The sequence below is a fragment of the Myripristis murdjan genome, chromosome 1 (genome assembly GCF_902150065.1).
Source record: "Myripristis murdjan chromosome 1, fMyrMur1.1, whole genome shotgun sequence".
NCBI lineage: Eukaryota > Metazoa > Chordata > Actinopteri > Holocentriformes > Holocentridae > Myripristis > Myripristis murdjan.
In genome coordinates, this window is record NC_043980.1 from 33,637,800 (window position 1) to 33,708,737 (window position 70,938).

At 42.4% G+C, this 70,938-nt stretch overlaps 5 protein-coding genes across 11 annotated transcripts in view; all 5 read right to left on the reverse strand.

Moving 5' to 3' along the window:
• Window positions 1-1,373: 1,373 nt before the first annotated feature.
• unc93b1 (unc-93 homolog B1, TLR signaling regulator) lies at window positions 1,374-13,929 on the reverse strand. The gene is made up of 13 exons (XM_030064975.1): window positions 13,737-13,929; window positions 12,646-12,762; window positions 12,415-12,556; window positions 12,127-12,280; window positions 11,856-12,017; window positions 10,839-10,968; window positions 10,597-10,690; window positions 8,678-8,802; window positions 7,233-7,415; window positions 5,102-5,375; window positions 4,165-4,283; window positions 3,907-4,029; window positions 1,374-3,185 (listed from the first exon to the last, which is right to left on the reverse strand). The coding sequence occupies exons 1-13, from the start codon at window positions 13,737-13,739 to the stop codon at window positions 2,916-2,918; spliced, it is 1,896 nt and encodes a 631-aa protein (XP_029920835.1). The 5' UTR covers window positions 13,740-13,929; the 3' UTR covers window positions 1,374-2,915.
• Window positions 13,930-14,588: 659 nt separating this feature from the next.
• Window positions 14,589-17,510, reverse strand: timm10 (translocase of inner mitochondrial membrane 10 homolog (yeast)). Its single transcript, XM_030063960.1, has 2 exons — window positions 17,308-17,510; window positions 14,589-16,153 (listed from the first exon to the last, which is right to left on the reverse strand). Exons 1-2 carry the CDS (start codon window positions 17,376-17,378, stop codon window positions 15,958-15,960), a joined length of 267 nt encoding a protein of 88 aa, XP_029919820.1. The 5' UTR covers window positions 17,379-17,510; the 3' UTR covers window positions 14,589-15,957.
• Window positions 17,511-18,350: 840 nt separating this feature from the next.
• On the reverse strand, window positions 18,351-27,200 carry LOC115364651 (uncharacterized). 2 transcript variants are annotated; one of them, XM_030059295.1, is made up of 8 exons: window positions 27,039-27,200; window positions 26,730-26,900; window positions 26,323-26,432; window positions 25,147-26,094; window positions 24,138-24,248; window positions 22,405-22,918; window positions 19,447-21,918; window positions 18,351-18,687 (listed from the first exon to the last, which is right to left on the reverse strand). In XM_030059295.1, the coding sequence occupies exons 4-8, from the start codon at window positions 26,074-26,076 to the stop codon at window positions 18,362-18,364; spliced, it is 4,353 nt and encodes a 1,450-aa protein (XP_029915155.1). In that variant the 5' UTR covers window positions 26,077-26,094; window positions 26,323-26,432; window positions 26,730-26,900; window positions 27,039-27,200; the 3' UTR covers window positions 18,351-18,361. The 2 variants fall into 2 exon arrangements, with proteins under 2 accessions (XP_029915155.1, XP_029915076.1); XM_030059216.1 differs by lacking the exon at window positions 26,730-26,900.
• A 595-nt stretch (window positions 27,201-27,795) lies between these two features.
• ctnnd1 (catenin (cadherin-associated protein), delta 1) lies at window positions 27,796-55,440 on the reverse strand. 6 transcript variants are annotated; one of them, XM_030050254.1, is made up of 23 exons: window positions 55,297-55,432; window positions 47,624-47,771; window positions 44,437-44,511; window positions 44,158-44,283; window positions 43,131-43,423; window positions 42,735-42,825; window positions 42,335-42,525; window positions 41,021-41,273; window positions 40,655-40,726; window positions 39,471-39,621; window positions 39,068-39,263; window positions 36,830-36,947; window positions 36,288-36,444; window positions 35,235-35,252; window positions 34,812-34,877; window positions 34,453-34,580; window positions 33,693-33,843; window positions 33,316-33,511; window positions 32,857-33,050; window positions 32,456-32,509; window positions 32,003-32,085; window positions 30,614-30,708; window positions 27,796-30,173 (listed from the first exon to the last, which is right to left on the reverse strand). In XM_030050254.1, the coding sequence occupies exons 2-22, from the start codon at window positions 47,762-47,764 to the stop codon at window positions 30,649-30,651; spliced, it is 2,814 nt and encodes a 937-aa protein (XP_029906114.1). In that variant the 5' UTR covers window positions 47,765-47,771; window positions 55,297-55,432; the 3' UTR covers window positions 27,796-30,173; window positions 30,614-30,648. The 6 variants fall into 6 exon arrangements, with proteins under 6 accessions (XP_029906114.1, XP_029906123.1, XP_029906147.1 ...); XM_030050263.1 differs by lacking the exon at window positions 55,297-55,432 and adding an exon at window positions 55,030-55,279; XM_030050287.1 differs by lacking the exon at window positions 47,624-47,771 and having other exon boundaries at window positions 55,297-55,440.
• A 12,962-nt stretch (window positions 55,441-68,402) lies between these two features.
• The window catches only part of LOC115367140 (NACHT, LRR and PYD domains-containing protein 12-like), an 11,661-nt gene continuing 9,125 nt past the window's right edge, over window positions 68,403-70,938 (reverse strand). Inside the window, exons 7-9 of the mRNA XM_030062853.1 lie at window positions 69,861-70,034; window positions 69,671-69,717; window positions 68,403-69,510 (exon numbers count right to left, since the gene is read on the reverse strand). Of these exons, the coding sequence (XP_029918713.1) occupies window positions 68,969-69,510; window positions 69,671-69,717; window positions 69,861-70,034 (763 nt within the window). The 3' untranslated portion in view covers window positions 68,403-68,968. The remainder of the gene's footprint in view (window positions 69,511-69,670; window positions 69,718-69,860; window positions 70,035-70,938) is intronic.

The window sequence follows — 70,938 nt, forward strand, 5'->3', positions numbered from 1 at the left end:
GGTACCATGTCCAGGAGCTTATTGGTATTTCAGTTTCAACCAATCAGAAACAGGTACGTTTTTGATGCCCTAGTTAAACGTCATAGTGCACTTTATCACACAGAGAAACAACGTGCATGACAAGCTCTCCCAGCAGGCCCCCCCATAGATATTCCTTTACATGTGTAGGCAGACATGTCACTGTAATCCCAATCAAACATGTTCATTAACTCTCATTAATCTTAATTTGCATTGTTCTTACGTTCAAGTTTCCATGGCACTAGGTATTTTGTCTTTCATAACAGAACACCCACATCAGGGCAACGGAAACATACAGGCGAGGGAGGTCAGCTTCAGCTCAGTCTTTTGTACAAACTTAATCAGTACAACATGTATACACATAGCAACTACAGAGTTCTCATGTCTGTTGCATAAACGACAAAGTACTTCACTGAAATTGTGTAAGTGCATTTTCTTTACAAAAAAAGAACTTAGGTCTTACTCCATCTATTGCCATCTGAGAACATAGCATGTATGTTCTTCTAATTACTTTGAGAGAGACTAAACTGAAAGAGAACTTTAGTTTATTAAGAATAATCTGAAATGTCCAAACGGCAGTATGAATATCTGACAGCTGACAGTTTGGAGTGAATTCCTTCCTCCTTTTCTCTCGATGCTATCTGACAAAATCAGATGATTCTAAAAACATTTGTAACGCCACCTGGAATTCGATCTAAGAGCAATTTAAAAAGAACAAAATAAAACAACACAGCTGGAAAAATCAAGCTATTTCCATTTGAGCATATCTACTGAAAGTTATGAATGGCCAGTCTAAGAAAAAGTGCACCAGGACAGAGGTGACATGGAGCCAAATTGTGTTTAATCAAGTAGAAATGCTGAAAAATACATTTAACATCATATAAAAATTGTACAAATTTTAATAATGCAATGTAATGTAATTTTTTTTTAGGATTTTCAGTGTTTGTTTTTTGTTTTTTTGGTTTTTTTTCCGGCTTTCTTGGTTTGTCCTCTCATGCCGGTGCAGTGCTTTGCAGAGACCTGTTCAGAGAGTTCACATTTATGTAACCATTCTATAAGGTGCCATAACGCCCTTGAGGACATCGTGATGTGCCGCCTGTTGGTGCTGCTGACGCCACAGTCTGGGCCTTGAATCTATTGTACACTGGCACATTCATAACTGTTATCTTAAAGAAGGCCTCACAGCAATTATTGCTGCACTGAATGTGAACCCAGGCCTGGTTAGTTATTACTCAAGCTAAGAGGAAACAGGTAATCCTAACATCAGCATAACATCACTCAACAGAAGAAAAGCTCTATGCCTGCGACAGTGTCTGAAATTAGCTTGTTGTCTCTGATGTGTGCATGTGCCAAGGTGTTGAATATGAAAACAGAGAGTGACACAAATGCAGCTGTGACTGCATATGTTATTGAAGAACTAGGCCTACTTACAAGCAGCAGGACCAGGCTCTTTAAAAATGAATCTATAAAAAGTCTTATGCTAAACACAACCACACCCTGTGGTTACGGTGAAAAAAAAAAATCAATTCCTCATCCTGTTTCAGTGGCTTTCCATTCTTTATTTGTGGACAACTTCTCCAACTAAAAATACACGAATTTACATGTTACACAATATTTTTTCTATCTAATGATGCACAAAAGCAACCAGTTACAAATGCAGTGTCCTGCAGGATCACTGGCAGTCTTTGGCAAACATGAGCCACAAAGGCTGTAACCACATACATCAGTTAGGTACAGTTTGGACAGTGTGTTATGAAGAGGTTTTCCAACAGCCTGTACAAATGAAGGCTGTGATTGCAGGCGCTTTTTCCTGCAACTCTAACGAAGGGAATCAAAAAAGAAATCGAATGAAAACTGAAATCAGCCTGCGTGGTATTTGGCAACTGTAGTCGCCTATTTTTTTGTGCCAAATTACTGTTTATTATTTGTGCTTTTGTTTTGCTGTGTTTTGAACACTCTTTAATTGCTAACCTACCAGAAATTAACATGTAATTCAATACATTTGTTAATTTTATGTGGTTTAAACAAATGACTAATAATAATTAGTCCTCTGCTCTCTGTCCATGGTGCTGAAATATGCATTTTCACTGCTCTGCAAACATTAGGCGCTGTGAATGTGAGAGAGAGCTATACATCTGATCAACAGCATAGCAGGTCCTTCTGTTCTGGCTGCTCAAAGACTGAATCAGGCACTAAATAGCCCACTGTCAGTTCTATTTGCCTCAATCATCATCTGAGTATATCCGGCTGATATTTGGGACAGACGCCTATAAGGGACCTGCCTTCGTACAAAACTACTGCTCAGCAAAGATGGGAGACACTATCAAATAAAAGAGTATGGATATTTTCTGTATAAAAATGTAGCTACCTAATATCATATCCATCGTTTGATGGCAAATAATGACAGAAAGAAAAACAATACTACATCCATGGTAACCTTGGCCTTTGCTGAATCAACGCCTCCGGTTGTAACAAATAACAACTCAAAACATGAGTGGAGCTGTGTGATATGTTTTCGTGCTTCTGGGTTCAGAGGGTATTTTTATCCCTTGAGTGGTGACTTTTAAGACTGTCATAATTTTAGTTCTGGCACATTTTATTTTCAATTAACCTTTTTCATTGTCACAGTGATGGATAGCTAATTAGAGCATTTTAATTCAAGTTTATGCCAAAGAAAAAAATGTGTTTGGTATATTTTTGTTTGCATTAGTATTCAGTCTAAACACTTCACATATAACTCATGTGGACTGTGGCTCATTTTCACCCAGCATCCAGATATTCATGGAGGTAAAGTACAGCTTCATCAACAGTGCAGCGTCCAGCACCTCTCCATGCATTTCTGTCCTCTGTTCTCCCCTGTCCGCCTTCTTCCCTCCATTTTACTCCTTTCTCGTCTCTCACCCTCCCTCCTGCTCGTCCATGTCTCCCTCCTGCACATGGGTGTCTTCCCGTCTCCCCCGGTGCCTTCTATACCCTCCCCTCCTGGCTCTGGGTGCATTAGTCCCCCAGGATCCTTCGTCTTGGCCCCGGAGCGCCCCGTTCTCGTCTCCTATCTCCTCCACCTCCGGCTCTTCATCCTCCCTCTCTTTTTCCTCTTCATCCTCCTCGTTGTTCTCGGAGTCTGACTCATCGGAGTTGTCCTCTTCCAGGTAGCGGTAGCCTTTGACCTGAGGAAATGGATATTGTGTTACAGCGATGACTGGGAGGAGGAAATAAAGTATGTGGCACTTCTCTCTTAGGGCGAACATTTCTGCAGTAAAGCTCGGTGAACTCGGACACTTCAGCAGCGACCGTGCAGCGTCCAAGTGAAATTATCCTCGTAATGCAGCTGCCATTTGACACACTGTATCAAAGAAATGTGCTTCCGTTTCTGTGTAGTTAAGTAGGAAGATTTTCAAGTCTGAGCCCCTTAAACATTATACCTGAGTGCAGTGGACTTCATAATTTGTGTGAAGCTCTGATCTCTTCCCAAAAACAACCAGTGGAGCAAATACAAAATATCCCCAAAAGTGCTCACATTACATTCTCTAAGCAGGCTATGTAAAGCAACAATAATTAACAACACAACAAAAGACAACACAAGGGATTCACATAACATCACATGAGCAGTGCAGTTCTTGTCACTTCTTCTCAAACATCAAGTGGACACCTATGCACTATTTGCAAGTTTTATCCAGCGTTAGTGTCATGGCTGGCCCCAGAGGAAACTGAACTCCTCACCTTGGTGGTGTTAGTGCTGCAAGTTACCCACTGAGATCCACCAGGACACCTTCCCTCTGGGCTGTAAACATTATATTTTAACCTCTCCTCAGTAAACAGAGGCAGGAAACTGGCTCTCCCCTGGGCAGAGTCAGACAATCACTCATAAAAGACTGTGTGCCTGGTTACCTTGTGCCGTGGGCGAGGGATGCGAGGCACCCTGGGAGGCACTTTCCTGGCCAGGCGACGCTCCATCACCCAATAGCAGTAGCAGGCCAGCAGCAGAGTGGCCAATAGGATGGAGAGTTTGGCCTGACGAGGCGGGACAAAGAGGGAGTCACGGCAATGCTCCTTTTCTTAGATGTACTCTACACAAACTATAAACAAAATACAATATGTATCCAACTACGCACACACACACACACACACACACACACACTCACATACCCTCATAGGCAGTTTGGACCAGAGGTAGACTATGAAAATGGCGATGGCTTGCCACCAGTGATAGATGGTGTAGACAAAGTCCAGACGTTCCTTGTCTTCATACAGCATACCGAGCAGGGCTGACGGGGAGAGGGGAGATGATACACTCACAGGTCATGTGTGTATGCAGGGCTGGATGAGGATACACACACTGACAGAAACGTCCATTAGGAGGCGTCCATTAGGAGTCCATTTCTGCCCCCAAAGTTACAATCTACACAAATGTCTCCTCAAGGGATAATTATTAGAGTTCAAGGTCAATATGTGAACCTCATTCAGAGCCAAAAAGGCACATAGATTGGTCCCAAGCAGTAAAAGATACATATATGTACCATTTCCTCGAAATGTTAAGGTACAATATCAGAAGACAGCGTTTGTTCGGCCAAATACAATGAATCAATAAATAAATAAATAAGTGAATGAATAGATAAATATTTTAATAAATATCTAAATAAAATAATGAATTCAGTGAATATTACTTTAAGGTAGATTTGTAGGCTATGGTTGAGTAGCTTTGAAATGAAGTAAGTTTTGCAGATTTGTGGATATGAAAAATGGGTAATATAATTATCCAGTCGTCTCTATAAGACACAAACCACAAGGGGTCAAATCAGCACCCAATGTCAAGAGTACAAAAGCTACACCTTAGAGGGTACTGCCCCAGTGACGAGCTGTTGTACCTCTAAAGGTATAAATATGTGCTTTATTTTCTGAGAGTGCAACATACACACAGATCCATGTGCGTCAGTCTGCATGGGCCTGGATGCATTGGCATAGCTATATATGGTGTATACATCACACACTGTGTACGGCAGCACGCTCATACTGCAGTGTGTGTGAGTGTATGAGTCCGTCGTGTGTGTATCGTGTTAATGCCTCGGCCACCGCCGCCACTCACTGCTGAGGCCGGTCTTGTTGAGGGCCGTGCCGAGTCCCCAGAGCACAGAGAGCACCAACAGAGGGGCGAGGAGGTTTGGATTGCGCGGGAGGGGGGACCATGCCAGGAGAACCACCAGCAGCACGAAATGCACGGCGGCGCCACCTAGCAGAGACACCCAGCGCGGGAGACGCAGGAGGGAGAGAGAGAGGGAGGAAAAGAGGGAGCAGGAGAGGCCGTAGGCAAGCACAAGGAGCCAGAGTTGTTTCAGGCCCAACACACATACACCATACGACTGGGGAGGGAGAAGAAAAGAAAGAAAGAAAGAAAGAAAGAAAGAAAGAAAGAAAGAAAGAAAGAAAGAAAGAAAGAAAAAATAAAACAGTTGTTTAAATTGCTATATTGTCTCTGATGGACAGGAGACATACATTATACACTATATTGCCAAAAGTATTCGCTCGGCTGCCTTCACACACATATGAACATGAGTGACATCCCATTCTTAAACCATAGGATTTAATATGATGTGGGCCCATCCTTTGCAGCTATAACAGCTTCAACTCTTCTAGGAAGGCTTTCCACAAGGTTTAGGAGTGTGTTTATGGGAATTTTTGACCATTCTTCCAGAAGTGCATTTGTGAGGTCAAACACTGATGTTGGACAAGAAGGCCTGGCTTGCAGTCTCCGCTCTAATTCATCCCAAAGGTGTTCTCTCGGGTTGAGGTCAGGACTCTGTGCAGGCCAGTCAAGTTCTTCCACACCAAACTCGCTTATCCATGTCTTTATGGACCTTGCTTTGTGCACTGGTGCGCAGTCGTGTTGGAACAGGAAGGGCCATCTCCAAACTGTTCCCACAAAGTTGGGAGCATGAAATTGTCCAAAATGTCTTTGTATGCTGAAGCATTAAGAGTTCCTTTCAATGGAACTAAGGGGCCGAGCCCAACGTCCGAAAAACAACCCCACACCATAATCCCCCCTCCACCAAACTTTACACTTGGCACAATGCAGTCAGACAAGTACCGTTCTCTTGGCAACCACCAAACCCAGACTCGTCCATCAGATTGCCAGACGGAGAATCGTGACTCGTCACTGCAGAGAACACGTGTCCACTGCTCTAGAGGCCAGTGGCGGTGTGCTCTACACCGCTGCATCCGATGCTTTGCATTGTGCTTGGTGATGTGTGGCTTGGCTGCAGCTGCTCGGCCATGGAAACCCATTCCATGAAGCTCTCTACGCACTGCTCTTGAGCTAATCTGAAGATCACATGAAGTTTAAAGGTCTCAAGCTATTGACTCTGCAGAAAGTTGCCGTCCTCTGCGCACTATGCGTCTCAGCGTCCGCTGACCCCGCTCTGTGATTTTATGTGGCCTACCACTCTGTGGCTGAGTTGCTGTCGTTCCCAATCGCTTCTACTTTGTTATAGTACCACTAACAGTTGATTGTGGAATATTTAGTAGCGAGGAAGTTTCACAACTGGACTTACTGCACAGGTGGCATCCTATTACATTACTATTACAGCACCATGCTGGAATTCACTGAGCTCCTGAGAGCGACCCATTCTTTCACAAATGTTTGTAGAAGTAGTCTGCATGCCTAGGTGCTTGATTTTATACACCTGTGGTCATGGAAGTGATTGGAACACCTGAATTCAATGATTTGGATAGATGAGCGAATACTTTTGGCAATATAGTGTATTTTTATGTTAATATTTTAAAGGTAAATATAAGGCCTGCAAATCTAACAACCATAAAAACCCAACATATGTCCTCTCCTTGTTCCTGCTTTCTATGAAGAAAACATTCTACTGCACGCTTTAATGATGACAGTGAGGTCTATCATTTGTTATGGCCTTTACAGTCACCACATCTCAATCCAGCTGAACGCCACCGGGGGATTTGAAGCAACTCGTTACTAAGACACTTTATGTTTATGACACTTTATATTTTTTTGTCACTCGCCTGTATGTTGTTTGTCTTTTGCATTTCTCTGCTGAAGCTGCAGAGCAGGGAATCTCCACCAGCTCCGAGGTGCATGCAGCTTAGGCAACTGCACTTTCACACTTTTATAAAAATCTATATATTCCAAGTAAATATAATAAAACTAGCCGTGCAAGCAGCTACAATCTTAGCAGAATCCATTGACAGGTCCGCACCAGGGAAAGTCCAGAGATGGCAAAGAGCACTTCAAAACCGCTGTAGATGAAGAAAGGGCAGAGTAGGCGCAGGCGGTAGTCTCTCAGGTGTTTGAAAGGCAGCTGGAAGATGTTTCCCCAGCCGATACTGCGTAGGTCGATCTCTTCTGTCGGGCGGTAGGCTGCACCGCACAACACCAGGAACTGTGGGTAGAAACACGGAGAGACCGGTTCACATTGTATCCTGTTGAATGACTGCTAGGCTTTGAACAGAGACCGGCTTTGCTGCAAAGAGCCAAGGCAGCTCCATATTCATTCAGCAGACACTGCAACTAGGACTGTATGACTGCAACTAAAATAAATATGAAAATGAATTCAGTCCTATAACTTTTGACAGGACTTTTTTTTTTTTTTTTTTCCTAACTTAGCACTACAATAAGAGACTGGGACTAAATCATGGACTAATGTGGAACCAAAATTAAATGTACCATCATTCAGCGATGTTAGAAAACTAATAGTAATATCAGCAGGACAGGAAAAAGCACAACAGAAAAGAGTAAAGCAGACAAGAGTAAAAGAAGAGAGTACAAAAGACATCAGAAGACATGAAATACAACTGGAAACAACCCACGCTGTTACTCAACAGAAAAGCAACACACAAAAACCCCTTTGTCTGTCTCCTTAGCATGGTTATGAGAATTTGGGAGGTCTCACACATTTATATTTTTATGCTGTTTTTTCCATTTTTATTTCAACTGATTGAGTTCAGTGGCATTGAGATGTCATTACCTCATTCAGTAAAATTTTTAAAAATTAAAATCAAATAAGAAAGACCACCTAAAAATCCATTCTCTTTCACCCTGTGCATAAACAAAGAGATGAAAACTAAAAGCATGTATACTTTTTGTTTTGTTTGAGTTCATTTCACAAGTCGACAAGCCTATTTTAACTGAGAATTCTTTTTTTAACAAATACCAGTTTACATGTTTGTTTCACTTCATGTGTTTTGAACACCCAGTTCCCATCTTAGATTGAGTTCACTCTAGTACCCTTGCTCCCTAGGTTTCACTTGTGCTTTTCTCTTCCAAATACCTCTCCCTCACATGGCCGCTCCTGGGAGCATGGCAATATTGCCCTGGCTCTGACTTCTGCACTGCTGAGTACTGGTTGGTACTCAGGAATAGAAGCGCATTCCACTGTTGCACTCTGAGCTGAGCTGCACAGGATGAGAGCTTCAGTTAAACAGCCAAATAAACACAAAAAGGAAATGTAAGAGAAATGAGCAGAACGGGGTAAAGCAGACAGAAGACAAAGCAGCTCAACATGGCACAAAAAAACAATTAGAATCAGAGTGGAGCAGACAAACAAGACAAACAAGCTGACTTTTGAGGCATTGTGTGTGTGTGTGTGTGCGTGTGTGTGTGTGTGTGTGTGTGTGTGTGTGGATGCTGGCAGGAGTGTCTCACAATAATCATAGCCAGGAAGGCGAAGCTCATCAGGACACTCTCCACCTGGATGAGCAGCATGGACTGGGGCAGTTTGGTCAGCACGGTGGTGTTAAAGCCCGGGATCAGTCCCCTGATCCCCGCACCTACAACAGAGGAGTTGAGATCAACATCGGCCACCAGAAAGGAGGAAATGCAAAACAACAGACACCGTGTCAGTGCTACGTGGACCTTTGTCAGTCCAGATACTGCCTAACCTGCTGTTTCACCTAGACCATGTGTGTATGTACTTCAATTTTCAGAAATGGATAAAAAAAAAAAAATACATAAAAGGGTCACAGAGCTCAAATGTGTGATGGAAAGTTGAGATTTAACTATCACCGGTGGTGGAAAAAGTACTGCAAACTGCTACTCATGTAGAGGTACTGTTACTTTGCCAATAGCAGAAGTACTGCTATAAAAAATCTATGAAAGTAAATTAAAAAATAGCTCATTTAAAAATGTATTAAAGTTACTTTTACAAAACAATAACTGAGTTGTTTGACCTTTTCCATCTTTTTACTGTTATAAATGGATGAGAGTTCAAAATACATTATTTTCTTTCTTTCTTTCTTTCTTTTTTTTTTTTTTTTTTTTTTTTTTTTTTTTTTGAGTGACCCAGACTGAGACAAGACGTTTGATAGCAGTGGTTCCAGTGGTTTGGTTCCTATGGGCAGCGTTTTGTGTTAGCTTAGCATAAAGACTTGAAGTCTATGGGAGTCATTAGCCTAGCTCAGTCAAAGTGAAAAAATCAACTTTACAGTAACTCCAAAGCTGTTTTGTTTGCATAGTATATTCGTGTGGATTTGAAGAACCTGTCTTGGGATCTTTTTGAAAAATGAGTCATTTTAGAGGTTAGATGGTGGAACTGTAAACACTGAACACATTTATCCTGCCATCTATTGTAGTGATTCATGCACCGCTGAAGGTTTTGGAAAATCCAGTGCCTCACTTTGACAGAGCTAGGCTAATGACTCCCATAGACTTAGGAACCAAACCACTGGATGCACAGAGGTGAAAATGGTATCAAACATCGTGTCTGGGGAAGTCGGAAAAAGGATATTTTCCCAAAACAGTGGAATATTCCTTTAAAGGAATGAGCACATAATAACGATTATTGGTTCTACATGGTTCTCATTGTCAGATCATCTTCCCCTTTTTTCCACAACTATTCCACTTTTCTGCCAATTTTTCATCGTGCACCTTTTATTTGATATTTGGAAACAACAAAAAGTAGAACCAGCAAAGAGGAAGCAGATTCCTCCTCTCATCTTCACTGACTGAGCTTTTATTGTGAAAGTTCAACAATCACTGCTCATTTGTTCTCTGTAATGGATGTGATTTAAAATGGAGTGAGGTACAATACTAAAGCAAAGATGTGCTTAAGTAAAAATAAAATTACTGACTTTAAAATATACTTAAATAAGTCCACAAAAAGCTACACAATCACAGTAACGTGAGTAAATGTAATTAGTTACTTCCCCCTCTGACTATCACACACTAACAAAGTGGCTTAAATTTTAAAATGCAACACGGGCTGCTGTGTGACCATTTGTTTGAGCAGATCTTCCTTGGTTGTGTGTTAACCTGTATACAATGCTAGCATCTGTTCTTGTTTCTTATGATGAAAAGGAGGCACTGCTGCCAGCAGTCTTTTATAATGCTCACCCTGCCAAAAAATGTTTCAGCTTCAGCAAAAAAAAAAAGTGTTGCACTTGACTAGTCTCATAGCAACAGTGGGAGGCTAGTGCTTCCCCAACCAAAGCACCCTGCTGCCTTTAAAAAACACACACACACACAGTGCAGCGAATGTGGATGTCTCATTTTTGGACCGAATCTTCACAAGTCACTGAACTGTGACAGAATAAAAAATGACAGGTGGTGAAGTGATGTGTCTTTACCACACAGGCTGACACGGGAGAGAGTGTGGTTGTAGTCATGCAGGTAGGAGTGGAGGAAGAGACGCATGGGGAACTCCGCAAACACAAAACTCAGCTGAGGAAGAGAGAGTAGACATGGGCATATTTTATTTCTCTCTGCAGCTGTGCAAACACATTTTTCTGTGTAATGACACATCACAGCAAACAAAAATGAAAGCACGGGGAAATGATGAAAAATGCCGCTTGCACGGTCGAGGACTCACATGGAAGATGATGTAAAAGACTGACTGGAAGACGATGATGTAGCTGTGGCAGGCCCCTTTAGGAAGCTTCTTCTGCTCCTGGACATGCTCCTCCTTGTAGTTGGCATATTCGTAGTACTGCTGGGCCATCCTGTGTTGCAAGAAACAAGAGACAGACAGTGAACAACGGTGACAGCGCAGACATGTATATGGCTGATGTACTTATGCATGAAATGTGAAATATATTACAAAGCTTATCAAGTAAATATACTGTTTTAGTAACTCCAGCTTCCAAAATGCTTAGGCTTAATTGCTTCTCTCTATTTCCTATTGTTATGAAACTAATAATTCTGTTTTTTGGTTCTAAGAAAGCAATTTAAAAATGTTCATTCTGGCGCTGTAAGCTTGTGATGGGAATTTGTTGTTATTTGTAACATTTTATAGACAAAATGATAGCTGATGAATCAAAAAAATGATCAACAGATTAACAATTTAAATCATTAGCTGCGGCCCTGGTATGTATGCATTCATCTGTGCACAAACACATTTTTGACCGCGTGCCATGTCTTGCCTCCAGGCCTGCATCCAACTGAGCACAAGCACGCTGAATGGGAACAGTGAACAGAAATTAAAGCCCTCTCTGAGAGAGTCTAATGAGGCATTCTTGAAGCTTAAAGGAACGCAGCAGTTAAAACGCGAGACTAATTTACTCTGTCAGATGTCATCTAGCTGCACCTGCTGGATACGATGCAAAACTAGACTTTTGAATGCTGCAGATGAGGCAGCTTCATAAGTCTGTACAATTCACGCCACATCAAAAACACTCCATGCTCAGCTGTATTTCACTTATTCGGTTTCCGGGTCATGGCTGTACTTTCCTTAAAAGACAGACACAGTGCTCATAAACTGCTGCTATTTTCAACCCCATCTGAAACATGTCAGCGTGACGTTGGAAGTGTTCTTGGTGGAGGACATCAAGAGCCAGCAGCAGATGAACCACACCGCTCCCTCCCCCTCTCTCCACTTCCCCTTTCTTACCTAGTGATGTAGTTCCCCAAAGAGGCCCACAGCGGCACAATGGCTACACCAATGGCGACAGCTGACGGGACCAAGGTGTAGTAACGCTCCCAGTAGTTGGTTGAGACAAAAAGTGCGTAGATTCCCGAGGCCAGGAACATCATCCACTTAGTGCCGAGAAACCTGAGAGAGAGACGGAGAGAGAGAGAGAGAGAAAGAGGGTGAAAAGGGTGCGTGTGAAAGTATGTGTGTGTGTGTGTGTGTGTGTGTGTGTGTGTGTGTATGTGTGTACCTGATGAGCACAGGGGTGTACAGCAGGCCTATGATGGGAGTGACATTGATGCCCATCAGCATCTTCTCGTCAATATCCTCCAGACCAAGATTGCTGTACTTCACCTCCCGGTAGGTCACATCATAGTGCAGGATCAGCTGCATCTGCAGTAGGCCTGATAACACACACACACACACACACACACACAAATGACAAAAATGACAAAAATAACATATCAGTAATACAGTCTGTGCAACTGTGTGCCTGTTGGTCTGAAAGTCTTCATCCTCCCAACTTCTCTCTACCCACCCATGTACACGCTGTATACGATCATGCCTCCAACGCTGGCTGCAATGACATTTTTGATGACCCCCAGCCTCTTCCTCCTGTAGTACTTCCTCTCCTCCTCCTCCTCATCGTACTCAGCCTGTGGGCCAAGGAACTCCTCCATCTGACAGACAAAAGGGAAGGGCAAGAGTAAGGAACACTAGATGGCGTTGCTGCTGTGCCGAGTGCATGCACAGCGGACTGGGCGCTCACCTGGCCCTGGATGTTTCCCTCATGGCCCACGTTCATCAGGTTGTTGGTGCTGCCACTGGGGGGCGCTGCAGGCTGCTCAGGCTCCCTGATCAGCTCTTCTGCATCAGATGCCTCCATCTGGCGACCAACATGAGCAGTGCCAGGTGAATTCATTTACAAGTGCAGCTTTGAATTTCCCCTTAGAGGGATCAGGAAAAGTACATTTAATCTTCAATCACGCAGCTCTTGAACAAATAAATACATTGGAAAATTTAAAAATTATGTTTTATTTTATTTCTATAGGCAATTGAAGTGTCTGTAAATACTCTTATTGCTCTAAAAGTTGTGATAAATGCAGTCTATGAAAAAAATCATTAATGCTGTTGCAAATTGAGAAAATTCATAGTTTGTTAACCTGAGATGTAATTGAATGAGTATGAAAGATCTGTTCCAGAGAAGGAGCACACAGACTGTAAGCACTAAGAGTTATTAGATAGTTAGTTTGGTTTAAGGGAGAGCCTTTCTTTTTCTGTTTGCTTTGTATTCTTGTATGTGTATTGTCTTGTCCACTAATTGAGAGTATGGCTTTTTGTATTATGTGTCTTATGAATCTTAATCTTGCCACATCCTCTTTCAAATAACTCCTCAAAACCTCACTTTCTGGCTTTTTGGCATAATATCCTTTGATGCTGTTTTTTTTCCCCCACGCAACTAAGCTGAACTTGAACGTAGCGCATTAGACATATTAGGCTGTATTTTGACATGTCTTGAGCTGCAGCCTTTGAAATTCTTTATATTGTTAACATAATGCAACGACAAGCCGCTGTATTCCTATAATATTACCAGAGGGACCTGAGGCTGCACAGAGGTCAGAGTGGAATCACTGGACTCATCCTATAGGGGCTGAAATCAAGGCTGTGATATTTGTATGGTATCCGTCTAAATTTTTATTACAGGCAAAGATAATATTGGTTATTGATTTATTCCAGGATATAGGTTTATTTTAACTGCTCATGTAGTTGCCGCAATTATACCTTGGGAGGAGCCACTTCACTGTCAGCTACGACAACATCAGCCAGAAACACAGTGAAAACTTGCATCGGGCTACTCACCATGTCTGCTGCTCGGGCTGCCCTGCTGACACCGGAGAGGAGACGCACAGCCGCCCGGTCCGTGTGACTCAAAGTGCGTGTGATGCCCCACCGAGCCGCCCTGGCGATCTGAGAGCACAGTTCCTCTTTCTTTAGATGCAGGTACAAATAGACGCGCTGCTCGGGAAGCGAAAGTTAACGCGCCCCATGAACACTTCCTCACTTCACAGGCCAGCTACATGTCTTAAAGCGACAGCACTCTCTCTCCCTGTGTTTGTGTGTGTGTGTGTGTGTGCGTGCGTGCGTGAATACTGCAGGAATAGCGCTAGGTGATTTCGGGGTGTTTGTGAGACAAGGTTATTATAGTTAACGAAAACTAAACTAAAAAGTAAAACGAAGTGTGAAAAAACACTTCACTGAAATAATAAAGTAAAAACTAGACTTTAGAAAAAAAGAAAATAACATCTACATGACTGTGTCAGTGTTGCATTTGTATTGTAATACCTGTTGAACTAAAATCAAGACCCTTACAAACACCCCCCCCCCCCCCCATATAATAATTATGATAATATAATACTAATAATACTAATACTACAAATAATAATCATCATCACTGAAAACAAATTAAAGTTCTGACACTAAAAAACCTAAACTAAAACTAAACATTTTTGAACAATAAAAACTAAACTGAAATGAGCAAACCCACTCTGGAAACTAACTCAAACTAAACTGAATTGAAAATAAAAATTAAAATAAATAAATAAACAAAAGGAAAAGAAAGCTATTGAAAAATAGGAAATTATGGTGTGAGAGATAGAATAAAAGCAGAGTTGTTCTGTATTATAACATCACTGACCACACTGCTCCTGTGAAAACAATGGACGACAACTTTATTAGGCTAATTATCATGATGACACTGTGCAGCTTCCCCCAGTGTACCGAGAAAAAAAAACAGGAAGTACAGAAGAGCGGACAGTCGCATCACTCGCTGGATAAAACCCCCTCTGCTTATACAATGGGTTAAACAGAGCCAAAATCAAAAGTATAGCACAGTCAAAAACATGGTCCACCACTGACACACGTCACGACAGTCTGTACATGCATGAAAAATGACTGCAGCGATAATCAGTATGTCATAATACAGGCAAAGTGATTGACAAAAACTTTAACTAAACAAGTCTGCACAACCCACATCAGCCAAGCTGGCCGTCTAGCCGAGGTGTCACAACAGCACATGGCTGAAAAACAGTAAACTATGCATAGTGTCTCGTATAAAAAGAAATCACATCTTTTTGACGTAAATATTTATTATCAGTACATCTCCCCTACCCCTTTTTTCTATTTCACAGGTACGAACCTGTGCATTTTTTTTTACTGTATTTCAGTGAGGTTTTGTAAATTAATACTTTGTCTGCATAACAGACAACTCATACCTGTGAAGAGCTGCTGCTCTGCACACTAAACCCCTACCTTAAGAAAATGTTATGCTGCAACTTATTAACAGGACCCATGCTTCAACATCTTAAAAAAAAAGTTCAAATCTCTTACAGAACTGGGTCATAGGGTATATGCAAATACATCTTGGTGTTTGTTTTATTCTCCCTGGAATACCAAGGTGGGTGGGGTTTGCCTTTTGAAACTCTAAAATGAGCATGAGAATTGTTGCAAAGTACTCAAAAGTCAACTGTTCATACACATGTCACTGACAGTTTGATTGATAACCTGTGACCTGTCCTTCTGGAGTAAGCCCCAACTCTTTGGTGCTCCAAGCAGATGAAAACAAACACTGTGGAGATTTTACAAATATTCCTATATCCAGGGCTGTTCCTGTCCCGTCACATCTCAGGTGACTTACTGAGCAGCAGTCAAAGTTGAGAGTAAAATAAACAGATCCAGCAGAGGCTCAAGGATCACCATCGCCAGTTTTCAGAGGCGTCCTCATACCATCGCTCACGTCACCGATGGACAGCTCATGTAAGCTCTAAATGGCAACTTAGTCAACATGTTTGAGGGCGGCATTCGCCCGTTCCCGCCCCACCAGGTGCTCTGTCCTTCACATCGTCCTTCAACACGGCCCCTCATCAGCATGAATATGACTTTAGATTTATTTTTTTACCCACCAACCACCCCTTTCTTTGAAACTGCAGTTTCTCATCTAGAGAAACCATTTACCTTAACCCCTTTGCAAAACCCTCCCCCCAAAAAACACTCCTACTCCATCCCTTTATCAGTCTCTCTCGCTCTAGCCGCTCCCAACGGCTGCCTTCCTCATCATTTCCTCGTCCTGAACGGAAAGCTCGGTCAGCTTGCGTCCCAGCCTCTCGTGGAGGTCCAGGTATTTGGCCACGCAGCGGTCCAGGCACACAGATTCGCCCTTTGTCAGCTCTGCCTCCTTGTAGTGGGGGGGCACGCACTTCCTGTGGCAGGCGTTGGTCATGCTGGGGGAGAGGCAAAGTGGGAGTCAATTAAGATTCTTTAACATTACGCTTCTGATGCGCAAAAGTAATGCAGTCATCTCTAATCTGGATGACTCCTGTACCCTCCAGCCCACCTCATCTCCAACCTCTACATATACTGAGAAGCCCTGCAAGACCCCCGACCCAATCCTCCCCTTTAACCAACCCATGACGTCATCACCACAAGGCCCCAGATGCCGTATTAACTTTCCCACTACAGTCACAACACCGAAGTCATCTTCTGCTGTTGGATGGAGAGAGAGGAACTGCACATCACCCTCACCCTGCCTGTGGAATTATACCTCCTCTCTAGTCTCAAGTCAGTCTATTCTACTCTACTGCTTTTTGGAAAACTGGCATTTTCAAAGGGGTCCCTTGACTATAACATATCTGAATGAAAACAGACCTTTGCAGATATGCCCACCTTATCCTAATCCCATGCAGTTTTCATTGCATTACAAATATGTTGTGTATTTGTGCAGACTAGGGCCTAGACAGTCTTGGAGATGCATCAGTTGTGTTTGACTAAAAAGCTGGGATTCCTGTAGATTCGATGAGCCATGTTTTATTCATGTGTAATGATGTTAGCCCCCACAGTAGCCATTTGATTGCAGTAAAACCATTTTTTAAACTTAGCATCCATGTATAAACCCGTTGTGACCTTAAGGATAATCAGAGCCCTCATTAAACTTTACATTCACAAACCCAGGTATTGTGATGATATCGACTCGGGACATAGACATATCGTCCCAGCCCTGCACCCCAGCACCTCCAGCACTTTTAAGCACTCTCTAGTTGACTGAGCAGTAATGACAGAAATTCATGCTTTCCTTACTCTGGCTTGCTTGTACATTAGGTGGCCTTGAAATCTACAGTCACCATGCGGCTTAATTACTGCAGCAGTATTCGCTCGATCGATTGATCTGGTCTGACACTTAATTAGCGTTAGCTTGAACATAAGGGATGTGCTCTATGGCTTAAGCTTTTGTAAGCCTGCTGTCAATACATGTTACTTACAATACTGCTATAAGAACACGGCCGGGAAAATAAAGGAAGGTCATAAGGCAGCCTGCAGTCACGGTGCACTGAGACACCGGGGAGAGCAGCTAGGTGTGTAGCTTACAAAACTGCATTACCGGTTGTACATGTCAGCCATCATTTCCACCTCTAACTCCGCTGCCAGCTGCTGTGCTTTCATGGGATCCATGTCCTCCGTCTCAGTGCAACACTCACACCCCGCTTTCTCCAAGAAAAACCCGGCCTGGTCGCCCTTTCCAGCGGAAACCTGACAACTCGCTGTCCGCTGCTTCCTCCGTAACCTTCAAATCTGCAAGAAAAACACGTGTGCTGGGTCGGCACGTCTTTTCCCACCCGCATTCCGCAAACACCGCGCCTACTCTGCCTCTGATTGGCTGACACAAACTGTAATCCCGCCCCTATATTAGCCTTAACCAACCTAAACAACGGAAGCAACGAGCACTAACCAATCAGAGGCAGCGTATAGCGGTCCTCACGGAATGCGGGTGGGAAAAAATAAGCCCGTTTCTCCACGGTCAATTGATGAAACGTACCTACTTCCGGTTTCAATAAAGTTTGATTCAAACATCTAACAGAGTCCACTATTTAGCTTTTAGTTTTATGTAACACTCGTCACAATTAGGAAAGTCGGACTTTTTGATGAATCACACTTTATTTTACACGAAACACCTTTTTACTGAGCTTTACAACAACAGGTTCAAAATAAGCATTTCTTCTTGGATAATTTTCCTTATGAAAAATGTAAATCTTAATCTAAATGAGTCTGACAAACAATTTTCAAACAATGATTTCTATTTTTCGATTTTCTAATTAAAAGCCTTGCCTAATTATTTATAGAAATAAACCATCCATTTACCGTTAATAACCAAAATATAATAACCAATGGTAGCTAAGCACATTTCTGTGTAGACAGCTTGGGATCACCAGACACCAGTTTCACTGATGGTAAACAGAAAAGGGGCAAGTAAAGAACTCAAAATTTCACAGCAACATGCACATCAATTGGCAAATAACTACAGTGTCAAAAGTGAACTTATACATTACAAATAACAGAACAACAAATAAATGCATTACAAACAACAGAACATTACAAATGGCGCAGTGCAGAGCTGCACTATCTTCCAGTGCAGATAAGAAGAGAGTTTTCTCTGCCTAATCTCCAGTCACATCAATCTCAGTCACATCAATCTCTTCCTCTTCCTCCTCTGGACTCAGGACCATGACGTCGGACCCCACTCCACACTCTTTGGTCTGAAGGACTTTATCTGGGGAGCACACCAGAACGTCCACCTCCATTTCCTCTTCATCCTCCTGTCCCCACTCTGAGCTCATGCTGACCGTCCAAAAGTCCAGCCAGGGTTGATGAATTCTCTGGGGAGTCCGGGACGTCATGTTGTTTTCCAGTAGCAGGCTGCTGTCACTGTTTGTGAAGCCCTCATCTGTGACTGCAGGCGACTCTGCGTTGTTTATCTGCAATGCTGTGTGAACGAAAGAAGGAAACTGTAACAAGCTCAAGCTCAAGCTCAGGTTCAAGTTCAGGTGTATTTAGAGCGCAGTGTCACCGAAATTGTGCGTTACCGTAGAGCCTCGTTTAACAGAACCTCAGATAGTGAGCCAAGTATGTAGTGATGCAAAGATATGTTGAGAAACTGACAGCACATCCTTAACCAAACATAAAAATAAGAGCAAGGAACTCCAAAAAGCTGCATGGACAGTTTCAGAATGCCTCTGCTTGTGTTTAAGATTTCTGTCTTTAAGGTAAAATCCATCAAAATTTGATTCTTCCTTTTTTTCCCATTTCTTTTTCATTCTTTTTCATTCGTAGATTTGCATTGAATCATTAATGTACAGCTTTCCACATGCTGTCTAATTTTCACATTCATGATTTACACTGCTCCACTGAAAACCAAAGATCAGCCGAAAACCACAAAAAGTGGGGAAAAAAATGTCAATTACTACAATAGGAGGCATTTGTGCTTCCTCAAGAGAGGGTACAAGGTAGCCGAGTGCTGGACCTAAAAAAAAAATACTGAAAGCTTGGTGAAAACTTTTTACCTTTTTTTTTTTTTTTGAGGCCAAATATTCTAATGTGTTTCACTATTACACCTTCATCAAAGTGTTTTTTAATGTTCTGAAGGTGTTATACTGAAAACCCATCAGCAGGTTTATCTTGAAATTAACTGGTAATATTGATGTGTTGCTTTTTTCTTTTTTGAGCATACAACAATAATAATTACCTGTGTTAGGATTCTGCAGTGAACGCTCTTTCTCAACACCTCTCTCATTTGCAATCTTGGCCACCTCTTCTTCCCCCACATCAATATTGTCCTCCTCTGGTATTTTTTCACTCAGTTGTCCAGGATCTGGAAAGTAAGATACTGAATGGTCCTCATCAGGAAAGAGAGCAAACTTCTCACTGGAAAAGTCCACTTCAGTGTCTGCTTTCCCAGCCACACTCTGTTCACAGGATCCCTCTTCTTCAAGTTCCTCTGTAGCTCTCACAGGAGACATTCTCATATATCCATTACGCCTGCTATCTGTGACAGTCATCTGGTAATCCTTAATCCCCTCTAATGTTGAATATTTTCTATCTAAAGTGTCTGACACTGTGTCCAAGACTTTCAGCTCATTGGTGCTGCTTTCATTTTCTTTCTCAGATTTACTTGTCACCTTGTTTTGCTCCTGCCTCCAGGGCCCCTCTTTGATAATCTGAGTGTGTCTGTCATCTTTTTGTGATCCGTGAGTCTCAGTTATGAAGACTTGATTCTGATTTTTATCAAATGCGACATCACAGTTGACATCAGATGTTTTAATCCCATCTCTGCACTGAGTCGGAGCAATGTCTACATCCTTTTCTAATTCTTTGTAAGTGCTGTCTGTTTCATCACAAGCCCTGCGTTCACTTTGTAAATTTTTTGCAGTTTCATGAGAATTTTTCTTGTTCTCGTTTTCCTTTGAATTCTTTGTCTTTAAGTGTCTGCGTTTTATAAGATTCTGAAACGCCTTCAGACTAACCCTTGGTTTGGTTGATTTGGTTGCCCTGAGTTTGTCCACTGGACTTACGACAGTGTCCTTATCTGCGTTAACCTCACCAGCACACTCTGGATGTAAGGTCAGCTTCGAATCTGCATTTAGCTGTGGTCTACTTGTGTCCTGACAAGATTCCTGAAGGCTTTGCGCTGGAATCCCCCACAAGGCTGACGTCTGGCCAGGAGTGAATGCATCTTGTGCCATGTTCCTTGGAATTGCCTGCACTTCTACACTTTTATCCCTCTTCCTATTTCTCTGTTTCTTTGGTTTGTCCTCCTTCAGCTTCTTTGGTCTCTTGTACTCAGAAATTTTCTGCTTCCTTTCCTCATTATAGCTCTTGTTATCAGTGATGGGAACAGCATGACCAGGGAGGCTAAGATCTTCAAACCTTATCATCGGTGGTCTTCCACGCTTCCGTCTGGGGACTTCTACTTCACTCACAAACTCACAACTCTGGGCCATGGGGCTTGGAGCTACAGGACTTTCTGCGCTCACGTCACTTGAGCTGATCTTTCTTGTTGTCTCTGTAGTTTTCCTCATGAAACTCCTAGTTCTGATCCGAGTTTGGTCAGCATTCACAACCGTGGACTTTGTAAGGGCCTTTAGGTCTTTAGCACTCTCTCTCAGATTCTCTGTCATGGTTGAGAGTTTATCTGGTTCCTCAGCAAAACTGGAGGGCATGTTACCAGAGTTGGTGGCCATTTCTCTGTCCTTTGCCAAGACATTGTTGCTTGACAAGCTGACTGAGCAAACACTCAAGTTGATAGTGCTATTTGTCCCATCACTGATTTTAACTTCTTTGCATCCCAGGACAGGACTGACGGCATCTCTGGAGTAGTTAGTGCGTTTCCTCTTCCTCTCTCTTGGTGCCAATGTGTGTCTTGCATTGGTAAATTGTTTCCACTTTGACTTCAAACTTTCCTTCATCTTCTTACAGTCAGGTTTCGTTTTTCCCACATTTTGAGTAGCACCAGAGATCACTCTCTTCTCCTCTACTTCATTCTCACTACAGGATTCAGTGCAGCTTTCCACATTGCCTGGATTCAACTCAATATGTTGCTGGCTTTGCTTTGACAGGCAGCTGTTTCTTGTATCCTGTGATAAAGGTGGATATGTCTTTTCTTTGTGAACCATGGTGCTCAGAGGAAACTGAAGTGCCCGTGGGCTTGACGAGAGCCAGGATAGCCGCATTAGCTGTGACTGTGGCAGCATTTTATCACAATTGTCTGCAAAGTATTTGGGTACAGGATGATGCTCTACCGCTGAGGCACATGGTTGTAATGGAGAAAGACATCTAGGAAGACGCAAATCCTCTATGCAAGGCAAGGAACCAGAGAAGGACAGTGCCTCATTTCCATGAGACTGAGGTAAGCACTCTGGGAGGCATTGCTCTTCTCGTGAAGATGATTCCTGGCACGTTGGATAATGTAATTCCTGTCCAATGGAGTGGTATACCATGGGTCCAGCTGATCTTGATCTGTGTGCTTCAGTGTAGAGACAATCCTGAGTTCTGCATAGAGACGTACCCTGGCAGCTCATTCTACCTCTTTGCCCTGCGTATCTGATAGATGAGTGACACTGAGGAGAGTGTTGTTGCTCCTGGTTAAGCAGAATAGCAGGCTGTGATGAACTGCTAGTGGGATTGGGCAGGTTCTGATCTGTAGAGGAACGGCCGACACCTGCACAACACATGGCAAGATCACGATCAATCCGGTTTGAATTAAAACGGTTGGGTGCAGGGTGGGGGTGGTGAGGTGTGGAGGAGTAGTGCCTAGCGTGTAGTAAGTAGTGCGGGCATGTAGAGTGTGGGCTGGGATCCAAATAAGGCTGAACTAAGACAGAAGGAGCAGTGGTTCTTGCAGTGACAAAATGAGAAGTGCTGATGGTGTGGAGAACTAGAAAGCAGTAAATGGAAAGAAAAGGAGAGCAAAGGAGAGGTATGAGGAAGGTAATGAAAAACAACATACTGACATCAAGTGTAATTCCTTAAGGTGAAATACAATTTAAGTATGTTAGTGGATCTCAGTGCAGTGATTAATAAAAACGGTGTTTGAACACTGACTATGGTGAGTGATTTAATCTTCAAAATATGGGATTAAATCATGTTTTTTTTTTTTTTAAATATTGGAAAAAGTACACCACTAAAACAGATGCCATCTTGATACCTGTATTTGTTGACGACGTGTCACCATTTCCTGTCTCAAGACCATGATAATAGACGCAGCCTGCCGTGTTGACAGTCGTATCCATTTGACTCTGTCTTACTTCACAGTCTTCAGTCGGGACCTGGCAGGTGGCTGGTGCCCCATCATGGCTCGGCTGAAGGTGGTCAGAACTGTTGCAGTTTCTGTCCAAGTTCACAGTGGGCAGAATATTGAGGCTCATCATTATATCTTCCAGCAGCTTCTCTATCTGCTCATCAGATTCCTCCACAGAGCCCTGCAGCTGAGGAAGCAGGGTGGACTGGGTGGCACAGTTCGGCTTTGAGACGCAGGGATCACTGGAGGTTGGCTGGGGCTCAGAGGTAGTGCTGGGCTCAGGTGGAGGTTTTGAGGCGTTTGTGGCATCAGACTCAGGGACTGGGGTCTCTGGTTCATGAATTTGACATGTGTGGGAAGTAGAGGGGTGAGGTTCAACTTGTGTGAGGTCTCTCTGTGGTACTGTGGGTTTTGAGCCATCCTGAAGAAAAATGAACAAGAGGTGAGCACGCACAAGGATTTCTCTCTACTTAAACAACATTGTAAAACAAATGAGATAAATCGAATCATGTCATTAAAACGCCCAGAGTATATGTATGTATAAGAACAGCACTAAGAAGTCCTTTTGTAGGAAAGTCGCAGAATCCTGTAATAAATCAGTAAATAGCAATCCAACATACTTATCACTGCCTCTAAATGTCACTGAACAACTTAAGCTTTCTGGCGGTCACTCAAAGTCTATCTTCCTGCCCAAGCTCTAATTTTCATCCCCCAGTCACATCAAAATGAAGAAAATTTAGCAGGATTTAAATATAGCTGTATCGTAGATGTAAAATTTTATTGCAGTGCTTCATGTCTATTATTTCATGCCGTTTAAAAGCATTTCCATTTGAAAATGCATTAAATTACATTTGACAGAGGATTAATCAGCTGAATTATGATATAATTTGTCATGCTTGTACCTTTAATTACTGGGTTATAGTTCTATATTGCATGGAGGAGACTGAAGCAATGTTATTCAAAATACTAGAGTTTCAGCATTTGGATTCGTTTTTGCATATTTTTGAAATACATTTATATGATGCTCTGACAGTATTCAGGGTACACAATATACAGAGAGAACATGAGTATCTCAAATTCAAACCAATATTTAGGTAAAACAACATAATAATTATGGTCTTGATAAAACACAGTTCCACCAGATACTGACATGTCTTTCAGTTAAATATAAACCACCGTTGATTAGCAGTCACTCCCATGTCACACGTTGAACGGTGAAATGTGAAATCATCAATACATTTTCATGAGGCTTCATCGTTTGCATCTTCTGAGCACTTCAGCCTTTGCCTCCTCCCAACAAAGAGTGTTTTAGGTGCTTCTTTGTGCAGACAGTTAACAGACTTCACAAGACAACATGGCAAAGTGGACATGATATCAGCCAACTAGATGTGACCTGAGGCTGGAAATACACATTGTGAAAAACTGACAGCTACCTATTGACTGTTAATGTGAAATCAGCACACATTTGCACTTTATGTTATGTTATGTTGCTGTTTTTAGTAATTTACTTTATTATTATTTGCAAAATTGCCTATTTTTTATTGGTTTTACATATTTAAGTGCAGCAATCTCTTACTTACTCCCGTAATGACCTACTTCTCCCTTGGGAATAGAGAGAGTAGCATCTTATCTTTATGTACCTGTTTGAGGACAGCTAGAACCGTCTCTTTGTTGACTGGAGACGTCTCATTCGTGTCCTGCATACTGACCACCTGCCACGCCTCTCCTGTCGTCATCCTTTTCAGCTTCACCTGCATGAACAGAGGACAATGACAAACATTACACAAATTTGCAAAAGACTACACACACATTTTTAAGTCATGCTGGAGAGAACATCACCAAAATGTGGGCCATTCTGTTATTCATGCTGTTAAATCCTCAAAATTTCCTTATTTGTGAAAAGTGGCAGGGACAGAGAAATCACTAGAGTTCCGACTGCACCAGAGAGACAGGAGTAAAATTAACAGTGATTGTGATTCACTGAATAACTGGCTTGATGAAAAATTAATCACACACTACACCAGCCACTTCCAAAAAAAAAAAAATAAATAAATAAATAAAATATCTAAATCAGTTACTAAGGATATCAAGCTTCATGTGTGCTGACAGTGGCTTTTGCTTGACGCTACACAATGCACACTGATGGGTCCAAATATCAAGGATGTTAACTTCAATACCCCAAAATCATTTCTGAAATGAACACAGCACTCAGCTTTCCCTAGAGTGTGGTTGCTCGCTGCTGTTTGGGAGACAATTTTGCATTTCACTGTCAAGTTTTGATTTGCCACTGCCTGTGATCAGAGAAGTGTTTCTACACGCCACCACGAACAGAGTGAATTTCAATTAGGAACTGGAGACTCTAGCCCCACTTTGTGATTTAAACTAATGAGTGTGAGATGAGATGAGTGCATAAAATGAGTGCATAAAAAAATCTTGCTCAGTATAGCTTTATGGTTCATGTATTGTACAAACGTGGAAAGAAAACTCATTCCAGGTATTTTTATTTTTTTACTTGCACAGTGCCGGAGTTGTTGCAATTACATTTCACTGCTGCTGTACCTGTACATTCATGCATGTGACGAATAAACCTTGAATCTTGAATCTTGAATCTTAATATACGGATTATGAATATAAACTACTTCCTCTTACCTTGATGGAGATCTGTGCAGTCCCTACCATTTGCCTCGGTTTCTTCTTGGCTAAGCTCTCTACCCCCATGCCGCTACTCCTCATCTCCAACAGCTTCTCTCTTTTTTCCTCTAGTCGTGTGTCATCTCTCAAGGCATGTAACGACTGCTCCCCTTTGTTTCTCCTCTCATCTGTCTGGCCATCATTTTCATCTTCATTTCCTGTGCTTCCACTGGGAAACACCCCTGTGCTGTTCTCTAAAACTGATAACTGCAGGCATGTGCTGTCTTCCTGAGCTCTGGGATAATTGGAGTATTTGCTAGAGGAAATGGGAGAGGTTATGTCATCGCTGGAGAGGACTGGGGAAGACGCAAGAGATGTTACACAGTCAGGGGAATGTTGAGGAGAGGTGATGTGGATGTTGTCGTGCCGTTGAGCTACAGTGGATACAGGTTTGGGGGTTGGAGGTTCAATCCCGAAAGGGAGAGTGAAAGAATTGGCCACTTCCACAGTTTGGGTCCACATGGATGCACAACCTCTCATTTCAACCTGAGTTTCCGTGTCCCTCTTTCCCACCATTCCAGCCTGCACTTGCGCATCTCTTCTCCTACTTTTGTCCCTCGCTCTCTGCTCTTCGGTGCTCATGTCTCTCTCCCTACACCTGCTGCACCTCTGCTGCGGCTGATCCACGTCTCTCTCAGTCCACCTCTCTCTCCACTCTTCTGCAAGGTCTCTGATCCCAAGCAGGTGGGCTGCAGCCAGCACATCCCTCTGCTCTAGACTTCCTTTTACCTCCAGCTTCCCGGAGTAGAGGAGACCGACCAGCTTCAGCAGCGTCTGGGCGTTCACAGCCTTAAGCTGGAGTCGGCGCTGCTGGCCGGCTGGGGGGGGGCGGAGACGCTGACAGCCTTTGACACAGGTAGGGGCTGATAGCTGCCAGGACACAGCCATGAGTTGGGACAGAGACACCTTCATGAAGGGGGAAATGAAGGAGAAACTAAACTGACGAATAAGACAACTGTTACCATATATTGAATTATTCCATCCCCTCATTCAAAATGACAATGATTTTATTTTGAAACTGGGTGTCTCCATCATCTCCCCTGATCTGCAGCAGGATAAACGTCATCCCTAAATATACTGTTTCACTTTAGCATCACACTATCATCAGATTAGGCTTTCTCTCCAGTGTCTCACCCTCAGTTTGTAGCAGAGTGTCACAGAAGAGAGTGCTGTTCTGCTGTTTGTGCAGCTCTCCCAGGAGCCGCAGCTCGAAGCCCGGGATCTGGTAACGCAGCATCCGGACGCTGGCACCGAGAGCAGGGGAGGGAGGAGAGAGAAGAGTCACAGATGAAGGAGCACAATTAAACAAAAGACAAGAGGGGAAATACTATGTGAGCCCTAACATGATAACTACACAGGGCAAGATAACGAAAACAAAAGTATTAGCACTGAAAAAGCAGGTCCTAGTGAAACCTGTTGGGTTCTTCATAACTTTCACAGCTGAAATTAACCTAACCTTATTTATATCACGCTCAAAATTTATTTACTAAATTTTAATTTAGTCGGTAAAAAAAAAAAAAAACTTTTAATTGGCAGTTTACCACATCTACATTGCCGGCAGGAAGGCACAAATCCGCTCTCTACCGGCCACTCGCACCGGTATGCAGCAGCTAAGATTTCCTTTAAAGTTTTGACGGCGACGCTCGCAGGCCTTTCGGGTTAACGTGGCTAGTGAGTCAGTCATTGGCACAATTCATCGATAAAGTCGTGCTCTACAGAGGCCAAAAAATGCTGTTAACATTTTTATGATATAAAAAGTCAAAGTTTTAGTTGACACTGCGCAGAGCCAATGAAGGCCGGCTATGTTAAAAGACTGGCGCAATGGCGGTGACGTTAGCTAGCTAGCTTACCTTTACTGCTACACACATGGGAGGACTTCAGATAGTTATCCTGTCTTTCAAACGATGACTCTGGCCCAAAGTAGTTCAGAAAACCATGAGGTGTTTACTGCTTTCCTCTCTGCTCATGTGAAATAGGCAGCAAGGAGGTTACGGCGCCACCTATGGGCTCTCCTGTCAGTGAGGTACTGAAAATTGTCGGGGTGTGAGGGGGTTGTCTGCTGAGCGATATCATCCCGCTGCCATGTGCGCGACCGGGGGGGGGGTTGGCTGTACGGCCCGGTCTGGAGTGTCTCGCTGTCTAGTATCGGGCCGCGGACCAGGGTTTGGCTGAGTTAAGGTGCCAGCTTGTGTCACTGTTGTGGTAAAATTAATCGGCATTTATTCCACCCCTCCTCAGCAGGGGGCTCTGCAGCACCCTCAGCCCCACCCTTCCAGCGCCCTTGCTCCCTGGTGTACTTCAAGTGTTCTTGCAGGGCAAAAACTGTAAAAAAAAAAAAAAAAAAAAACACACCTACTCTGTGGTCAAGACACCTGAAATGTGCCCGTCTGCCTTACCTGCTTTTGGATAATATATTAATAATCAGTTTTCGCAATTAACTTTGGTTTAGGTTAAGGTTAGGCATAAATTGGTTGATGCAAAGATTAGAGAGGCTGAAGAGAATGAAGTCTATTCGGTCATACCTTCACCATCCTAGGAAAAAAAACTCCAGCAATCACTGATTAATGAAATGGTCTGACGTCTGCAAGAGGCAAAAGAAAATAAGGGTTCTGAAAAATCTTTTTTATTATTAAAAACAGTATTGCTAGTTACATATTTCATTCATAAATGAAAATGTGCAACTTCAAGAGCCAAGGCAAAGAGATTAAGGTGTAATCCAGAATCAGCTTGTCGATTAGTGTTCCAGTATCTGATGACTGACATAAGTTACTTTTTTTTAAACTTGTTTTGTATTTATTTAGAAGATATAAACTGTGAATGTTTTCAATCAAACAAAAACTGATTGCATAATGCGTTCACCCAGAGCACCCAAAACAATTAAACCCAAATCATGATATAAAAAAAGAAATACATAAAACCATTCAAATTAACAAATATTCTCTTGTATATATAGTTTAAATGTGCTTTTATTTTTTCACCACTTTATCTAATAGCAAAGCCTGATCTATGACTGTAGATTAATTAAATTGAACCCTTCCTCTCCTCTGTTCCCCTCTTTAGTCCGTTCACTCTGAAAGGCAACTCAATAATTTGAGAAAATGAAAATTCCTCTGTAGTGTTTCAATTGGCATGGAAAACAGAAACATGGAAAAGCTGGAAAAAAAAAAAAAAAAACACGTTTTAACCCCCATACCATTCCTCCCCCCCAGTGCTTTTTTTTTTTATTTGTTTAAATCATCCACTCAGTAAATATCTACATCTTACTTGTCAATAAGAATATGCAGTCTTCTACAGAACAAGCACTGTACTTAAGAAATAAAGTTAACACAGACAGGAATTTGTCCTCTCCCAAGTACTGTTCTGTAATCTTCACCTACCAATCAAGCCAGGTTTGTGGAGCAGGATATTATACAGAACTCAAGAGTTTTAAATTCTATAGAAAACAATCTGAACAACAAAGTCAAGGCTGATGCATACAGTCTTACATACTCTCTCTTACACACACACACACCCACACACAGAAACATCAATATAAGCTCATATATTCCAGTATCTCGTAGAATATATCACTGTTGAGTTCCATACATTCTCGCCTGGAAACGTGCTACCAAGAAAAAAAAAAATGAAAAAGACACCTTGATTGGTTAGCCATGTCATCTTGGAGACACCCATCAGACCAATCGTGAATGAGCGAGGCACTCCAGTTAACCTACACAGACGTTAGAGGCAGTCTCACATTTACACATTCATAATATAGACTTGCAGATAAAAAGAAATGCACTCACTGAATCAATCAAATCCTGGGATATCTCCCGAAAACAAAAAAGAAGCAGTCTTAGTATTTAATGAAAAGAATATAACAGAAACATCGCATAGCACAGACTATACTCCCAATCGCAACAGGGCAGAACATTATCCGTCTGCTCTACGCAGTCTATTTCTGTATGTGAGTTGTGGAGCTCTCCATACAAGGACCTCTACCCCTTTTAATCTATGAGCAACAATCAAATACAGAAAATGCAAAATCCCATGCACCTTAGCAGTGGACCGTCACTGACTCATGACACAACTGCATACAGAACAAAGCAAATGACAGTTTTCAGTGTCAGCTGCTGTAAGTGTGTGTGTGTGTGTGTGTGTGAGAAAGAGAAGAAAGTTCTCAGGAGATAGCATTCAGTATTGGCAGTTGCAGCAGTAGCAGTATCATTTGGCACATGTACATTACTGTGGTACAGCGCAAAGCAAGAACAGGAATAATAACTATCAAAACAGAAGAAGCATCACAGCCAATTGAACAAGTCAATAAACATTGGTTTCACTGTTGTAGGAAATGGTTTTCTTGTAATACTCAACCATCATAGGAAAAAAAACATGTTTGCTCCATTTAATCAAGACATCTTGTAATACCCATTTTGTGTAGATTTTTCCTCAGTGTGTTGTTCCGATTCCAACAGTTCCCTTTAATTAGTTTGGCAAGTCTTGTGAAGCTCCCAACTCCAAAGTCATAAAAGTTGTAGTTTCCCGGATGAAGCCTCAGTTACCGCTTTGTTGCTGTCCGGCTTTGCAGTGCCATTGAGTATTAGTGTTGGAGCATTAGTGTTGTCAGGAGAAGTTGTAGCGCTGTTGCATCGAGTTGTAATAGTGTTGTGGGAGGAGCTTGTGGCCACAGTCACTGGTGAGTGGTTAGCGTTTTGGGGCTTGCAGTGGTCATAGTATCACGTCAAGTTGTCCACAGGGAGCGTAGAGCCACGTCTGTTTTCCATGTTGTTTCATTAGTGGCTAACGTCTGTTTGTCAAGTTCAGTGGAGGAATGTAAAAGAGAGAGAGAGAAGACTGAGTGAAAAAGAATGAGGAACAGAAGAGTGAATGAAAAGAACAGTTTAGTCAAGTCGGTAGTGTCAAGGTCCCTCAGTGAGTGTTGTCAGTTCAGCAGGGGCAGTAGGTGGGAGGAGGCTGTCGTCTTGTGATGCACACTATCAGTTTTTCTGAAAGAACGGAGAGACACAAGTGTGGGAATTGATAAACTAGAGCGGTTAATGTGCCAGCTTCATGCTTAGGCATGAATAATTGCACATACACATTCAAATATCAGATTCACAGCATAGGATTTCACAACACAGTACACAATACAATACACCAACATTTTGTTGCGGCCAGTACAGTTAGCACATGTTAGACAAAATCAAACTGTGTGGATAAAAAAAATGACTTTGTCAAGGGAACAAAATCAATATGACAGACTGCCAGCAGGGGGGGCAAGAAAACAGTCTAAATACAATGGAGGTTCACTGACACACCGGTCACGAACATTCTTGCTGTAAAAAAACTCGCTCATACACACAGAGTCACAGTTAACAGTTAATACACAACACTGATGTTAGGCCATGCAGTGAACTGAGAGGAACAGCCGGTGGGACACACATACCATGCGCTGACATGCAGTGTGACAGTGGGTGTGGCCTAACCATCGTAAGAATCCACGAGAGGCAAAGAGGCCTGCCTCTCCCCATACATCCCTCCCTGAGTGACAGGGAAAGAGAAATAAGATGAACGAGGAGGACCGAAACAGGCAGAGACAGACAACACAGAGAGAAGAGAGTTTATAAAAAGAAGGACGATAGGGGGTGAAGAAGAGGCATAAAAATCCATGGGACAGGATGATGTTTGAAAACAGGAGTGTGTTCGAGAGAAAAAGTTGGCGTAAAAGGAGAGACATAAGGTCACATCAGATACACACAGGAAAAGAAAAAAGGGTTACAACAGGTTAGTTTAATGTTGCACCAAGTTGGGAAAAATAACCGGTGGGAAACCGTGTAAGAAACAGATTAACCACAGTGCTTTGACATGCATCAACATGCTGTGTGGGTGTGAGAGCATGTCCGTTCACACGCTAATGCTTCAGCTGGAAGTGAGGGTACTGTATAGTTACTAGACCTGGTCGGTGACACAGTGTGTGTGTTGAGCAACATTAATCATTTTGGGAATTTCCCCCTTCAAGAATCGGTTTTCCCCCCTATAGATTTTGTGAAATCATTTACTGGTATTAACTGCAATATTATTACTGACAACCTGCTCCATCATTGTTTGAATTTTTTTCCCCATCAACTTGATACAGGACTATCCCTCTTGAGCTGTGAGCTGTGATGGCATGAACGTCTTCACTTCCAAATGAACTGAGAAGTGATGCTCATCCAGATAAGATCATCAGATTATCAGATAATTATAATACAAATAACAGGATAGACAGCAGGAAGTGACGTTCCTGAAGTGACAGCAGAGACTGCATGAGCCAAAAGAAATGTTCAGACATTTGATGATGTAATGCTGCTGCCGACTGAGATAAAGACAATAACGCTATGCTGTAATTTGACTGAAGGCTCCTGTCAGACCTGCTTTGTGCTTGATAAATTTTCACCTCAGTCAACACTATGTCCCATGTCCTTTCTTTGATACAATATTCGCCAAATTTTACACCTTACAGGTTAAGAGCAATTACAGAAATAGGTTTTTTCACTGCATTTACTGATATTGATCAATTAATTGACCTATGAAAATGAATGGAACTGGCATGCCATGTCAGTGGTTTTATCTTGTAGGGTCCAAATGTCCAAATGAACAGAAAATCCAGAGAAATGTAGTCTTGATAAAACCCTGGAGATTAAGGTTAAATTATGATTAGAAAAGGGATGTAGACTAGGTATTTAGTCGTCAAGAGTTCAGCCGAGGAGTTACAGAATAAATTTAAGTTGATAACAATGTCACCACAAGGATAAAGATGAGACGCGTGGGTGTTATCTATGGGGTTCATGTTTACCTGTACTGCATCTCTGTCAGCAGGTTCAAGTGTGTTGTCAAGCGTGTTCCTCCTCCCTCTCTGGTCCAGTGTGGAGTAGGCATCTGAGGACACATACGTGTTAAAACAAGTGCGTGTGCGTGTGCATGTAATTTAAGAATGAATGAATCATATCAGCATCTGAATGCAGAGGAGGAAATCGCCCAAGCACTGCTGCCTCATCCCTGATTTACATCTGTAGCGCCTGAATGACTTGTTCTGTTTATTTTGATTTGTTTGGCTTTTCTTTTTATGTGAATATTCAATATTTGATGATGTGAACATTTGACATTTGTTGTGGTAAACTATTATTTGTAGATTTTATGATTTAATTATTTATAGTCGGATTATATACAAAAATGTTGCATAGACAACCTGATAAATCCAGGAATGAAGGTGTGTGTTTGTGTGTGTTTGTTTTCCTTTCACACTTGCCTGGTCCCAAGTCATTCATTGGAATCATGTCTCTATCCTGGTCCCCTTTCGCCCCTGTGACACAAAGACAGAGACAACGGGCACAGATAAATGTTTAACTGTGATCACTGTGTAGTTTTAATTGCCGGAGCCAATGGTGCCAAAGGTAGTTGTGTGTTTGAGAGTTGGACCAGATCCAATTAGTATCTGCCAACTACTTCTATGGTTTCACTTTCAGGTGACGTGTGGTGTTTGTGATACAGTGTTTGGACAGCCTAATGAAAGTGTTAAAAAGAAAGTGGTTAACCCCCACCCGTCTGGTGTTCCCCAGTTTTAAATAAGCATATATGGATTATTTGCAACTCTTATTTGACCTGTCAGGTGTATGTATATGTGCGTAGTCTTCTTTCTCTGTCCCTGACCTTTGTCTATAAGAGGCAGAGTGCTGTCCTCATATCCTCCATTGGCCCTGGTGTTGTTGCTGGGAGGGTTTAGGTTGACCATGAAATCTGTTTTCTTCCAGCCGTCCTTCTCCAGAGTGCGCCGAAGCTCTTTATAAGCCCACACTGTCTGCAGCACCAGGCCAGCCCCACGCACCTCCCGTTCAGAGCGATTGCTGGTGATCCCAGCAGGTAGAAGAGGGAGGGAGAGAGAGAGACAAAGAGAGCGGAAATCAGTCGATAGGTGTTCCAAACCACTCATGAGGACAAGCACTCCAAACTTGCAACAGTCGGGCAAGAGCCAGCCTTCACTCCGTCATCCATATTCATCAGCTCTCTCTTCCTGACATATTCTCACCCACACACTCTGTTATCCACACCCTCCAGTTTTTACACAGCCTCTCCCTTCTCAACACTCATCTCTCCACATCGGGTCCTCACCCGTCCTTGTTGATGAGCACCAATCTCTCGATTCCCTGTGAAGCCCTGAGGGTCTTGGCTGCATCCAGACTGGAGCCCAGCACCTCGTGGAGCGTGCTCAACACCGACACCACCGTCTCCTCTGAGAGCGCTCGCACTGGCTGGCTCTGACCACCACCTGGCAGGTTGGCTACCAGGTTAGGCACAGCATGTTTGCCTGAAAACACACACATACAAGAGGAGCGGGATAAATGTTGAAATCCTGTTTCACACTGGCACAGTCCTGAGATAGTAACACCCATTCTGCTGGTACTCCATCTAGAATAAACAAACACAGAGTGTTACTTGCAAACACAGTGATTCAGCTTGTTAAATACTAAATACGGATAATGAAGTACCTAGCAGGTCTCTGTTGCGTGCATCGATGGCCAGGTTGCGGAGGGCTCCTGACATGGCCCGCACTACACGGTCGTTGCTGTGAGCAAGCAGCTCAGTCATCATGGGCAGACCCTTCTCTTGGCGCAGCAAGGCACGGATGTACCGGCCATACTAGACAGGGACAGATAGAAGAGCACATTTTTTTAAAAAAATGAGATGACTACATGCAGGCAAAACAGCGAGTGACAGAGGTATAATAATTTCTTATTCAGAAAATCAGGTATGACAGAATAACCACTTATGTGTGGGTTTTTAAGGCCAGGGCCAACTTATAGTACTTGTAAAATAATATGTAAGAAAGTACTATTCAAAAACTAGATACTACAGTCCCTGCTCACAAATGTCAACACTATCAGATTTTGTTTTTAGGAAATCTGCATGGTAAGTGAGGTGAACTGCACAATATGGAAAGTAACATGCTCAAGATACAATTAGGTATTTGGGATAAACGTGTCCACAAGTGGCATAAGATATAAATTCAAGCTCTGACTAGCCCTGTTTAGCCCTGTGGCATGCTGTCAGGACGGTGTACTGTGTATATTCATGTTTATTCAGATCCCCACTGTCTGACACCGATGTGACAGTTATTCTTCCCGGGGTACAAGACAAGGACACAGGTTTCTCTATGTTCAACTAGTGTGTGTTAGCACAGTCAGGGAGTGTTGGTACTGCGAAACGGAATAGGATGTTTGTGGACAGCAGTTCAGCAGGTCGTCTTACAGTCCAGCGTCCAGCACACAGGTTCTGGACGGCTCCTGCCGAGGCCTCCAGCACGGTGGGGTTCTTGGACTCCTTCAGCAGGGAGGTGTAGATGCGGACCACCTCTGGCTGGAACAACAGCTCATAACCTAGAGAAGCCAGGGAGGAGGGGGTCAGTGGGCGGACATGAAAGTACAATGGGTGTAATTGATGAGAAATAAGAGGGGAAAACATAAGGTAGATAAAGCAGACAAAAAGGCTGAATGAGGACTGATAAGGAGAAAAATGTCCATGAGCAGCTGAACATCTGCTTCTCTGTAAAATGTATGTCAGTGTGTGGCGTAGTGGTACTTCTAGCCCATAGAGTAGATCATTTTTACCTTTGGCCGGTGTGGTCCTCTTTGGAATGTCTATTACGTCTGCAGCTCCGTCCTCATCTTTCCTACCTGGAAACAAATGTCAAAACATCCACAGCATTAAAAACACACCAGAAAGGTCTGGAATCAGTAGACACTGAATCTGCCAGACTGAACTCATTTTAGAGTGCTGGCTCCATCGTTAGTGAACGAGATCTAGTTGAGTTAGACGCTTACTGTGAGGTGCACACCTACACACAGACCTAAAGTTGACATACATGCTCTTTATTTACATAGAGAGTGGAGAGTGTTTCACTACAACTTTCAGAGTGTGAACAAGACGTGCATCAAAGGATCAAGACAGTAAATGTGTTAGCTCTCCTGCACTCATACTACTAGCACTGGCAGCGGAAGCAAAGCACAGGTCATATATAAGCAAGCGCTTACCTCTGGAAAACCACTCATCTGTAGCCCAGCCCGACAGGGAGAGAGAGGGATGGAGGAGCAGATGGAGAAAGAAGTGAAGAGAGAAAGAAATAAGGGATGAAGAGAGAGAAGAGGAGGATGGAGGAAGAGAGAGCAATTAAGTAAGAGGAAAGCAGCCATAACTGAGCCACCCAATTAATACGTGCTTACATCCTCAATGGCACCACACAGGCAGAACCAGCAATGTGACATGGCAGGTACGGAGCAAAGAACACACTGGCTCCTGTTTCACACACACACTCATCCTAGTTGGTCCATGTATGCAATTCACATGTCAACATCATTCTGTGAAAATTAAGTGGGATTTACAAAATGAAGCACAGATTTACAGAACAATTTACCTTTTAAACAACTAATTGCTTTCTGTGCGGGAGCATTGAGTCATCCCCTTGATATGCTCCCCTAATAAAATTATCCCAAAACTTTGCCAAGTATATCACAGAGTTGCATTACTTGGTTTGGCAATGTTTCGGTGCAACTTGTCTTTGTTAGCTCTATTGTATTGTCTGCGATTGCACAATGCATAATCTGGTCTGATCACTGTGAAGAGCTCAGATTACAGCAAACCTGCGTGGGTTCTTCTGCAGAGACTGATCTTGAAAACTGGCTGGCTATACCTAACACTTTCACATTCACTGATGTTCATGGTCACCGTTAACACAGATTTTTGATAAAGTAGGCAAGTTATCAAACAACCCAAGGGTATGTCTGGTTTAGGAGATACAAATCAATACTGTCCCTGAAACACAAACAGGGGGAGGGAGGATGAACGTTCTTTGAGTTGTGGACATTGTTAACATTCCTGTGGCAGCCACTGGTTTTTGTTTGTGTGAATTGTGTGTGTATGTGTGTTAGTATCAGTCGATTTGTCTAGTGCCACTGAGACACATCGACAGAGACATCACCACAATCCTACATTTTGCCTCCTACTGACCTAGCGAATACAGCTCTCTTTCTCTCTCCCCCTCCCTGGCTCTCTCAGTCTCTCTCACACACGCAAATTTGAATACGGACCTTTGCCCTTGCGAGAACTAAAGCAGCCACCCTTCTGGCTGCTGGGGGCGGGGCCCTGGTTGATGGGTATGGCCTCCTGGTAGCGCTCACAGCCGGGGATTTCACGGTGCACGTGGTAGGACAAGTTCCTCAGGAGACACACACTGTTCTCTATCAACTGGAAAGAAGGTGGGATTGTGGCAGAGTGTACGACAAAAGAGACGAGGGGGGAAAAAAAACAAACAGCCAAAGATTAAAATGCAAACTGGCAGCAAAAATCAGGGCAATCTGATCATCAGCACTTCACATCACCTCCTCCCCACTGAATTCTTACCCAGCGTAATCACTTTAACTATACTATAAAATCCCTGCTATCTCCATCTAAGTTCTTTTTTGTTTTCCTGGCACTTGCTTCTTGCACGATCCTACAAATGTCAAGAAAACTGTCAGGGCAATATGGCACTGACATTTATACCTCTCACAAATTACTGCTTGGTCAGGACAAGTGTGTCAGCTAAAAGCCTAAAAATGTTGAATGTTAAATGGAAGCGAGTTCTGCAAACCTTATTGTCTACGTCTTTACAGTCAATCTGGGATTGGACGATGTACATGAGCGAGTCAACCAATCCTGTGCACTCCCGCAGCTTCCTCCTTGCCTCACTTCGCTCTGAGCTCACATTCCTGTAGAAGGGAAGAAAGGTGAGAAGAGGAGAAAGGAGGGGGGAAAAGGATTAGTAGAGTGCCGGGGTGAAAGGATGGAGGAATGGAGAGTTTAGAAGAGAAAGAAAGCAAGAAAGAAAGAGAATATGAGTCAATTTTAGAAGTTACAAAAAGGATTCCAGTGCACAATGCCCACACAAAAATCAGTGCAGTTTGTGTGAAACTCCTGCTGAATCCACTGGTTTACAAAGAGAATACAGTTTGGCAGGATCAGGTTTCAACTCAGGGCCAAATTCTATTTAATTGCACACACACTCTGATCTATTTGCTGATTTAACAGGACCAGACAGGTGGAAACAACAGGATGAAAACTGAGAACTGGTTGGTTCTCAGCCTATGAGAGGGGAAGCAAAGAAAGGAATAGGAAGCAGAAACTTTGAGGAATGGTATTCAGCCTTGGTCTTTTGTGGTGTCCTGCTTTTCCCAGTGACAGACACGCCTTCCCACACAATGCTAGGACACATTCCCTACTACAGCAGGGGGGCATTCAGTTCCCTTCAGAAAGTTCAGGAAGTTTATTTTCATGTTGCACTAGGCAAGAGTTTTATGTAAAAATGCAAAGGTTTTATCAGGCCACACCACAAAATGGGGCTGCAGGCCGCACTGAGTGAAACGTCACAGATTTGACCAATTTTCCCAAACGAAATGATCACACGTGGGACCTCTTCTCTACACACAGCAAGGAGAATGAAACACAAAATGATCCCCTAAACAGAGGCGAGAGAGAACAGACCTGCCAGCTGGGTGAGTGTGGCCATGTGCAATTTGTTGACATGATGTTGCATGATTTCTGGGTCCATAAATTTCAAAACAGTTGTCATTTGGGGCCACAAATGTCTGAGATTTCCTCGTGCAGATGGCATACAATACTTATCCATTAATTGTGAATGCAAGTGTAATACTTGAACTGAAATTCAGGTTCTACTTTGACTGCACTGGTTTTACCTCTATCTCATTATGACCGATTGCTTGTCTACTAAAACATTTGAAACAGGGGTTTCCTCTGGCTACAAGTAAGCAAACTGCTCACTCAGAGCAGAGACTTCCTGCCTATGTTAAAGGCAACCTCCAGGCAGCAAAACTATAACCAGAGTAAGCACCTTCATCAAATTTATGCCCTCTGAAATGACTCTGTAAGTGCTTCTGTCCAGCTACAAAGGTCTTATTCAGATTATTCACTGTTACTACGAAACTTTGAGGAAGTATTATTTATATGCCCCACCGCAAAAAATGAGGATACCGAGATGATGCTCTAGTTTACTATTACACACTCTAATCAAAGTTTGGGCCATTTAAGTAGCATCATAACAATTTTGAGTTTGGTGTGGACAATCAAATCTATTAAAAGCAAGAAATGCAGATTTGTCTGTGAAGAACAATAATGATGCAACTATCTCAAATTTCCTCGTAAATCCCAAAAGAAACACACTAAGCAGCCCTTAAAAGGTCAATATTAAAAATAAAACTTAGCGTTCAAAGTTATATTTTAAACTTCAATATTTCCTACCTAAAGTTCCTGACTGCAATAAATCATGCTAGATGATGTTAACATGGTGTTAAGATTATTCTTTAACAGTACTACATACTGTAAATTTGATATAACAGTGCAGATAGAAAAATACAAAGTAATCACCAACTAATCACAAATACTTTCACAGACATGTGTAGGAGCCCTGAATTTAATTGTCTGGCAAAGGGAATGTACAGATAGCAGATCCACAGGCTTGTACATGTTGTTTATTCTTTAGAAGTCAATGCCCCACTGTCCTCTGTTCAACCCAGAAAACCCCTCACCCTTTCTAACCAGATTTCCTAGAATTATTCTACAGTCCCAGATCCCCTCATCAACTTTCCCTTCCTCCCTCTTCATTGAAATCTCTCTAGTTGTTATATTTCTGTTGACTTCTCATTCCCTCCCTCATGCATCCCACAACTGTTAGTCTACTGTGAAGCCTTCCACTTCTCTCTAATGTTCACATGACCAGTCCCCTTCCTTCATCTCCTCCACAACACCGGCAACAGTCAGGCACATTCGCCAGCAGCTCTGATCACCTCGCTGACACTCATCCCTCCCTCCATACCTCAGACAGCCTGCTGTGTTGGTGAGTGCCGTCTCCCACTCCAGATGTCTGGGCTTGCAGTTTTCCTCCCCTCCTCCATTGCTCCCCCTCTCCCAGCCCGAATGGGGAACCATCACCTCATCGGAGAGGGCGTGCAGTGCGTGGTCCACAATTTCCATCTTCACCGAGTCGTGAGACGACAGGTTCCACAGCGTCCCTGGAGAGGAGGAGGGGATGAAAGAGATGTTCATCAGTAGCATCTATCTGTTATCTATCTCATCTATCTCATATTCTCCCAATGATGTTAAACATCCTATAGAGAGAATGAAGCTTCTCATGTTTCATGACAGATTAGTAGTTAATGTAATATCCGCACTGTATTCATGTGTGTGTGTGTGTGTGTGTGTGTGTGTGCCTATCTAACCTGTGATAGTATCAGTGAGGTCCTGGTCGTGGGTCTTCCTCAGCAGTCTGATCAGGGCAGGCACTCCGTCACAGTTCTTGATGGCGATCTTGTTGTCCGGATCTTTGCCATAAGAGATGTTCTTCAGCGCTCCACAGGCCGCATGGTGCACCTACCAAGTACAATGCTGTAATGTCACTGTAATGTCCTATTAGTCATGAAGGAGCTCCAATTCAGACAGTTGTGGTTTCACATGCATTTATTTAGCCAAACTGAAGAAAACTCCCTTATGGACTTGAATGTGGTGTCACTCCCCTTAAATTATGAGACTTTATGTGCATGTACTGCACTAATTACATGGCTAGCACTTGTTGCAAGTAGTGCTGTTCCCTTTCTCTTGCTAGTTAGCTTAGCCAAACCTATTTCTGGTCTTTCTGTACATGTACTTCATAGAAATACAGTGGCTTAGGGGAATTCATGTTACTGCCACCTTTTGTACATAGGTCATGTTGAATCAGTTGACTACATTCCCAAATTTTCACAATAATATATCACAAATTTTGTGTGATGCCATGTCAGTACACATCCAATGGCACATTATTGTTAGTTATAGTCTGTATATTTTGTTTTAGACAGGAAGTAACCCCACAAACACACACACACTATGTATGGTGATTATTTGGAAATGGCTCAAAAAGTTCACTCTGACTTGTTTCTCCAGCCAACAGAAAGTAAGCCATCACACCATTCTTGACATTAGTCACTCATGACAGAGCATGAAATGTGAAATTAAGATGGTTCTTTGCTCAAAGACTGGAATGCATGCTTTGCTTTCTCTGGTACAGCCCATGCAAACTGCGGCAAAACTTTGCCACAGCTAGTGCTAAATGAAAGGGAACCACTTAAAAAAAAAAAAACACAAGATGTACTGGACAAAACCATATTTGGCATATTGCTGTTAATTTAGGGGAACTTGACCAACAATCCTAAACTCTTTCATTTAGCTTTAATGGTCTAAACATTATGCTGAAATAGCACTAACCAATCCATGGAGCTCAGGCTCAGCTAGTCCTCACAACAACTATCATGCCAATGAACTATCTGAATATCATATAACAAATGTATCATTTAAGCCTCTCCCTGGACAATGCAAAAGCCAAGGCTTTGTGTAAAAAAAAGAAAGAAAAGAAACGCTGCAAACTGACCTCTTTGTTTGGATTGTCCAGCATGGATACCAGCGCTGGGATGCCTTTCAAACGGCGCACATCAGACTTCACCTGGAGAGCAGAGAGATGAAGGTTAGTGGTGATGTGCATGTGTGTCTCTCTGTCCTTTAACTTCCTCTACCCCACCTACCTTGCCATTTTGCTTCTATTTTGGTAAAATGGTGACCTTTTTGCCTGGCTTTTATTTCTGGCGTTTTTAAAATTTCTCTATCATTCCATATTTGAAACCCAAGACATAACTATTGTTTGAGAGATGATTATTTAGGTCTGTTGTACTGTTATGTTTACTGTGAGCCACACTCATTAAGAGCATCAGCTGTGTGCATCAGTGTGTGAATTGCTTACTTTATCGTTCTTGTAGGTTAAATGCTGCAGGTAAGCAGCTGCGTTGCTCTTGACTGGGTCCAGCCTGTAGTTGAGCATGGCAATGACCTCAGGCAGTTCTGGTTGACGGCACCCCCCAGGGCCAGGACCTTTCCTTAGAGTGCTGTCCAATGAGGCCATGCTTCCTCTTTCACCCTGGGCCAGTGGTGCTGATCCCCAGTAGTACATGTCCCCTGCGCCACTCATGTCACCATCCAGGGTGCCCTCGTAACTCCTAGGGAGTGGGAGCAGAGAGGCCGTGAACATTACCCACACTAACAGGCTGACATCATTCAGCACAAACACAGACAGACAAACCAGAGTTTCCCCTGTAAGTGTTTTACAGGGTGTCCATAAAGTCTCTTTACAATTTAACAAATTTATTACAAAAGCAAATGAATAGACAAATTATTACAAAATGAGGAGTAGATGTTGACGTTTCTTGCCTCATTTAATACACCTCTATATGGGCACCATTAGTTGCACAAAGCACATCGAGACGATACTCGATTTCTTGCCATGTTCGCTGTAGCAGAGCCTCATCAATGGTGGCAATGGCATCAGTGATCTTTTGCTTCAGGTTGTTGATGTCCAATGTGATTAAAAACTTTGATAACCACTGAGTACATAGAACAAATCTGATTAACATGTCTCATCAATTGCTTTTGTAATAGATTTTTTAAATTGTAAAGAGACTTTGTGGACACCCTGTATAGCTCTGATGATTTGGGATAAGTTTGTTTTTGGTTCCTTATACAGCCATATTTGTTCAGTTTTAGTTCTAACACAGGTTCCAACAATTATTTTTTCCTCAGTTAAACTGAAAACATCAGAATAATAATTATTTTTTATTTCATTTCATTTCATTTGACTGGACCTGATCTGAGCTAATGATTGCCCATTCAGCTCCTGCTGCCATCCTAGCTGCCCCTCTCTCTGTGATCTTTCCTAAGATTTCTTGCATTTTTCCCCTTTTAGCTTTTGGTTTGGTGAGAGTTTAGTCTTGCTTGCAATCAGGGTTCAGGTCAGGAGGTGTTGTTTTGTGTTCTATAAACTGTGGGTCTGTAAAGCCCTTGAGTCTGTAAACAGTAATTAAGGGCTATAAATAAACTTGAACTTTTCTTGTTGTGGTGGCCCATCGCTGATAAATGAACACAGAGGAAATGCTAGAGCACACACTGATGATGCACACAGAACACACACATAAAGAACACATGGACAAAATCTACAGAACATGCACCAAGATCTTCCTCATCCCAAGCACACACACGGACAAACAGATTTTGCAGGACTTACCCGGTCCTGCGTGGGGGTCCATGGGGAAAGGCATGGTGGTTTCGGGGCATAGTGCTGAAGTGAATGGGGGGTACCAAACCATAGTCTGCATCGTCAAAGCCCATGCTACGCTGATCATCCTCCAAACCATACGGCTCGGGGACAAACCTCTGCATGCCCGATAGCTCCATGGCACTGCCCATACGACCAACCTACAGAGATATTGGGGAATTAAACAACCATCATTTGGAAGTCGTCCTCTTGATCATGATTTTATTCTTAATATATAACTGGTCAATTCTGAAGTGTGTTAGCCACTGCGGCTGATGGACAAGAGAAGATATCATGACTCCCTGATGAAAGCACCTGACTAGGGTGCAGCTCAAAGATGGTGCTCATACACATAAATGTACACACATACCTGTGGTTGAGCAGCATAGGGGTCCAGCTGGTTCCTGCTGGGGGCTCTGTAGCTTGGATCCAGAGTTCTGTAGCCATCTGGATGCACTGGTCTACAGAGGAGAAAGAGGAGACGAAGGAAGGGAGCACAAGGGGGAGGGGGAGGGGGGAGGGGGGAATAGCGAGGAGAGAAACAAAGGGAGAGAGAACAAAATTAGTCAAAGGAACAAGCAGAACAGGACAGGAGGAAAGAAGACATGTACAGAGGAACAAACAGAGATTAACTTCTTGCATTCTGACTATCCGCTTGTTGTGCTATGCAGAGCACTTCTAACTTATCATGACAATTGTGAGAACCTTAGCACTTTTATGACTAAAATACTATTCACAATTGCCTTGTTAAAAACACACACAGTACCTGTATCGGTCGTCCATGCGTGCACCCCGGGTGAGACTAGTGTAGGTGTCAGAGGGGGGTCCTGTGCGGTAGTCGTCATATCCCCCCGGGGGTCCGTAGTGGTAGTTGCGGGGCACAGTATGGGTGGGGTAGTCCATGGGCCCCCCAACCCCTGGGACCGGCCTATAGACCCGGTCCATGGAAACCGGGTAGCTCCCCATCCCCGTCACTGAACCCCCTCCATCCAGGGAAAGGGTGTCTGACACAGAGGGGATGACTGTGCGAGTGGTGGTGGTCTTAACTGGTTTCTTCACCTTAATGACCCAGACAAGTGAGGCAGAGGAAGTCTCTTTACAGAACAGTATTTCAAAGTGCTCCCACTACGAGGATAGCTTCAGACCGTTTTGACTGCCCTCATTAATATAACCATACACAGCACAACCTCACCACTAGCTTTAGTGATGAGAAACCTAACCACTCTCCTGCAGCTTCTTACTAGCTTTCAACAGTGTCAAATAGGGCACCCAATTTTGGCCTCAAAATTCATCATGAATCTTATTTGTGAAAATGGGAAACTCACAGCATGGATAAAACTGAAATTGTTCACTCAAAAATGGCTTGCTTTCTAAGAGGTTTTATTTAGCGTTACAATAATACATCGCCTCGCATACATGTAGATCATTCTGCTGCTAACTCTGCTAGTGCTGTGTACACTTTCAAATTTCACACCTGCATTAACATGGTATTCATGGTAGCAACCCTTGATGCTCTTTTCTTTAGTATTCCCATGGAGGAAAATTAAGTTTCTTCTTGCTGAGATCATCTATTATTCACCAGCTGACATGATGGCTACTCCACTATTACTGTAATGCACCCTTTAAAACCTGGAAAAGACAACTCTAATGCTTGTCTTACATCACAATATCGATATGCTGGCCAGCAAGACAAAACCCTTCCTCTTTGGTAACCCCTCTTTCCACCATGCACTACCAGTAGTATCATTAGCTACACATTTTGTATTTATGTTTCCATTTTCTTCTGGTGTTACCACTGTTTCTGTGGGCCGCAAGATCCCATCTTCACTAGTTTCCACTGCGACAACATGTGGAGACTCCTGGGGGTCCTCCTCCACCGCGTACGTCTCCTGCACCACTGGACCAGGATCCATCCTGAACTATTCACACAAACACACATTTCGGAACAAAACTCAAATACAGGTCTTCCCTTAGAAGAGAGATGCTTCACCTAAACGGGACTAACCTTGTTAGATAAAGGTTTAAGCATGGACAAATATCTCTACATATATTAACAACCAGAAAGAGCTTACATGATGTGTCCCGTTGATGTAGCCCTCGTTCAGCGTGAGCCTCTCTATGTCTGCATCACATGGAATGCGTCCGTTCTATAGAAAGGAAGAAATAGACATGATAGGATACAAGACACAGACTGCCTGGCACACAAGGAGGACTATGCATGTATGAAGACACACATGCACAAAATCACACCACTGACCAAGCAGCTGAATTTTCCCCTGATGTACAGAGTAGCAGATGGCTACTGCACATCACTGGGAATAATATCATACCAGCTCCTAAGGTTTGTAAGCACACAATAAAACATATACACATACATTTTCATTTCTGCACTCTTCACTCACAAACACAATGGAGGTGAGCTGATCGAAACACAAACAATCGAAATGACAGGTGGGTGAGTTAATTGTTACACATGATTAATGCATGAACGAAGAATATGAGCATGTCATGGGATGAACAATGAGCCACAGAGAGACACACACAAACCGAGATAAAACTTCCATCAGGCATCAACACTACCAGCATTGCCTGGCCAGGAGCAGGGATGGTGCAGTTGCCATTCAACCCACAGGGAGCTCTAACCATCTGAGGCAATCTCTGTGGTTTTATCTCCATAAGTAAGGGGTAAAGGAGCATGGGAGGAGGTGGGGGACTGAAATGCTGTAATACTAGTTTTCAGCTTTTATGAATTGGAATCAGTTGTAGAAAGCAGGGGAAAAGTAGATGTGGTAGAAACAAGGCCAACTTCTTTATTTGTGGAAAGTGTTGGGTAACGTTACTTTTAAAGTAACTTAGTACAACATTGCTGCCATTAAAAAGTAACTTGTTGCGTTATAGCATCCTCTAAGTAAAGTAGCTTGTTAGAGTGCCTCTGCATTACCAAAAACAAAAACCCCTCCTACACATGCGCACAGACACAGTCGCAGCATTGAGTACCTTCCACTGCTATGTAGCTACCCACCAATAAGTCGGAATAGGTGCATCAACAGATAAGAAACAATGCTAATGCATCAGGGACTTTATTAGGGCCCTCGCCTCTCTGGAGAAGGGCCCTATTGTAATTTATTTTTTGTTTTGTTTTGTTTTTTGGGGCAACAAAAGAAATGGTAATACTGTAATATTTTAACAGTAACAGACTGCTCATTTGAAAACACAAGTAAATAACTTGTTACAACAAAAAGTAATAAGTACTCTGACATGTTACTTTGTAACACATTAACTCCAACAATGTTAGTGACTTAGCCCAGACGGGTATTCCACAAATCAGGATTGGAAAGTTAGCCAGATTAACTGTGGAAAAGATTATGCTAAATGCTGGTGATAGCAATTTGAATCTGTAAAACATAAGCTGAACGTTAGGAATACCCCTCAGGTCAAATACACAAGGCTAAAGTTTTGCAATGGGAACACTTTTCTTGGAATAAGACTGAGCAAGAAAGGATACCAGAAAGTGCTGGGCAGACGTGAGCATGTGAGAACCTGTCAGTGAAAACGGAGGTGGTGTTGCGCTGCCTGGGAGAGTGGCAGAGGCATGCCGAAGCCTTTGGGCTATGTAAACACACACTGCGGAGATAAGAACCAGCACAGGCAACATTTCTGGCCTGCTCTTGCTTTCTCTCATACACTCTGACCCTACCAATACTCAGTGCCTGCTGCTTATCAGCCACTAGAATTACCTGGGTTTGGGATGTGGCCCTGTAAATGTGTGTGTGCATGTGTGTACATAAAGGAGAGAAAGTGAACAAGTGGGAGTGCCCCGAATGTTAATGAGAATCTCTCTGTTTCAAATGTTGCCTTAGGGCCAGTGGTGTGTGTGCATGTGTATGTTTGTGTACTAATGAATATGTGCATGTGGGTCTTTTGGTAAGGCAAATGAGGAGGATGAAGTCATCCATCTTTGCACCAGGTGGCTGACTCACATGATACAGTAAGAAGGTGTGTCAGAAAACTGAGAGGAATATGGCTAGTAGAGATGCACGATATTGGATTTTTTGCCGATATCGGATATGCTGATATTTTTTTTATTCATCTTTTGGATGATTGCTGATGCCAATACTGATATATGCACATATTTTTTCCACCTAATTGCAGAGAATATCAAGTCTCTCCTAAAGTAGAATTAACATTTTTTAAGCCTGCTCATATTGTGAAGGCCCATTGGCCAGTGCAGACATAAAATACAATGCTTTGAAAAATGGACACATTTACAGTGCAAAATAAGAAAGCTACTTCCACTTGGGTTATGTAAAACATGCCATTTTCTTTCAACTTATTCCATCCTCCTTAAACAGGCTTGGATGATGCTCTGCCTGAGACAATCCTGACAACAGACACATCCGTGGCAAATCTGACCTATTTCACAAATCGGCATGTTGTGTCAGCAGAATACCGATGACATGCATTGACATTATCGTGCATCCCTAATGGATAGTCGTGTGGAAATCAGAAGTTTCACAGACCTTGTAGTTGAACAGATGGGTCTGACCACTGCACCACACTGAAAAAGCAGCTGAGCAATGTCTTCCTTAGAACCAAAACAAATTGACTAAATTGACAACTGACTGAACCAGCTGGCTGACATGATGAAAATGATGAATGACTGATGTCAACACATAAGGCCTGGGAAAAGCTCAACAACAATCACAACATCAGGCAAGATGTCGCTTAACATGCAGACACGCTTCAGGAGGAGATAGACAAATGTTCTGGGTTCCACAGGGATGATGAGCTTGGCTGACAATGGAAGATGATGGTGGAGAGACGACTTTTATTGTGAATGAGACGTGGACGGTTACTGCAGAGCCAAGGGAGGATGAATCCATGCATGATTACCAAACGACAAGAGCTGTGAGGCCTGGCAGAGCAGTCATGAATACAAACTATCCTCTTTGGTATACCACTTTGGAAGATGCTTGAGGTGTTTCATTTAACTTGTTAAGCACTGAACTCTTGCCAACGGTCTGTAGGCGTGAACTGTGTTCCAGTGCATCAATGTAAATGTAATTCAAGCAAGCATCTTCAAAAGTCTGATTAAAACCCACTGAGGAAGCATTTATATTCTACGGTTTGCTGCCAACCAGCCAGCCAACAGAGATGGGATAGTGATGATAATGGAGATGGCGAGGAGTGAACTCGCCCAGACGAGGATCTTTTTGGCGGAAATGTGTGCGTGGGGCCGGGGGGATTGTTTAGCGTTACCTGCATGGTGGGGAGGGGGCGGGGCAGGGTACCGGCGCACGACCTGCGCTCCTCCTCCAGAGCTCGGCTCAGCATCTCAAACTGCCTCTCCTGCTCCCGCACCGAGGCCAGCAGGGAGGCCGTACTCGCACACTGCTCCATTCACACGCTGAGAGCAGAGCACAGGACAGGATAGGACAGGACAGGATTAACACCAGAGGGCAAGCAAGACTTAACCAGCTATGGGATTTAACCCCAGAACAGACATACAAAGAGATGTAAATCATGAATACCAAACCACCCAAGATCACAGATATAAAGATAGAGTTAGTCCCGGGATCGTGCACATCTGAGAGGTATAAACAAAGGTGCTAACAAGGCTGATACCAAGAGGTGAAAGAAGGAGTGTGAGCTGACAAAGGGAGGAAAAGTGAGAGAAGATAAATTAAGGGAGAGACGGAGACAACAAATAACTTTGCAAGTGACTCTACAAGAACAAGTGTGACTTAGCATGACAAGTGTGAGGGAAACAAGCGAGAAGAGTTGAGATAGACCAGCGAGCAAAGAAAAAGAACATGAATGCAATGGTCTCATGGCTTGAGTTCATCTAAAAAGTGGTTCAAAGCTGTGCTTAGCATCTTGAAACTTCACAAAGATGAGTTCATTGAATTTCTTTTCCTTTTAATATGCAGAAATAAAAATAGTAAGAAAGTGAAAGAAGTGAAAAAAGGGGGGTAATTACAGTATGCTTTAAGAAACGGCATGTGGCTCTTGTTAGCACTTCATTCCCTATTCCAAGGATGAAGAAAATGTGAAAAGGAGGGAAGGAGGGAGCAAAGAAGGTGCAACAGGAATATATGTGAAAGAGCACACAGTCTAAAAATTATTCTGGGGCGACAATATCACATCAAAGCAGAGAAGATGGAGAGGACTTCAGTGTGTGTGTAAAAACGAGATGAAATACTTATAAAAAAAAATTGATCATTTATCCCCTCCAACAAAAACATGATGAACACCAGCCAAATCCCATCATACACCAACAAGTACCATAATTCTACAAGGTCAATAAAGAAATTAATTAGTGGGGAAAAAAAAAAAACACAGTGTCAAGAGTTGGCCAGTGACAACACACACAGCATTTTTTGAATTACAGATTAGGCCGTTAGGCATTTAACCAATGCTCTCAGCCAGAGTGACTAAGAATGAGCAACAGTAGTATAAACAAAGGCTCAGATTTACTAAAGCCTTTAATGTGTGCACAAACTTTTGGCCCATACAAAACTATTGTGTTGCACTAATGACACGTCTTAATGCGGTCTGAACGATGAAAATGTTTTAGTACCCACTAACGGCTTTAGTTAGCTAGTAGGATTATGGTAAAAATGGTGATCCTGATTATTCATTTCCATATTGTGATGATGATTACAATTATCTGTCTCAGATTCAATTATTCAAAATTTTCTATTGCACTTTTGTACTATATCATACTGTATGTATTCAGTATTTGCTTTATTTCTTCTTGTAGCAGCAACTTATTACTATACTGTACTTCTTACTATATTACTATTACTACTATACTAGACTATACTTCATCATTTTGGGCCACAACTACAACCCTAAAGTGAACTTTGTAGGCAACTGTTTCAAACCAAAATCATCTCGACATGACAAACTATGACCGACTTTTAGGAAATAAGAAATTATCACTTTCAGATTTGGGGCATATGATTTTCTTCTCTAAAATAATATAATTTCTTTTCTACTTTGCTTGCCACGGCATTTTTTCAAAGATAGTCTTTGCAGGGCTTCTCTGCCTGCTTCTCCGTGTTAATTTCCATTGGGCCACATGGGTACACAATGTACATTCATCCAAAGGTTGTGACTGATCACATATAATGTAAGTGCAGACAGGCAAAGAAAAATAAAACAAACACTTCAATATTATCATTTACATGCTTACCAAATGTGGAAACATAAAACTGTGATACACATTTACTGATGATTCATCATGGTACTAAGGAAATAATTATGAGATATAACAGCAAAAAATGAAGAATACAACTTTTTTTTTAACAAGGAGACCCACTTTTTTTAGAGGGAAATTCAGCCAAAGTAAGATAACATAAGCACAAATAACAGCAGCATGATAATCAGCAGCATTACAGCCAAAACTAACAAAGCGTCAACATCCTTCTCTGACTTGTACTGCATGGAGGCCGGCGAGTGAGAAACAGAGAATCTGGGGAAGACTACTTCAGACTTGTTTGTCTGCTAACGAGATGACAAACGTGTGGCTCGTCTCCAAACCTGAGCAAAAACCATTTTCTACTTCAAAGTTCACTGAGTCATGCAGATCAAATCTGCTCTCCACTCACACTGTACTGTTGGCAGCACTCTCCCCCAAACACACAGAGCTGTCTGAGTGAACAATGAGACCTGTATTACATCTGAGTGCACACGTATGCCAGTGAGAGTGTGCATGTACATCTGTGAAAGTTTGTGTGTATGTGAGAGAGAGAGACTGACAAAGTGAGAGCGAGAAAGAGAGAAACACAGGGTGACGCAAGAGGGGGCGGAGGGGTAGCGAGAGTATGCGGCTGACGTTGGTTTTCTCCTTGAAAACTCCTAACAGAGCAGCAGCAGGTTTTGATGAGGTTAATCCTAGGGCTGCACGATTAATCGATATTCTGTCGAAATCACAGTATGTATAAGTGCAATATACAAATAACAGCAGCTAAAGGTGATAAAGGTTAAATGTGACAGTTTTCCATTAGATAAAGTTTTGTGGGGCAACAGAGATGCTCTTGCCTACAAATAATACTCTCTGGATGTCCAAAAAAAAAAAAATCATGTTAGTTTGGTGCAGAGCCCGGCTATAACCTTAATAGCACTCCCACTAATATTGTCACAATGGCAATATCCGTCAAAAAAATTGCAGTTTGATTTTTTTTTTTTTTTTTTTACACTTTCGAGCAGCCCTAGTTAACCTTGGCCTCTTTGTTTTTTCCATTTCCCTTGAAAACACACACTCGCAGACAAACAGAGACACTATGAACTGCACACATACCACTATTGTCATACATTCCACAGGGAGCTTTAGCATGTCATATCCTGTCTCAGCTGCTGTAAGCTGTCCCGACAGATAGGGAGCCCTTCACTCGTTCATTTTGCTCCTTCTTCTCTCACGCCAGCCCCTTTTTCTTCCTCTTCAGTTGCCTCAGTACTGAAAAAGGGAGACCCGTTTACTCTCTCTGAGCCAATCAGAAGGGTCGACCACTAACCAGGGAAAGTGCTACTTTGGTGGAAGATGTGCAGAAATCAAATGATGGTTTTGAAACAACTTCAAGAGGGGACATCTACCCCCAATGTACATTAAAACTTTAATCTTGACCTTGACATATTTTAAACAAAGTTCAAATTCCAAAACCAACAGAACATTGCCAAAATCCCAACCACACACACACACACACACACACACACACACACACACACACACACACAGAGCTTGATTTGGCAGCAAGCCACCAATAGATTTTGGCAGATGTCTGTTGTGCTATTAAGGTTGTCTCATATGACACACAAGCTTAACTCATTCAGTATCTACATTTGGATCAGCATTTCAAAAGCCCTGTTTGAGCGACACCATTCATCAGATAAAACAACATACCCCAGTCTGAGCTGTTCGATGTTTGTAGACCTGTGTCAAAATGAACGATGAGACAATACCAGACTTTTGATAGTTGATACCAATAACACTGAAATTCTGTGGTTCGATACCATGGCAAAAACAAAAATCCCATTCAACACACACTTCTTTATCTAAAACTTCCAATAAGCATTAACAAAAGACCATACATTTCGTGCATTTCAAGTTTTTAAACATACAGGCTACATTGGAGTAAGAACACGGACTTACAAGCGCAACATAATGCTGTAGCGTTCAAGTGGAAAAAAGCTTCCCAACAAAATGCTAATTTCAAATCGAGATGGTATGAAATGGTATGAAATGTCCTGCTGTGGTGACAAATACAACAGTTTGATTATGCGTGCTCATTTTCATTTACAGTCCTCTAAGCATGACTGCAACTTACAGTGTTTCAGATATCTAAACATACAGGCTAGGACTATATTAGAACAACTCTCTCTTTTAGACCCCTTCCCACTCATTGAAAAACATCACTCTTAAGCTTTTTGAGTATAGAAGAATGTGTTTTATGCCACAGAGAGACATACAACCTATACAACCATGTGAGCCCCACCACTAACATTCTTGTGGTAGCCAGCAGTTGCTAATGAGAGTGTTATAAATGGTTTTAGCCATTCTAAGCCCCGACATTAGCCGACCGTTAGGCCATCAGTAACAACATTAACTGATACGTACTAATGGGATAGCCCTGGCATTACACCGCTAAGCCACTTATTGTCATGAGCCAGCACTCAAACACAAACACTTAAATGGACTATACTGCCCAGTGTCCTTTGAAACCTCCACAAAGTACACACACAAACACACATACACAGTCTGTATTTAGTGCTCATCACAATCATGAATATTGTGACAATATGTCTATTATCATATGTTATCATTGCTACTTCAGCAGCTTACACGGTCACCGGTGGCAGTGTCAGGCTGACATGCATTCTGTTCCAGTGTGCATGCACACACACACACACACACACACACATACACTATGGTAAAATGCTGCTGTGGCTTGGCCAGTGCTCCGCTGACTCAGCCTCATTTGAATGGTCACACAGAGATTTGGCCTGTGTGTGTGTGTGTGTGTGTGTGTGTGTGTGTGTGTGTGTGTGTGTGTGTGTGTTAGCCTTGGCCCACATCCAACCGCTACCGCCTTTGCCATCTATACACTTCAAACCATGAAGCACCTCCCCACACACAAACACACAGGCCTACATTCTCAGCAGAGATTGGTAGCTGAGGAGAGTACAAACGTACACACGTGTGCATGCCCACACTCTACATACACACACAGTTTTTCAGGGACTTTTGCAAGGCCAACTGTCTGAGCTACAGTACAACAGCTTACTATTCTTAGGGAGGAAGGAAACATGCAGGCAGCTATGATTCAGGTGGATTTGTGAAGAGTCCAAAAAAGGCCCAATCTGTTTGGCCTGGCATAGCCAGCCGAGTGTCTCATCTCAGTCCTCAGCTCTGACTTCAACCACTAATACAGGAGGTCATCAACACAACCACAAAAAAACATGAAAAGGAAGGAAAACATTACTATCTCATAAATGTCAAAAAAGTGAAAATCAATGACCAGCAGTGGGCAAGAATTACGGCGACTGCGACCAGCTTGCCACCCAGATGTCCCTCTGGTGACCAGTGGTTAACTAGGAAGCAGGCTAAATTGCTGAGTGTGGACCATAAAACTGCCGACTGCCTCTCAGTCTCTCAAATAAGTTCAGTACCAGCACCAAGGGCGGAGACGAGGGCTCACTTCACAGCCTTGGCAATATCTGTACTGTGATTCCACTTTTGTATGCATGATCCCACAATACATGTCTCTCCTGCTGCGTAAGCTGGAGTAAAAAAAAACATTTTTGAACACCGTTCAAATATAAACACAAACCGCAGGTGTAACCATGGAGAGAGAGAGTGGGGGAGAGAGAGAAAGAGAGAGGAGGAGCAAATATAAGAAAACCCCAGCTTCCGTGTGTCAGAGGGACACACCCGTACTGTGCTCTGAAAGCCCGTCATTACAGAGGCTCAGAAATGATACCCCTGGCTAAAACAACTGGCGGAGCAGCAAGACTCCAGCCACCTTCAGACAACAGTTGGGAACAGTTTCGAGGAGGCAGAAGAAACGTACAGCTTTTCTTCCATGAACACACTGACATATGTTAGAGGTCATTTTTGAGAAGCAGAAGGCATGTCCAAACCTGTGCTCAATCTCCTGCATCTTTGTTCCGGCAGGTCAACACAGACATGCCCGCAGGGGATTTAAAAGAGGCAAATATGCCAAGCATTTCCACACAGTGATGATCAGCTGATTGAACCAACTTAAAAGAATGAATCACAGTTACTTTAGACCAGGGCAAGTATCTTAATATTTTCCCTGAACACCTCAACACTGAGAATGTGACGGCATTGTAGGGATGACTACTGGTGCTTTCATAAGATATTTCAACAAGATGTTTTTGATAAACAATCATTAACAATGTGGGTATGATGACCCAAAAGGTGGAGGCAAATAATACAACAGCTTGAACAGTCTAACCTCATAAACTTGGACCTCTTTGCTGTAATGCAGCCTTTAAAAACAGGAAAAGACAACACCTACGCCATATCACAATATAACATCAATATATTGCCCAGCCCTGCTTTAGAGAAATTGTCAGCTATGTGTCGTTTTGTACTCCTGTACTGATGTGCAATGGTTTTTAAAGCCACACCAGACACTACTACAGCTGCTTCAAGCTGTATGTACTAGCTTACTCCAAGGGACACTGCCTGCCACTTCGAGTAAACCACCATAAAGTAGTGTAAATTGAGAAGGTGTCTACTAAGTCTCTAGACAAGGGGACTGAATAATGAAGCAAAAACCACGCCTGGTGCTCCTACCACACCCAACACATCCAGACCCACACAACAGGTTCTGCTTACGTCCGCCGTGTGTTTTTCTGTGAGACAGACCACATCAAAAGACAGCTGAAACATGAAACATTTTTCATAATGGACTAACACTAAAAAAAAAAAAAAAAAAAAAAAAATCAAAGCGAGTCTACCCAAAACACACACCATATAAACGGTGTTAGCTTTGAAAAAAAAAAAAAAAAAAAACAGCATAAGTTAGCTCACCTGTCTGCAGAGAGCGGGCGTTTCAGGTAAAATATGAAATGACAAAATTGATAAGTAAACCGAGACTGGACTTTGACACCGGCTACGGTCTGTGACACGGCGGGCTAGCCGGCCACTTCCGTGTACTCTCACCTGCACTGATATGGCCTTTAACAAATGTGGTCCCACCGATTATCACGTTAAGTGTGTGAAAGCAGTACATATCACCTCATATCACATAAGCAGCTCCATAACAAGGACTTGTGCCAACCAGAGTGCATTACAAACTGTTAGCTTTTTCCAGCTAGTTAAATAAGCTAGTGTATTAGTGCATTGTCTAACTCGTGGTTTCAGCCAGCTTAACCTACATGCATTAGAACCTGTGTTTTATTGAACTTTTTCCTAAAAACAAGAGTCAGTGTACACAAGCAGTCACCACGCAAACAAATGGAAAACACTGACGCTAACTGGCGTTGCGCTAAGTAGCCAACTGAGCTTGCTAGCCTCTGCTGGCGACAACACTGACCAAGTTCAATAATTAAAAGTAACTTGTCTTTCCGGTGGCAATAAATCTCAATAAGCCGCAACACTGACAACCATAGAAACCAGAGAAATGACCCATTACCGATTCCGGAGAATGTTAAGCTTGTTTTCCAAAGTCCATAAGTGTATGCGACCGATTTAGGCCTAGCCTAGCTTACAAGCACCGACTGGGAGTCGGGCTGCCGCTGCGCTGGGTTGGTACGATCCAGCCCTCGATCCGCAGGCTCCGAGGACCGAGTTGGGATAAGACAACAAAAGACGTCGGTGTGGTCGAAGAAACGCCCGTCACTGAGCAAATAAACTATCTGTGCGGGGTGACCACTAACAATGAAAGCGGTGAGACACCCACCTATGCAGTTTCCTATCTTCTTTGCCTTGGCTTGTTGTTCACTTGTCTCCGCTCTTCCTTCCTCTCCGCTGGGGGGAAGAGGAGGGGGCTCGGAGCAGACTCCAGCCAAGCCCACTGAGCAGCTCCACAGCACGGAGCAGAGCAGGGACGGAGACAGGCAGGAGTTACCTCGTTTGGAGTGTGACGTCTGAACTAACCACTTCATTAGGGTCACCCTGTAATGGATCCAGGCAAAAAAAAAAAAAAAAAAAAAAAAAACACTTGATTATAGGCTGGTTGTAAATGGCAGCTAGCTTGGTGACAGCTCAAACTGCGAATTTTAGTTTAATTTGGTTTAGTTTAGTCAGCTAGTTAGTCCAACTTACGGATAGTTTAAGCTAACACTGCTATTATTATTATTGTCTATTAAAATAAAACAAATGTGAAAAATTTAATAGCCTATGTTAGATATTACACAGGATACCTTATTTCTATGTTTACACTGCCATGCAACAGAAAACTCAGTGGGTTGTGTGTTTTGAGTTTAGGTTCAGACTGTAGGCCCAGTCTATGCAGTAAACATGATGTAAGTAAAATTATTATTTCTTGGGATTGCTTTGTGAGAATTACAAATACAGTGAGCACCACATCTTAAGTAAAACACACAGAACGTTATTTTTGCACTCATGTGATTTTGTATTACTTTATTGCACATGCAGGTGTGATGATTTTTACAGAGTATAAATCAGTTCACCTTTTTCAAGTATAGCTTATACTATAGCCAACCTTGCAAGTGAGCCTCCCCAACAGAGGTTATAAACTAATGTATTTGTTATGTTTCACAAATACTTTAAGTGTCATGAAACAGCATCAAAGATTTTGTCTGGAGATATCCGGTGCAGTCTCCTAACGCTGAAGAGGCCACTGTAAATAGGTAACAGTGTCAATGCCTCCCCCTTGTGGTCAGTATTTGACAGTGTCATTAATCCTGCCTATTTACCGCATTCAAAATACTACTACTTGTACTACTACCTTTACCGCCACCACCACTACTACTACTACTACTACTACTACTACTACTAATAATAATAATAATAATAATAATAATAATAATAATAATAATAATAATAACAATAATAATAATAATAACAATAGATTGATACATAAATTAAATAATAACATGCCCCTTTTGATTGATTTCATATATAAGGTACGAAAAGCACATTCTGGAATGATAAAGACCAAATATTCTTTAAAAAGGTGAAAAGGTAGCACATACCAAATTTTCAAGTCAAGAACAAAATTGTCATATTTCAACTGTTTCCATGGCTCACATCACACACAAAAAAGGCACAGAGCCTTCCTCAGACCGTTTTCCAAATATAAATATATTGAATAAATGAAAAGAGCTGTGCTGAGGACCAGGGAGGAGCACTTCTCTGTTTCAGCCAGTCCATCAGAGGTTCCACCCCCACCTCCAGACTGCTCTGCACCTCCTGCTCCAGAGATACTGATACTGACAAAAAGACATGAAGGGAGAGCAGAGCAATATTATACATAAACACTGTTCAAGTCCTTTGTATACTGTGCTGTATGAAATTTTTAAGAAAGAAAGAAAGAAATGAGAGATGAGGGGAATTCATGAGGCTATTCCTCTGCTTGACATGACCGTAAAATTCTGATTATTTAGTTACCTGTAACATTATTATGTATCATGTCTGATGTCACATTTGTTTGCCTTGACCTCAAGGTAATATCTCAAACTGCTATGGAGCTCTTTTCGGTTCTTAGGATGCTTTGTGGACACTGCTTTTACTAACATCCAGTTACTAACTACTTAGCTGTTAATTATCATGAACATCCAGCATTCAGTGTGTTTCCACTGAAATGTACCGTGAAGGTATGCAACTCTGTGCAGAGACACATCTGATGAGAGAAAACCTCACTGACAGATTATGTGTTTTTGTCACTCGAATCTAAAGGGGCCTCACTTCAATCAGTCCTTGGCAATTTCACTAAGTGCAGCACCTCTGGGAATTATTAAAATTGTTGAAGAAAAAAGCAGTTCTGACAAAGAGAAGCTGAGATGAGAGGGATGCTTGAGCTAAGAAAGAAGTAGTGAGGTGCAGGTGGTGTCACAACCCATGGAGTACAACAGGTGGGTGATGATGTCATCTGCCAAAAAGACTGGACACCCTACTTTTCACCACTAGAGGTCAGGATTGGTACAGATTTGGGATTGGGGGTTTGGTTCCTCTGTAAACTTTTCTCTCCTGGCCCTGGACACACTGAAGGGGAACAAGACATGGAGAGTAGTGCTGTGATGGCCACACACCTGGATGCTCAGATCCTTCTCCAACAAGTTTCCTGGGACAAAGAAAAGGCTGTAGTGTTCAGTTCAAAGAGGCTGAGCAGAAATGGACCGCAGCTCCTCAAGAGGTAAAGATCTGACAAATGAGTCAAACCACCCAGACTGAAGGAAGCACTAAAATGACCCAGATACAAGAGGCACATAAGAGACGTGAAATTTCCATCTTTTTATCCATAGACCAGCTCTTAAAACATCAGGTCCAGATGGTTACAGAGTAGTTTTATAAAAAGTTTGGCGCTAAGCTTGCTCCACTCATGGAAATGTTCTGTGGGTTGCTGCTACATACACTCACCATTTCTCTCCCAAAAAAAGAAAAAGGCCCCACAGATTGTCGGTCTACTGACCATATTGACGAGAGTGAATGTTTTCCAAATCAAAACCCAGCTTTAAAATTATAGCTGCGCAGCAATGGTCGGGGCCGGGCAATTTTAGGCAATTCTGAGCAACAAGTGGAGAATTGGAAGATGAAAAGAAAGGTGGCATTTTAATGTGCATTTTGCACCAGTTGAGGCTTGAACTCACAGTTTCTGGCATGCAGGACAACGCTTTGTCTCACTGAGCTAATAGACAAGTGTCAATTCATGTGAGGCTTGACAAATTGACTAAGCCAGTCACTTTCCATGCATAGGCAGCCGCCTATGCATGGAAAGACAGATTTCAAACCACTGTAGAAAAAAAAAAATCCGTCATCAAGACAAAAATCTGACAATGGTTATCTGGCATGGGACTGGACCTTTGTGCAAAGTTTGGTGAATTTTCACACATGGGAATGTTGCACAAGCTGAGGCTTGAATTCATAATCTTCAACACCGAGGACTGGCCTCTATCTCACTGAGCTAAACCTTCACATGTCGCTTCACAAACTGACTGAGCCAATCACTGACGTGCAGGACAGAAGCCATCCATGCATGGAAAGGCAGATTTTAAACAGCTGTCAAAAATTTAGTTATTAAGACAAAAATCTGAAAATACACATATTTCATCTAGACAGCATGGAGATGTTGATCATTTGTTTTTAACAATGATTGATTTGCTCCATAAGTGAAAAACTGATGTTTAAAAATGCCATTCTTGCATTGACTCCAATTGTTCACATGAGAGCAAAATTCAAAATGCTGTCAAAAATTCAGTTTTTGAGATACAGTTCTGAAATTTGCCACACATCATCTACCATGACTCCAAAATATTGTCCATTTTTTTTCATGAACATTGAAAATGTATTTACCAAGAATTTGCAAGTGTATGTTTAAAGTATCATTTACAGTCAAACATGTTGATGCACTGTAGGCTCAATTTTTGATAAATCAAAAATCTGTGTAGACTGTTTGTGTAGAACAGTCTGAAGATGCTCTGTATCAAATTTGGTGACATTTGAGCAAAAATTGTGGGAGGAGATAGGTTTAACAAGTTTTACAGTTTTTGAAAAAAAAAATAGAGTGATGGAATTCATAATTCGCAAAAGTTTCTTCAGTATCGGGGCTACATTTTGGTGAAAGTTGCAAAGCTGTAGCACATATGGTTGATTTGTTATGAATTTTCAAAGTTTTAAAATTTAAAGGCTTGCTATAGCGCCACCATCAGGACTATTGGCTTGAGTTTGCATCTGAATGTATCTGGCATGGGACTGGACCTTTGTGCAAAATTTGGTGATTTTTCGTGCGTGGGAAGCAGGACTTCCTCGGAAGAAGAAGGAGAAGAACATTCACGAATACAAGAGGGTCCTGGAAGCTTAGGCTGCCCGGCCCCTAATTATTAAACCATCATCGAGTAAATACATATATAGCCTATTTTTTTTCATGGGGACCAAAATTCCTGGCAGTGCCCCTGGTGTGTGTGTGTGTGTGTGTGTGTGTGTGTGTGTGTGTGTGTGTGTGTGTGTGTGTGTGTCGGCGACACGCGCAGTCCCGGACAGGTTTGTGACGTCACAAAGAAGACCGTATGTCGGCTGCACGTACAGGTCCGTGAGCGGCGGTGACGTCACCTGCTGTTAGATGTCAAACCATAGATATCTATAATAAAGGCTAGATGTGCGGAGTCTGTAACGTCATCACCGGGTGGCCATCTGACCACAGGCAAGTTCTCTGGCGAAGTCTATGGTAACAGACGGAAGGTGAGTGATCTGCACAAACGTAAATACTCTTATCTCGCTGAAATCTTGATGGATTTACAAACGGTTTGGTTTCTTACAAACATTATTAACGTGGCTACAATTCTGGATGTTTGACTGGAAGTGTAACATAATTATTAATTAAATGCAGTATTATAGCTACATCTCTGACATTTATAACAAACCACACCGTTTGAAAATCGGTAGAAAATTGAGCAAGTTATGGTTATTAAAAAGTACATGCACCACTACAATGTTATGGGTGAGCGAGCTGACTGTGGCAAGATGGCCGCCATGTGCGGACGTGCGACTCCATTGGCCGGCAGCGCCCATGAGACATCTAGCCTTTATTATAAATATCTATGTGTCAAACCCCAGCAAAAGTTCCGCTGCATTTAAGGTTGAGAAATGCCTGGGAAAATGTAGCTTCTGCGGACGCTACCGCGCTATTTGATCAGTAAAATAGTTTCACTAGATAAAAGCTATTTGGTTTAGAAAACAGCCACGTTACGACCACGCTACGGACATTAACCACAGCTTTTCCTTTTTAAAAGGCCTGTAAGGTAAATTGTTTGTACCTGACAAGTTTCGGCTACCTTGCCTCTGCAGCCTTCATCAGAGGTGTCACGTGATGTTGGTGTGACATCTTCTGTGATGTGTTATATGGGTTTTGCCATCCCACCTGCAGTGATGGGATGGCGGTCACAGCAGGTCACAGCTGCTGTGACTGTTACAGTGACAACAGGCGTCACAGTGATGATGTCACATGGGTGATGTCACCTGCTGCACACAGCTTGTCATTTGCAACAATCATGTTGTTCGAACGGTGACGTCACAGCAGGTCACAGCTGCTGTGATGTCACAGTCACAGCAGGTCACAGCTGCTGTGACATCACAGCAGGTCACAGCTGCTGTGACTATTACAGTCACAACAGGCGTCACAGTGATGATGTCACATGGGTGCTGTCACCTGCTGCACAGAGGGTTTATAAGAGACAGACAGAGAGCAGATCTTGCCCCACACCCTTGACTAGCCACAAACCACAAAAACCTAGCTGAAACATGCAGAAATCACATGCACCGTCCCAGATGAAAATTCACTGGAAAGAAGGTGCAAAGGAACAAGAAGAGAGAGAAAAAGAGACCAACATGATCCAGGAAGACCCACTCAGAGATGCCGAAACTCTCCAGAAGCAGGAATCTGAGCAAAGGCCTGAACTAGAACAAGAACTGATGGAAGACAAAATGTCCCAAGAAAACACCAAAAGGTCTCCAGAGCAGGCATCTGAGTGGAGGAGCGAACAATGCCAAGAGCCCAAACCCAAGAGCCCAGAACCCTGGACCAATTTCCATCAGTCCAGGCAATCAATTCAGGATCATGATGGAGAAAGATGAGAAATCCCGCATGGAGAACATGTCCCCCAGCACCAGTGAGCCACCAGGCAAGATCAAGGCGTGGCAGAAAGAGAAGGGAGATCTCCACCAAGAGCTGGAGCAGCTGAAACAGAAGCTCAGGGCCAGCGAGGCAGAACATATGGATCTCCTCAACAAATTGGAAGCCAGCGAGGCAGAAAATAACGATCTCCGCAACAAATTGGAAGCCAGCAAGGCAGAAAGTAAGGATCTCCACAACAAATTGGAAGCCAGCGAGGCAGAAAATAAGGATCTCCTCAATAGTTTGGAAGCAAGCGAGGAAAAAGAATCATCTCAAAATTCTCATTAATGAAAAGGATGAAGTCTGTAGAGCAGAAGAGGAAAGAATTTCCCAAGAGGAGTTGCAAGCCTGTCCTCAAGAAACAGAGGAGCCAACCTGTGACAACAGGAAAGAAGAAGAAGATGGAGGGAGCTGTGGTCAAGAAGCCAGATTCAAGAAAGAGCCTTCAAGGATGAGGAGATTCTTGGCTCAGTTTTTCTCTGCACCAGCGAGGCAGGAGCCTGGACACGAAGAAAATGAAAGACCCAAAATCGTAATCAATCAAATGGACAAGAAAACCAAAGGGCTTGACACCCAAAATGAGAATGAAGAGCTAACAGAAACAGTACAGCAACCAGCGTCAAATGCTGAATGTCTGGACGAAGTCTGTAGAGCTGAAGAGGAAAGAATTTCCCAAGAGGAGTTGCAAGACTGTCCTCAAGAAACAGAGGAGACGACCTGTGACAACAAGGAAAGAAGAAGAAGATGGAGGGAGCTGTGGTCAAGAAGCCAGATTCAAGAAAAAGACTTCAAGGATGAGGAGATTCTTGACTCAGTTTTTCTCTGCACCAGCGAGGCAGGAGCCTGGACACGAAGAAAATGAAAGACCCAAAATTGTCATCAATGAAAAGGACCAGAAAACCAAAGGGCTTGACGCCCAAAATGAGAATGAAGAGCTAGCAGACACGATACAGCAACCAGCATTGAACACTGAATGTCTGGACGAAGTCTGTAGAGCCGAAGAGGAAAGAATTTCCCAAGAGGAGTTGCAAGCCTGTCCTCAAGAAACAGAGGAGACGACCTGTGACAACAGGAAAGAAGAAGAAGATGGAGGGAGCTGTGGTCAAGAAGCCAGATTCAAGAAAAAGACTTCAAGGATGAGGAGATTCTTGACTCAGTTTTTCTCTGCACCAGCGAGGCAGGAGCCTGGACACGAAGAAAATGAAAGACCCAAAATTGTCATCAATGAAAAGGACCAGAAAACCAAAGGGCTTGACGCCCAAAATGAGAATGAAGAGCTAGCAGACACGATACAGCAACCAGCATCGAATGCTGAATGTCTGGACGAAGTCTGTAGAGCCGAAGAGGAAAGAATTTCCCAAGAGGAGTTGCAAGCCTGTCCTCAAGAAACAGAGGAGCCGACCTGTGACAACAAGGAAGAAGAAGAAGATGGAGGGAGCTGGATGGATGGATGGAGAAGGATGAGGAGATTCTTTCAGTTTACCTGTGAACGAGTGAGGGAGGAGATTAGAAACCCATGGCAATTTACCTCTCGTACCTACTCGTTTCAATTCCCCTCGATTCTACGGACCATGACACGGCTTCGGTCGTTAAACGTTACAGTTGAGTTCCACATCAACGTGGGTCGAGTCTACATAGTAAGGTGGCCCCGCCACTAAGCACAGAAAAGTCTCCACCTCTTCATTTGACCACAGTACCGGTCCCCAAACAGTCTTCAAACACACACTAACACCCCACCCCCAACACACCTCCACAACCCACCCCTACCCCCAACACACCCCCAACAGCCCCAACACACAACATGCCTCCAACATAAATAATAACAAAATATCATTAAAAAATAAAATACACTAAAATATATCTGTTGAGTATATATAGACTTTTAACCTCTGAACCTTTGCAGACTATGAAATATATCTGCACAACATATGTATGTATATATGTATGTATATATGTGTGTTTGTGTGTGTATGCATATTTGTTTGTGTGTGTGCGCGTGTATTTGTGTTTATGCATGTTTTTGTGTGTGTGTACATAATGATAAAATAATAGCTGATGAAGTAATGTTCAAAGTGGATACATATTCATCATTAGTGTTGATACACATATTTTGAAAAGTGAAAATTGCAAATCTCCTGTTAATGTAATAAATCTCCACTACATGATGATGGGAGATGTATTGCAGGGTCAGTAATGTATGGATAGTAAACTATGACACTAAAAGCTGCAACAAGCAGCAGCTGGGTGAGCCACTAGGTGGCAGTCTGAGCCCTGAAGACTGTCCAGTTCAGCACAAGAAAGCTCTTCAGTCACAGTAACATGAGTAAATGTAATTAGTTACATCTACCTTCATACATTTTGTTGTCTCTTTCCCTCTCTCTTTCTCTCTCTTTCGCTCTCTCACACACAGAGAAATTCAAATTATTTGTATATTATGATTTATTTCTTATATTCAAAAACATTCCACATTACCAAATTTTTGATAAAAAGATGAGAAAGGAGATAAAAACTACAGCAGAAGCAAAGCAGCTTGACATGAAACAGGAACTCACTGAGGAACAAACATCGAGCTGCTGCTGATCTGAAGTGAAGGACAGAATAAATGAGAAAATAGATGTGCACTAACTTCGTAAATCTTGTCTCGTTTCTCCAGGTATTTTAGAAAAAATCACAGTTTAAATTTTTTAAACTGTGATTTTAAATATTTCTCATGACATTTTCAGATGACTTTTAACAGTAAATTGATAGATCTGCCTAGATCTATGGCAATTTCATATTATGAGAAATAAACTCATCGACTCAACAGTTGTGGTGTTATATTAATCTTCAAAAAAGTATATGTGAATGCATAGGTTAAACAAGGATGCACTGTTTGCTTTACTGGTTATATACAGAGAGGGGAGTGAGATAAAAACCTGAAATGTAAATAAATTTTATGGACATCTAAGCCCTTTTTGCACAAGCCAAATAACATCATCTGCTTACATCTCCTGATTTGTGATTGGTACAGGTTTAATTAAATGGAAATAATGAGGGATAATGGCTTTTACCTGACATCACCTCATCAGTGTATGTCATTAAAAACATCTCTAATAATTCTTACATTCAGCGTTTATCTTTATACCAGCCCCTTACATGAAAAACAGGACAGCAGGACGAGCTTCATTAAAAAGTCGGTGTTCAGCTGGCTCTCTGACAGTGTTTGAGGCCTGTTGCTGGAGGAGGAGGCCAGGCGTGGCTCTGGGCTCATCGGGCTGCCCAAGGCGGCCAGCGGGGCGGCAGGAGCCGGGGGCACCAGCAGCGGCAGGCCCTCCCTCCTCTGCTCCTCCATAGCCACTGTCAGGACAGTCAGGACGGCCAGCGAGCAGTGGGGGAAGTGATCCGGGGAAAACAGGTTGCAGTCGGGGACGAAGAAGTGAGGCAGGAGGCCGCTGCGTGCGTAGCCCTCTAGCGGCCCCAGCAGGTGCAGGAAGCAGACGGGTAGCAGGTGGCGAGCCCACATGGAGTCCTTGAACCTGAAGGGCCGTAATGAGATGATGTTTATCACAGAAACATGGAAACACTGACTGACTGGCAGATGGAGAGACTGGAACACCACTACTACCATTAGTACTACTGATACTACTACCACTGTGACTGTCACCACTACTGCTACTAGTACTGCTAAAGAACTACTACCTCCATCAGTACTACGCCTATACTGTACCTGCTGTACTACTGACTATTACTACCCACTAGTAACACTATTACTACTAAAAACTACTACCACCACTACTGCCATTACTGTTACCACTACCTCTTCTTCTACTACTTCTTCTTCTACTTCTACTACTACTACTACTACTACTAAACTACCATTACCACTATTAATACTAGGTATTTTTATTACTAATACTACTCTACTACCATACCTATGACTTTCACTACTGTTATTATTGCCATTACTACTACTACTGTTCCTACTTCCACTATCACTGTAACTGCCACTACTACTATTACCACCACTACTACTACAACTACTGTTGCTAATACAATTACTACTACTACTACAACTGCTAATACTACTGCTATACATATGACAATGGAAAGCCATTTGACTCTGCCGTTTGACACTCTTATGACTACTGCCACTGCTACCTCTAATCTAATAATTTACTGCAGAGACACTTTGAGAGTGTGTAAGAAACCAGAGTTTTATTCCTGATTTATTCCTTATCTTCTCAAAGTGAGGTATCCACTCCTTGAAAAATGCTCCAATTCCTTTCCTTTTATCTTTGCATTTTTTTAAAAAAATACAAGCAACCAACATAAACATTTAAACAAGAACCCATGAGGCTGGATTCAGAGATGTTCTGTGAAGATATAAGAAATTGCAGTCTTCTTCTTTTTTATTTTCTTAGTGGCAGTCTAATTTCTTAGGGATTTCTTTAATTGTCTTTCTTACATAGGCACCCGCCTATGCATGGAAAGACAGATTTCAAACCACTGTAGAAAAAAAAAATCAGTCATCAAGACAAAAATCTGACAATGATTATCTGGCATGGGACTGGACCTTTGTGCAAAGTTTGGTGAATTTTCACACATGGGAATGTTGCACAAGCTGAAGCTTGAACCCACAATCTTTGACATCGAGGACTGGCCTCTACCTCACTAAAGCTAGAGCTAAAACTTCACATGTAGCTTCACAAACTGACTGAGCCAATCACTGACATGCAGGGCAGCAGGCAACCATGCATGGAAAGGCAGATTTTAAACAGCTGTCAAAAATTTAGTTATTAAGACAAAAATCTGAAAATACACATATTGCATCTAGACAGCATGGAGATGATGATCATTTGTTTTTAACAATGATTGATTTGCTCCATAAGTTGAAAAACTGATGTTTAAAAATGTCATTCTTGCATTGACTCCAATTGCTCACTTGAGAGCAAAATTCAAAATGCTGTCAAAAATTCAGTTTTTGAGATACAGTTCTGAAATTTGCTATACATAATCTACCATGACTCCAAAATATTGTCCATTTGTCCACATTGAAGATTTATTTACCAAGAATTTGCAAGTGTATGTTTACAGTACCATTTACAGTCAAACATTTTGATGCACTGTAGGCTCAATTTTTGATAAATCAAAAATCTGTGTGGATCGTTTGTGTAGGACAGCATTACATTTATGCGGGGGGAAGGGTCTTAGAATCAGCAAAAGTGTGTTGCAGAGACCTAGGATGAGTGGAAGTCTTGTGCATTTGCCCTGCCCTGAAAAGGGCCTGCAACACTGTGGTATGCTAAAGGCCACATTATTATCGTTCACCCTCTCACAGCTCTGGTTCATTCATTGATCCCTTTCTTTCCAGCCACTCTTCAAACCCTGTGGTTTTGTTCACATTAAAAATCTGGATACAGCCCCATCATCTCTTCAGATTCTGCTCAGTGTCCATCTTAAGGCCAATTAGCAATGCTCATCTATTTATTCCCTCCACTCTGGACCTTTGGACGCTGGGGCAGATTGCATATTAACTGTTTCAAACACTTAGATAGAGTATGACGATGATGATAGTGATACCTTTTCTGATTTCAGCTCTCTGAGTCTTAAAGTTGGTTTCCTATTTTTATTTATTGTGATAGAATGAAAGGAGCAGTAGCACACATACCAGAGGACTGTCTAACGACAGGGTTACACTTGTATTTTCAATGCCTCTTTTTGTTGTCCGGTCATGGCAGGATGCATTAACTGTCAAGTTTGTACGCTCCGGGATCAGATCTTCCACACATGCCAAGGTGGCCTGGCTCACATGGAGTTCAGATCTCAGTGAGGTGTGGACAACATGCTGGCAAAATCCGGACAATTTATCAGTATATATAGTGCAATATATCTGATCAGTATCGAATCAGGCACTGAAGTGTCAAGTCTGGAAACACAAATGTGGAAACAGCTGAGTTCCAATCTGGTGGATCCAATCACAACGGTCACATTGAAAAGATGAGTGTAACCACAGCCTACCATAATTTGCATTGTGTAATGTAGTGTAATTTGAACATTTTTACCATTTATGCTCACTCAGATCCAGACTTTTTTTTTTAGGAGCAAAGCAGTGTAAACACAGCTTAACAATACTTGTCCCTTCTATTTCTATAGATGTCGATGGAAGTGGGTTGTTCAATGTTTAATCCTTTTGTGCAGATTATACATTGTGCAGATTATAGGATGGGCTGGGACCAGAGAAAAAGGTGAATCCTGAACCAATCTCGTTGTAACACTGTGTACAATGACAAAGTATATTCTGATTCTGATCTGATCTGATTCTGATTCTTTCTAACACTGCACACTTAAATTCCCATTATATGGCGTGCCACTAAATGAATTACATGAGATAAAGTGGTTCCATTTCATTCCTTTTTATTAGAAACATTTATACCAACAATTTATGTATCAAATACAGGGCATCTAAACAGTTACAATGCAAAATAGATAGGGGAAAAAAAAGAAAAAACATTAAAATAAAGCATCTATTCATGAGATGCAGCAGATAACAGGTCGTCCTTACAGCATGTCTCAAGTGGCTCCAAACCTGGACAGTCAAGAAAACTCCTCAAGTCAAAATCCACACTGACAATACAAAACCATATAAGCATACACACAAAATTTGAAATCTGAAGTTTGTCTCCAAATCTAAAAAAAAAAAAAAAAAAAAAAAATCTGGATCTTCCAAATTTGGCCTGACTCCCTGCCTGTTGAGAGAATGAGCACTTCACCAAGACTGTCCTTCTCCAAAATGAATTAAGTGCACATGCCCAAACAACACGATTCTGAGTGGCGACACAAAACTGAAAAAATGTTTTGAATAATGCACAACAACACATGGTTGTTTCAGATTCATTATCAACTCTCTTTTCCAGCCCTCTTGCTTGCTGACTGGTGGAACTGGTTTGTTTTTGTATCACTAGACAACAGCATTACCTAACACATGCATTAACATGCAGAGGGCGGCGTGGCTACACAACAATACCAATCAGTATTGTTAAATAGAAGAAATGATAAACTGAAAAAATATTGCAGGAGATTTTCTCAAAAAAAAATGGTCGCTTCCCACACAATTATCAGTGTCACTCATTCCAGAAATGCAGGATGCAGATACAAGTTGTATCTCATTGGAAAGAGGACGAATCAGGCTTCACAACGGTATAAGATACAACACTATTGGCTGTAAATAAAGAGGAGAAATTATAGACTGAAAAAGCGGTGCAGAACTTTTTTTGCCTAGTATATAAAAACACTATAGAAATGTAGTCCATTTACAGTGGTATGGTTGTGTCGCACCACTATGTGGCCAATCAGTATAAATGTGCTTTGACATGGATTTTCTAAATCTCTGAGACTCTTCTGGAGGGATGATTTTCACTCATTCACTCATAGGGTGTTTTGTTGATGATGGTAGAAAACACTGTATAACACGTCAGTCCTAAATCTGCCATAGGTGTTTAGCCTGGTTGAGATGTGGTGAGTATGAAGGCCACAATATATGATTTATATTTATATAAGTGGGAGGAGTTGGTCTTAGGTGACCGCTGATAAACTGTGGTCACTTCCTCAACTTACATTCTGGGAAACCATAAAATGAGGACAGATGATTAGCCTGGGGTGGTGAGATTACTCCAATTTCAAATAAACAAGGTCAGAGAGGAAAATATTTCACCATCAACATGATGTCATGAAAAATAACTTGATTCTATTTTGTTAAACATCCCTGTATATCGTGAACAAAGTAACCTTCAGAATGAACTTGCTATATTTGACAAAGAGACGCGGAGGACTCAAACCCAGTCCCATATCCAAACCTGAACCCAGGGTAAAGAGGCTCGGTGAAGCAGGAATGGAAGGTGTGGAGGTGGGTCAGTGCATCAGAGGAGACCATGTAGAAAGACAGCGAGCCAGCAAGAGAGTCCAGATACATTGCTACTCTTTTAGAGCCGGTGGAGGGAGTGGGTATGTACGTTTCTTTGTTTTTGTGCCAAGCAGAGTAATCATCATCATAGCAGAACAGACTCCAGGACTTGTCATTTAGACCAAGACAGCAGTCGAAATTCTTTCCTTTCCTTGTCAGCCCTCTGTAAGTCACTCCTATATTCACCCATCCCTCCCACTCCACCTCCCAGTAGCAGCGACCAGTCAGACCATCTTTACACAGCACCTGCTTCCATTGGTCAAACCTCTCTGGGTCATCAGGGTATGACAGTTCCTCCGTCACAGACATCGCCTTTCTGTTGTCCTCAGACAGGACGACGAGCGGGTTGGCTGTGTTTGGGTCCAGTGTGAGTTCACAGGCATCTGGTGGATAGAACAAGATCAAATACAGCAGCGGTTTCCGTACCCACTTGCATTAAGCATCTAATTTTGCTCTTCCTATCTCATTTACAGTTGCAGTAATTCGAGAGCTTAGATTCTGTGTACCCTTTATTTTTATGTATCAAACTAAATACACACTTACACTTCCTCGGACCTGGCTGCAGTCTCTGCTCTCCACCATGGTCCACTCTGGGGGAACAAACAAAGTCACACCATCTTATTGTTCTTTTAATGATGGAAACATGAGAGTTTATTAACCTGCCCCATGAATGTGAATTCTCAGGAAATGTGTGTCAGCTCCCAGCCTTGTGTCAGATGTGGCCCCTCCGCACCTGAGCATGTCCAGTCTCCAGGTTGGATCCTCCAGTCCAGCAGAGAGCAGCTTCACTCCTGAGTCTCCTGGATGATTGTAGCTCAGGTCCAGCTCTCGCAGATGGGAGGGGTTGGAGCTCAGAGCCGAGGCCACAGAGACACAGCCTTCCTCAGTGAGCAGACAGCCCGACAGCCTGCACACACATGCACACACTTCACTTGCTTTTGTTCAATATGTTAGATAATTACCCTGTTTGCACTGATGGTATGATATCATCCTAATGTACCCTACCAAGTGCTCAAACAAACCAAACATGCCTGTTTGAGCTTTTGTGAGTACGTTTTGGATGATTAGTAGGACCCAACAACTGAGAAACACTTTTGAGAAACACACTGACTTTCCTGTGTGGCTGTTTCTCACCATGCATGCTCACTTCAAAGAAAATACTTGATCTTTGACAGGCAACAAGATAATCTTACTTTCATTTTTATCCATTAAAGGCCAGTTGAACCAACTATGTATAAATTATAACATGAACCGGTTCAAAGTTAATGAAATAATCCACTTTGTTGATATTTATATGCTAAAAGTGTTATTTTGCGACCTGCTTTGCAATGGAAGTGAATGGAGAGAACTGTACAACACAACACTCAACCAAAGTTCGAAATGAAAGTGGATATACTACTAAAATAAACCAGTGGCACCACAAAAAATAGTAATACACCTACTCATAAGCGGGAGTAAATGTCAGTATAAACACTAGAATAATATAAGGATAGAATTAGCTTTCCCATTATCAACTATTAATGCATCCAAAATAACATCTATTTTGTTACTCTAGTAACTTTGACTGCATAATTAGACCAGTGATTTTCCTACCAATCAAGACTAGGCTAGTGTTACAGCACATAAACAACAATAACCTCAAACATAAATTAGAAATGCATAACATTAACAAACATAACAAACAGTTCATGGATGGTAAAGAGAAATGTGAAAACTAGTGTCAGTTTGCTGCAAGCACAGAAAATCCTGCAGAGGTTACGAATCCATTTATTGATTTTAAATGGATTGGATTATAAATGGTGATGTGTTGA

Bases quoted from the DNA above. Each gene is read 5' to 3' on its own strand.
- unc93b1 (XM_030064975.1), bottom strand. The intron at 12,557-12,645 runs GTGAGCGCCCAG...TTTGTCTGTCAG, and splicing joins AGGGAAACATCCAGGGCCAG to ATGGAGGAGTTCCTTGGCCC. The intron at 5,376-7,232 runs GTGCGGACCTGT...CTCCCTCCCCAG, and splicing joins CCATCTCTGGACTTTCCCTG to TCGTATGGTGTATGTGTGTT.
- timm10 (XM_030063960.1), bottom strand. From the start codon at position 17,378: ATGGATCCCATGAAAGCACAGCAGCTGGCAGCGGAGTTAGAGGTGGAA. The intron at 16,154-17,307 runs GTAATGCAGTTT...CCTCTCCCCCAG, and splicing joins ATGGCTGACATGTACAACCG to CATGACCAACGCCTGCCACA.
- LOC115364651 (XM_030059216.1), bottom strand. From the start codon at position 26,076: ATGGCTGTGTCCTGGCAGCTATCAGCCCCTACCTGTGTCAAAGGCTGT. The intron at 21,919-22,404 runs GTATCAAGATGG...TGTGTTGTGCAG, and splicing joins CACGTCGTCAACAAATACAG to GTGTCGGCCGTTCCTCTACA. The intron at 18,688-19,446 runs GTAATTATTATT...TCGTTCACACAG, and splicing joins ACTGCAGAATCCTAACACAG to CATTGCAGATAAACAACGCA.
- ctnnd1 (XM_030050254.1), bottom strand. From the start codon at position 47,764: ATGGAGCAGTGTGCGAGTACGGCCTCCCTGCTGGCCTCGGTGCGGGAG. The intron at 42,526-42,734 runs GTATGTGTGTAC...ATATCTCTGTAG, and splicing joins CCTATGCTGCTCAACCACAG to GTTGGTCGTATGGGCAGTGC. The intron at 30,709-32,002 runs GTAAACATGAAC...CCTGTCACTCAG, and splicing joins CTGACAGAGATGCAGTACAG to GGAGGGATGTATGGGGAGAG.